The following is a 72,089-nucleotide window of genomic DNA, read 5'->3' as shown; positions in this document are numbered from 1 at the left end:
TTATCTATACCATTTCATTACACTGAAGCAGAAACCATGGCAGTCATAGCTAGTTAAGCTTGCAACTTGTTTCTTAACTAAAAAAAAAATCAGGCTTGATGTACAATTCCTAGCACCAAACATTGTACACAATGAATTGTCCCTTGCTTGAACAATCCATGTAACAATGAGGCACCTAATATATATATATATATATATATATATATATATATATATATATATATATATATATATATATATATATATATATATATATATACAGTCGGCACCACGGGTATTGGCGCGATGTTTTTTTTTTCATCTGTAGCACTAAAACAAGTGCAATACTAACATGTATGTAGAACCTACCAGCCTCTAATACTTTGTGGGGAGTCCTTTCCTTTTCAGACAGCTCTCAAGGCCTCGAGGAACAGATTCAGCCAGTCTTTGGAGCATTGAGGGTTCTAAGTTGTCCCAAATGTCCTTAATCTCCTTCACAAGCTTTTCCACAGTTGCTGTGTTACGTCCTCGTAGTCTTCGTTTTATTAGTCCCCACACATTTTCAATTGGATTGAAATCTGGACTATTACCAGGCCAATCGTTTATGTAATCCACTCCTACAAATTCAAGCCATTCTTTGATTAGTTTTGCTGTGTGTGCAGGGCACCATCCTGCATGAACACCTCACTCTTACAGGCATCAAAGCAGTCCTCAAGATGGTCACACAACAGTTCCAAATATGATTCCTTGTTCACTGTTGTGTTTTTAGGTAATATAACCAGCTTGCCCACACCATAGTACCCAAATGCACCCCATACCATGACACTATCAGGGTGCTTGACTGTCCCCTGTGTGTACTTGGGATGGTACGGGTCCGCACCCAGACGGAGCCTAACCTTACCTCCTCGGTTCCCAGTAACATTAAATGTAGCCTCATCGGTCCACAAAACCTTCTTCCACTTTTCATTGTCCCAATTTAGATATTTCTTACAAAATTTCACACGATTGTGTTTCTGTTTCTCCATCAGAAGAGGTTTGCGTCGTGGTGCCCGATGCTCATAAGACAAATCGTCCTTGAGGCGGCGTTGTATTGTCCTAACAGACACATCTTGCAGGAGTTTTGGATTTTTTTCTTTCAATTCTTTAGCTGTTATCCTTGGTTTAGCTTCCACCTGTCTTTGGATAACCTTCAGAGTCCTTTTGATGTCTTTTAGCTGGTCCAGTCCTCTTGACTTGGAATGGGGATAATCACCTCCCGCTGTCTTGCATTTCTTTGTCCATCTCTGGACACTGCGCAACGATACTCTGGTCTGGATTGATATATCCTTGTTAGACTTTCCTGTCTTATAAAGTGAGCTTATTGCTGCAATTTTCTCCCTTGTGAGCTCTGGGCCTCATGGCATTATTAAAAAAATCCCACAAAAAACACAGCACGTCAGAGCGGAAAAAAAACAATTGATGCAGTCACGACTAATCACAAAAAGCAACTGAGTTATTCTATAGGCAATTGAGATCTTTATTGTCTGCACGAGGATCTTAAACTCAGCCTACTCTACCATGTGCTTTCGCGCCAATACCAGTGTCGGTTTTCTTAGGTGTAAAATGGGGGTCCTTAATAATTTGTCACGGGTATTGGCGAACATTTTTCGCGCCAATACCCGTGGTGCCGACTGTATATATATATATATATATATATATATATATATATATATATATATATATATATATATATATATATATATATATATATATATATATATATATATATATATATATATATATATATATATATATATATATATATATATATATATATATATATATATATATATATATATATATATATATATATATATATATATATATATATATATATATATATATATATATATATATATATATATATATATATATATATATATATATATATATATATATATATATATATATATATATATATATATATATATATATATATATATATATATATATATATATATATATATATATATATATATATATAAATTGTTCAAAAAAATTTCAAGAAATATGTAGATATCTGAAAATACTTTAAAAAATTTCAAAGTTCACAACTTGTACTTTAAATCTCATACCTGTAAATAGAAAGCTGCATTATAGATTACCTAGAGGTCTTAACACCGAATTCTGAGTGTGCCAAAAGAAATTAGACACCTTGGTTCATTTCATATGAAAGAAGTACATCAAAAAGTCCATCAAGATAAAAATTATCCGGCAAGCTGTCCTGTCCTGTAGAGCCCTACCAAGACCATCTTTTTCAAAAGTCCTTAAAAATAGGAACCAGGGATACAGCTAAAGCATAACACTATCTGAGTTGCCTCCTATCCAATGGTTCAAGAGTAGCATAACTTAGCTCACTGTATCACACAAGTTTTATGCAGTTCAGTATTAGTCCTTCAATTATATACTACTTTCATATGAGAATCACAATAAATTCATCTAATCTTAAAGAATCATTCCACCATTACTAAAAGAATAAAATAGTAATAATACATAAAATAAAAGTAAACTAAAAAAAAATGTGCACATGAAGTCTAAAGTACATAGCACAAAAAATTATAATAAACTCTTTCATTGAGAAACTACTCAAAGCAAAGTTGTCTTTTCTATGAACTATGTAGTAGAAGACAACCAATTAATCATAAATCTGACACTTGAATATACTCTGCTCAACCAAAGGAATGCATCAATTGCAGCCAGAATTGTCTTGGCTCTTATAAGCTACAGTGCATATTACTTTTCTTACAAGTTTCTTGTCCAAACTGGCATTTACATTGCAGAATGCCTTGACAACAATCTAGATTTATAAATCATTAGATATGCTAAAATAACACTGGGTGAGAATAAACATTAAAATTTAGAGATATCCAGCTTGATCAAGCTAGAATATATCCATATGGTCATAATGATACAGGAATGTATGACAAAGTACAAGAAAATAAGAAAAAGCTATTGAATGTATTCATAGGTCAATTTTTACTACTGTATTGAGCACATAGGAGCTCAATTCTTTCTGTAGTGAAGATAATGAGAGATGACAAACTAATGTAAAGGATGAGGTAGTAGACACCTAATGAAATGATAATTTACTCCCAGCTAGGTCTAATAGCACTAGTTCAGGGAATGCTGTAAGCCTTCCATTAAAGCTAGTTGTGATCTCGCTGAAGGTTTCCCTTTGTCTCACAACTCAAGGGAGCAGTCACAGCCTACCCTCTAAAGACAACTCTCTTTCTTCACACAAAACTACATGCACTTGTGCACCCCCACCCCCCCCCCCCACCCCCCCCACACAAACACACCCTTCACTTAAACCTTAAAATTCAAAATGGCAATTCTAAATCTAGCCTTGGAGTCCCCTTCTGGGGAGGGGACCAAAAATAACCCCAGGTCGAACTGCTTTCTTGGTGGCGATCTAAAATGTCTTGCCACCTCCCTCAACTTTTTCTTCATTAACTTCTGCAACATTCGTGGTCTTAGATCTAATTTTCAATCTGTAGAACACCACCTCTCCTCTACTAAACCTCTTCTTTTCCTCACTGAAATACAGCTGTCTGAGGCAACCGACAGTAGTCCCTTTTCTGTTCCCTCCTACTTTCTCTATCCTCATAAGCTAGATGTTGCATCTATGTGCACAACAACCTAACTTGCTCTCATGCCCACACTCTTGAATCTTCCGAATTCTGCACCATTTGGCTTAGACTAAATAGTCATTCTCAAACTAAATTTATCTGTCTGTCTATCTCTCTCTCCTAACTCTCTGACTAGAGTATATTCTTTGACTATTTAACTTCCAAAGTGGAGCACATTCTGTCCCTCTACCCTATCGCAGAGATCTCCATCCTTGGAGATTTCAATGCTCACCACCAGCTTTGGCTTTCCTCTCCCTTAACTGACCATCCTGGTGAACTAGCCTTCAACTTTGCTATCTTCCATGACCTAGAGCAACTGGTGCAACACCCTACTCGTATTCCTGACCGTCTTGGAGATACGCCCAACATTCTTGATCTTTTCCTCACCTCTAATCCTTCTGCTTATGCTGTTACCCTATCTTCTCCGTTGGGCTCCTCCGATCACAATCTCATTTCTGTATCTTGTCCTATTTCTCCAATCCCTCCTCAGGATCCCCAAAGCGGAGGTGCCTCTGGCGTTTTGCCTCTGCCAGTTGGGGGACCTGAGGAGGTATTATGCTGATTTTCCATGGAATGATTACTGCTTCTGTGTCAGAGACCCATCTCTTTGTGCTGAACGCATAACAGAGGTGATAGTGTCTGGCATGGAGGCGTACATTCCTCATTCTTTTTCTCAACCTAAACCTTCTAAACCTTGGTTTAACTCAGTCTGTTCTCGTGCTATACATGATAGAGAGGTTGCCCACAAAAGGTACTTGAGCCTTCCATCTCCTGAATCTCATGCACTTTATATTTCTGCCCAGAATCATGCCAAGTCTGTTCTTCAACTTGCCAAACACTCTTTCATAAATAGAAAATGTCAAAATCTTTCAAACTCAAACTCCCTCGTGACTTCTGGCATCTGGCCAAAACATCTCCAATAACTTTACTTCTTCATCTTTCCTCCTTTATTTCATCCTGATGGCACCACTGCCATCTCTTCTGTCTCTAAAGCTGAACTCTTCTCTCAAACCTTTGCTAACAACTCCACCTTGGATGATTCTGGGCTTGTCCTCCTCTCCTCCTCCCTCTGACTATTTCATGTCTACAATTAAAATTCTTCGTAATGATGTTTTCCATGCCCTTGCTGGCCTAAACCCTCGGAAGGCTTATGGACCTGATGGGGTCCCTCCTATTGTTCTCAAAAACTGTGCTTCTGTGCTTGCACCTTGCCTGGCCAAACTCTTTCAACTATGTCTATCGACTTCTACCTTTCCTTCTTGCTGGAAGTTTGCCTACATTCAGCCTGTTCCTAAAAAGGGTGACCGTTCTAATCCCTCAAACTACCGTCCTATAGCTTTAATCTCTTGCTTGTCTAAAGTTTTTTAATCTATCCTCAATAAGATTCTTAAACATCTGTCACTTCACAATCTTCTATCTGATCGCCAGTATGGCTTCCGTCAAGGTCGCTCTACTGGTGATCTTCTGGCTTTCCTTACTGAGTCTTGGTCATCCTCTTTTAGAGATTTCGGTGAAACTTTTGCTGTCATGTTAGACATATCAAAAGCTTTTGATAGAGTCTGGCACAAAGCTTTGATTTCAAAACTGTCTTCCTACGGTTTCTATCCTTCTCTCTGCAACTTTATCTCAAGTTTCCTTTCCAACCATTCTATTGCAGCCGTGGTAGACGGCCACTGTTCTTCTCTTAAATCTATTAACAGTGGTGTTCCTCAGGGTTCTGTCCTATCACCCACTCTCTTTCTATTATTCATTAATGACCTTAACCAACCTTCTTGCACTATCTGCTCCTACGCTGATACAACCCTATATCTTTCCACGTCCTTTCTTAGACGTCCAGCCCTTCAGGAAGTCAGCAGATCACGCAGAGACGCCACAGAACGCTTGACGTCTGATCTTTCTAAGATTTCTTATTGGGGCAGAAAAAAACTTCGTAGTTTTCAATGCTTCATAAACTCAATTCCTGCATCTATCAACTCGACACAACCTTCCAGACAACTATCCCTCTTCTTCAATGACACTCAACTGTCTCCCTCTTCCACACTGAATATCCTCGGTCTGTCCTTTACTCATAATCTTAACTGGAAACTTCACATCTCATCTCTTGCTAAAACAGCTTCTATGAAGTTAGGCGTTCTGAGGCGTCTCCGCCAGTTTTTCTTGCCCCTCCAACTGCTAACTCTGTACAAGGGCCTTATCCATCCTTGTATGGAGTACTCTTCGCATGTTTGGGGGGCTTCCACTCATACAGCTTTATTAGATAAGGTGGAATCAAAAGCTTTTTGTCTCATCAACTCCCCTCCTCTGACTGACTGTCTTCAACCTCTTTCTCACTGCCAAAATATTGTAGCTCTTTCTATCTTTTATTGCTATATTCATGCTAACTGCTCTGCTGATCTTGCTAACTACATGCCTCTCCTCCTCCTGCAGCCTCGCTGCACAAGGCTTTCTTTTTCCTTTCATCCCTATTTTGTCCAACCCTCTAATACAAAAGTTAACTAAACCAGTACTCTCAATCATTTATACCTTTCACTGGTAAACTCTGGAACTCTCTACCTGCTTTTGTATTTCCATCTTCTTATGACTTAACTTCTTTTAAGAGAAAGGTGTTGAGACATTTGTCCCTTGCTTTTGGATGATTCTTTTGACCTCTTAGGGAACCTGCAGTTTCAATGGGCATTTTTTTCTGACATTTTGTTGCCCTTGGCAGCATTCCCTCTTGCATAGAAGAGAGAGAGAGAGAGAGAGAGAGAGAGAGAGAGAGAGAGAGAGAGAGAGAGAGAGAGAGAGAGAGAAACTAAATTTTATGGCAAGGTAAAAGAGTACCTGAAAACAGCATCACAGAATTTTATCACTTTTCACCAAAGTCACTTCTAAATCAAATCTGTTTAGCCTAAATGAACTGGTCAATCAATCCATCATTCACCCAAACCAATGAACCGCTTCATAGGACAAGTGCAGGTAGTATACAATATTTGGAAGAGGTTATCAAACACCAATCCCTTTAAGTGAACACCCCAAAGCATTAATCATAGTGCAACACCACCACCACCACCACCACCACTACCTGTCTGGGTCACACCAAGAGAGGACCATGAGGAGGGCATAGGAAACTTAAGAAAGGAGGGGTGGGTCACATTAGCCAGTAGGAAAAAGTAATCAAAGACATCCCAGGGCACACCTTATGTATTTCCATAAATTGTGGCAGGCAGAAGAGGAGAGAAAGTTTAAGATCATGTTTATGATCCAAAGACACACCTTGTGTATTTGAGCAAATGTGAAGCAGGCAAATCAGGTGGGAAATTATAACCATGTATTTGCAGGTCCCTGATTCTTAAAGTAATATAAAGTTTTATATAGACATCAAAACTGAGGCCAGAGTATCTGACAACTCACAGACCACTAAAATATTCTAAGCACATTTAAGACCAAGCATCTGCAAGCTCCACTATTCTACAGAAAGCAGGGAGTAATCAGACTTGCTAAATTATACAACTTACCCTCCAGAGAGTTAGGCACACTCACTGTGTGTCTCCGTACTGACCTTTCCCCAGCCAAGTATTCTTGACTAAAGAAAGGCTCGTGTAAACTTCGCTTCCTCATCTTTGTGTAGAACAAAACATTAATTATCAAGTGCTATGAGCTCCATTGTGTCCCAGTGAAAAAAAAGTACACTTTTTTTTTTTTTTCATGGTAAAGACTAGCCGTGAACATATAACATTAGTCCAGCATACAGTAAGCCTTCACTTGTTGCTTTTTATTTTCAATTTGTTTTACTTTTTTTGTTTATCTTAAAGTTTTTTTTAACAAAGATTTTCTCACAACATACATAGACTCACCAAATTGTATCTCAGGATTTTATACAACTGTTGTCTGTCTTTCATACAAGTGTTAATTCATGTTTCACAATTTTGTAAGGTTACCCACAGATAATTAGCTGACTGGAATGTAACAAACATGTTACATTGTTACAATTTTTTTTTTTTTTTTTTCAAGCACTCTCAAGAAGAAATTCTAGGAAGATAGTTTAGGAGGTATGGTAAGATCCAACTCACTCTCTCTCTCTCTCTCTCTCTCTCTCTCTCTCTCTCTCTCTCTCTCTCTCTCTCTCTCTCTCTCCAGATCTCCAGTAATAGAACAAAAACATAATTTGAATATATAAGAGAAAGGATAGAAAGGAGAATGGGAATATAAGAATGTGTTAAGAAAGAATGCAATAAGAATATACCTGGAGGAAGTTCTTGAGTTCTTGGGAACAGAACACACACACACAAAGAGAGAGAGAGAGAGAGAGAGAGAGAGAGAGAGAGAGAGAGAGAGAGAGAGAGAGAGAGAGAGAGAGAGAGAGAGAGAGAGAGAGAGAGAGAGAGAGAGAGAGATTGATTCAGATCTTTGTATCTGTTCTGATCCTTTCTAATGTCTCAGCTGTGTATTGCAAAATCTGTAGAGATTTTCTGTCTTGATCACTTGATTCTTGTTCTCAATCTTAGAATTAATTACCTCTCTAAATCTCTTAAGCAATTTTTTTTTCTTCTACTTGCTCAGATCCTTCCCAATTTACAATTATTGGTCTCCATGATCATGCAGCTTCCTTGAAGACTTAAAAACCTTATACATCATTGGACTCTCTGTCACTATCTAACTACAATTTTCATTATAAGTCTCCCACATCTAATACTTCTCCCTCCTTCACTTATACCAGTCTTATCCTTTCCATTCCTCAACACATTTCTACAATCTAAACACACTTTGTTCTCTTCATCTGCTGCCTAATTTTTTAACATGCCCAGCATGATCTTATTTCTAGTCCTGTCATGTTTTTATATTAGAGATGTATATACGTACCTCATTTTGTTGTTTCCTGCTATACATCTTCACTTATTATAGGTATGAACACCTTATAGCTGTTCACACTTCAACATAATAGTGTATGACTGAGCATCAAGACAAAACAAAGCCACACTTTGATAAGACTTCCTGTGAGCCTCTGTTCCATAAGTTAACACAGGATATCCCCAAATTGTCACCACATGGGCATAATTTCTTTGTAATCTTACCAATTTTCAGAACATAAAATTCCTATAGTATAAGAGGAACTGAACCAATGTTTTTTTTTTCTGTGAATGTTACTTAAGTGAGCAATTTTGCATTTCATCTATTAATTATTCATAGGTGTAAGAATACTTCATAATTATTTTGTTAAAACTTATTTTAAATAAAACCTTCAGACCCAATTTCAAATTCATGAAAATCTGAGAGATAAATATTTTGGATCCATTTTTCAATATCTTTTGTACATATCACAAATTCCAATTCCTTTAAATCAGATTAAGACTCAACAACTATTTTCATAATAGAAATAAGGTTCATCATGATGATGGTAATGTCTGCTTGAGACCGTGAGATGAAAAAAAAATATGTATTTTGTGGACCACTGATGTGATAATAAAGGAAAACTTTTTAACCAACTTCCTTTTTAGGCCAGATAGATTACATTATTAATATTACAGTATCATAAATAAAAAAAAATGTACACAACAATGAAGGCTTACTATTTGGCATCATTAAACTCAAATAATTCAGTTATACATTTTCCTCAAGCAAAAACAACAATGCATCTAGATTTCATTCTCATCACACTCTTAAATTGAAACAGTAAAGATATGGTGAGTCCTAACACTTTTTAAATATTACAGAGATCAGACTGTTCTCACTTTTGGTGCTACATCATAAGCTGGTCAGTTCTTCACAGAATCAGATCATTTCACCCAAAATCTTCCTTTGCTTTGTTTTGGTTTTACTAGCAATACGTAGACAGTCCAAGTATCCCGTAAATCACAAACTTAATATTACATCTCACCTCAATGTTGAATCAGGCACACAAATATTCCAACTCTTAATTCAAGATCTGAACATCAAACTGCATCTCAACAAATAAAACAATTCAGACGATGATACTGAGAAACAAATAAAAGCCTCATGCAATGACATAACATAGCACAATGAACTTGTTAGAGAGCCAGAGTCCTGGACTCCACACCTGTGACGGGGTGCCAGGCGTTGCCACCCATGATGGCACACTGAATTTACTTGATGATGATTGAAAAACGAAAAGCAATTCATATATTATAAGCTTTGAAATAAGATTAGGTAAAATGTAGCTACATAACAGCCTCTGGGTGTTAAAAGCTTTACAAGCATTACCTATACTGATGTTGCAACATGCAAGTTTCTAAATATTTCATTATGCAGTAGTAATGCAGGGTGAAATCTTATCCATCATATATGAATATATTTTGGAGTATATAACTTTCCTTCCTTAAGGACAACTATGAACATATTCAATCATCCTTGAATTTATAAAGCAACAAATTGTTTATATATAGTGACCTCGTAAAGCTTTTTACACTCAATACTGATTTGGATTAGCAATCTGTTAACTAAGGTAATTTAAAAATGTTCTTTTTTAGGACCTACATGTTTATATACACTGGGTATAAAGTACATTCTTAGGTAAATATGCAGTTGAATAATAATGATAAAAGGATTTCATGGAAATTTTATATGTTTGTGCTGAAAATTTTATATACATATATATATATATATATATATATATATATATATATATATATATATATATATATATATATATATATATATATATATATATATATATATATATATATATATATATATATATATATATATATATATATATATATATATATATATATATATATATATATATATATATAACTTTAATTAAATCTGTCGTTTGTGTCAAACATGAATTTAACAAACTGCTGTCATCATTTCAACATCCAATATATATGCACTTCAACATGTCCAGCAACCACAATAATGATGTTCTGAGAATTCTGAGACCATCCTACAACTAACAGACTCAGTCATAACTATTTGTAGTATGCAGTGCATTGAAAGTGAAATTCCAAATGTCTACTTTATTATCAAGTGATTATGCTCAATACTTGAGGCATAAAGTGCATTCATGTAATATGTCTACTTCAGTGCTTCTAATTCATGCAAATGACAAGTATTCTTTCTTTAGAAGTCTATATAGACTGATCTATGCAGGAGCCAGCTCCTAAACATTGTAATTATGCCATTATATCTCCAAACTCCTTAATCTTTAACCAAGTCACATAATAGGAGCAGTCTCTGACTTGGTAGCAAATAAACAAACAATAAAACAAATAGACAGACCCAGGAGGCTTACCTTTATCCCTTAAAAAGGTGGTGGAGGGGATGTGTGCTTGACACTCAATAGTGAGGGTCTTCTCAAAGCAGGTAGCAAACAGGACCCCCAAGCAGGGGCCTCCACTCCACCAGAGAGGAGACTTGCAGAGGTTACACTACACACATGGCCACAAGAGGCTGAGTAATACTCAATAAGACTCCATCCTCTTCACCAAGAATCCACTTTTGTCTTTTATTCGGCGACATATTTAAGGCAGCCTAGTTCTCTGGTAGGAACACAACCTTTGACCTTCCCAACTCGACCCTGTGGGAATAGCATAAGATTCAGGCAACTTCAATTTTTGAGAGCACCTTTAACTTTATTGATTGTTCTTTTGAATTCACAAAATAGAGCATCCAATGAATAACACTTTCTTAATACAGACCAAAATGCATAGTAGCTAACCAAATCCATAATTCCATGACAGGGTAAGTCTTTTCTCTTTCACTGATCTAACAGGATATACAGTAACAGTACACTTTTACTGCTGTGATCCTCCAGTCTACTCACACCATACTTGCCTCTAACATAACTCACTTCTATTATTTTTACTCCTATCCCATTTCTCTATTCACTTAAACATAAGAGTCTAAGATTTGGCTATCATGGGATGTTTTTATTTTCTCGTTTTAATGTTATTATCCTTTGCAACATCAAAATAATTAATTATTCTACTTACTTTCTTCCTTCTCTACAAGATTTTCTCTCTCTCTCTCTCTCTCTCTCTCTCTCTCTCTCTCTCTCTCTCTCTGGTATCCCCCCCTTGGTTTCATAACTACTCTCACAAGAGGGAAGTTTCAAGACATTTATCCTGCATTATTTGACTTCTCTATGTGTAATCTCTTTTGGGAACTGACACTCAAGTGAGCTTATATATATATATATATATATATATATATATATATATATATATATATATATATATATATATATATATATATATATATATACTTTCAAATTTCTGCTGCCCTTGGCCTGTGTTCCTCTACACTATAGTCCGACTCAAATATGAAGGCCGCTGAGGGGGGAGACCTATCGGGGATTCCCCGGCTGCGGGGTCGCCAAACGTCGCAGCCCCAATTATAGGATTAACACTGAAGTGTGGAGAAACGCCCATCTCTCCCGCTCTCTCTCTCTCTCTCTCTCTCTCTCTCTCTCTCTCTCTCTCTCTGGTTTGTTACTACTTCCTCCTGTTTTTTTATTACTATATAGTTCTCTCATGCAAGTGTGTGTGTGTGTGTGTGTGTGTGTGTGTGTGTGTGTGTGTGTGTGTGTGTGTGTGTGTGTGTGTGTGTGTATAATCCTGCTTGCGCGAGTCTTTCAACAGTTTATGTATTGGTTCTCCTGTGACGCGGCATACACACACACACACACACACACACACACACACACACACACACACACACACACACACACACACACACACTCTCTCTCTCTCTCTCTCTCTCTCTCTCTCTCTCTCTCTCTCTAAAATAGACAAGTAGACATGCATCTTTTTTGTTGTTTTATTTTACTCTTTTCCACACCACCCATGAGGTAAGAGTTAAGGTGCGTTTTTTTTTATAGAGGTTTTACCCTGTAGGCATAATCCTTTCTCAGCTATCTAATCAGACAGTTCTTCGTCAGAAGTGTCCTCCACATTGATAATAAAAGAATCTTCTAAGCAGAACTTGTTGAAGCTGTAAATAATTCATTTTTCTCGACTATGAACGTTGCGATGGCGAGTAGCGCGGACGAGATATTCACCTTCCATCCTGAGTGACAGGGAGGGGAAGAGTGACTCAATTTGACCTGGGGATTATCAGCGGTCAGGAAGGTTGACCTCACCCATGTCCAACCTTGAAAAGTAGCAACACTGGAGAGCAGTGGTGCTACATTTTGTGGTATCTATACAAAATCATTGTCTTCATTATACTAAAACAATATTCAAAGCTCTCTATACATCCTTATTAGAAATTTAGAGGAATACACTTTTATGACAGTTCATTAAGATGTAAGTTAATAATAAGATCGAAACATGTGCTACGATGCTTGGCGACGCCGCAGCCAGGAAATCCCCGTTAGATCTCCCCCCTCAGCAGCCTTCATATTTGAGTCGGACTATAGTCACATTGTACTGTTAGAAATGTTTGGTTATGTTCTCCAGAACCATTACAATTGTGCATATTACTAAGAAAATCAAACTATTCACTATGCTCCAATCATGGCTGTATAATCATGAAGAATAAAATGATACCAAATAATATCCCCCCCTATGAAAAGTTAAACTTGTCCTCAATGAATTACCTTCTAGTTACTTTCTTGCTAGGTTTCCAGATTCACTTGAATAGCAACAGTGGGCTTTGATGATGCATTTCTAATTATCATGACATCATAGCACATTAAAATACATGGGATAAATGTACTTCCAGCCACTGTTATCTATTGAAAATATGGAAGAAGCAAGCAAATAGATGCAAAGTTGGACATATCAACAGATATATATATATATATATATATATATATATATATATATATATATATATATATATATATATATATATATATATATATATATATATATATATATATATATATATATATATATATATATATATATATATATATATATATATATATATATATATATATATATATATATATATATATATATTATATATTTTCTTTCTTTTTTTTTTTTTTTTGACGACAGAAAGAATACTACAAGAGAGAGACTGATGAAAGGAGGCTACTAAGGACCAAGCAGCCTGCTGAGCTGCAGTTTAACTGACAGGGTCAATCAATACATGCATGAATCTGCAAACTCTTTTTTAAAAATTAGGATGATGACTTTTATTGCAGTTTCAGACTTCATAGGACACTCAGTTACAAATTATTCAAGATTCCTATCTGTCCTGGGTTGGTGATGCCAGTTGCCCTGTCTGCCCCTCAATAGACTGACCTTAGAAATTCAGTGAACTGAAGTGAGCATGTAGGCCATAACTTGGGGAACGTGGGAACCTTTGTCTAATCAGTATAAATAAAGATTAAACGCTAATTAAAATACCATTACAGGCAGTTTGGAATAGCTCACACCTAAGCATTGCTGGGACGTCTCTGGCCGTGAAGGATCTCCTCCTGCTTAACCAAACACTGAACAACTCAAAGAAATACACTCCGAGACTTATTTCCTTGTTCATGTGTCTTGAATATAGCAGTGGGTTCTGCACTGGCCAAAAGGAAAACAAACACCTTCCAGGACGAGATACACTGTAAACACTATAAGCGACAAGATGAAATGAGAGCTGTTACTCAAACAAAACACTGTCGTATTTGGGGATCGAGACTCAATAAAATTACTCTTAACTTATGCTGTGGGTAATGATAATAGCATTCCAGTTTATTTATGAAAGCTAGTCATCTCCATCTTGCCCGATAATCTTTAAAAGTTTAAATGGACGAGGCGCAATCGACAAACCCAGTCTTGGGGTTATCAACGGCATGTTGAAAACAAAACCAAGGATGCTTCAACCTCTTGGCTTAAAAGCTGAGCGTAAAGGAGACGAGTTTCAATCAGTCGCGGGTGCTACTTTAGCGTGAGGTCTACCTCACTATAGCGAGAGATCTACCTCCCGTTAGTACAATATAGCGTGAGGTCTACCGCTGCATTATCCCTCCCTCATGGATATCACACATTTCCATACATTTGTTTTAGCGATAAATACTTAATTTGTACACATCTTAGGAATGACTTAAATAGATAAAGAAGAAAGGTAAAAAATAAACATGTTATCATATATTTCCATACATTTATTCTAGAGATGCACACTTCATAGATCTTCTAAGAATGACACAAATAGATCATTGGAATTTTTATCATCACCTTCCAGCAAAAAATTATCAAGATGAGACTGGAACAGCTGACGACCAACACCTCGCATTCTCTTCAGAATCAACGTTTTAGGCTTTTATCGTCCAACCACGATCGCTCAATTGCCTGTATGTGTGCTCCTGTCACTGGATCCACAAAATAATGGTGGTGGTTCACTGTAAAATGCTGGTATCCCATGGCACTTAAGTTGTTATAAGCAGGCCACTCATCTGAATGAATCACCCATTATGCACACTCCCTTTCAATAATAGGGATTAGAGTGTTGCGGTCACGTCGTTCCACCCAAAAGTACCGACAGTCTGAGTCTTCTTTAAGACCATAAACCCAATGCCCATCAATTCTACGCCCATGGTTCTGTTGTTTTCTTGTTCTGCGTCATTTTCCTCGGAGAGAGGAGCGTTGTCTCCATTCAGCATCCTTCCTCGGTTGTACTTTCGTCGACCAGCAATGCTTGCCTCATCAATTTGGATGGGGTTATCTGTTGTTCCTACCATCTTTCCTCGTCGTTGGTGAGAAACTATGGCTGTACACAACTCTCGGCACATGTTGAACCAGTCAGTTACAGTACTGGTAGATTTTCCTGTGAGAGTCGTTACTGTGGACATTGGTATATCTAATACAAAGAGAAATATTAATTCTAATATTTCACACAGTCTCAGGTTGCAGTGCAATTTGTTGTTCATATCCGTATAATGGAAAAATTAATTTCCTGTACGAACAGGACAGTGACAGTGACTTGACACCCCTTTAGAGGGCAACGTAACACAGGCTTGAATTCTCCTCCTCTGATACGCTTTCTTTTTTCCTGCATAACAGAACCACATTTATGGCATGGATCTGCTTCTTGAACTATATCCAAGAGATTGCGCTCCCTTAAAAAGGTGAGTGCTACTTGTTTTGTCTGAATGACTCTTCTATAAAACTCCTTCTGCAACATTTTGAAGTACCCTCAATCGATGTTAACTATTTTAGACCGAGGAGGAATCTGATTTAGGAGCTCCATTTGCTTCCTTTTATATGGGTAGGTTACGTGAACAGATCACATGTTGACCACATTATGGCGGTAGACCTCACGCTAAAGTAGCGTCCCGGAGCGGGTCACGTGGTAGACCTCAGGCTGCACCTGGGTAGGCCACATATGGCGGTAGACCTCATGCTAAAGTAGCACCCAGTCGCGAGGCTAATGTGTTCTTCGATGATCAGAGAGTAGAGGCAGACGTACGAATTTAATTAGTAAAAAATAATGCGTTCCTTGTTTGAATCAAGCGAGTTTGTGATTTAAGGCCTGAGGAAAAATGCGTTCCTTTATCAATGCCCACAGCCAAATAACGAATCACGAGTATAGAGGATATATATATATATATATATATATATATATATATATATATATATATATATATATATATATATATATATATATATATACAAAAAGCAATGTTGTATAATTTTAAGAGATGTTTGACAAGGTATGGATAAATGGTCTCAAATACAAATTACAACAGATACAACTTCCTAGAATAATAGCAAAACTACTGTGTAGCTTCCTCAACAATAGATCAGCCTCTATTTCACTAAATAGCTTCGAAGGCCAAAGCTTTCAACTCCACAGTGGAAGCAGCCTATCACCCACATTTAAACAAACACACGAAGAGAAATATCCATATACAAAAACAACAGAAGAACTGCAATCATTATCTAACCTGGATCCTCTAAACATCACAATCCATAAAAGAGGAAACACCATTAAACAAAAAATTGAGAACATCCTTAAGGATACAACATACATTACAGCAATAGATGGTTACGAAGCATGAAACTGAACACAATTGGTTCAGGAAACCTATAAGGTATCTTAACAAAATTAACCCACCCCCCTTTTTCACAAAATAGCACACTTACCAGGAATACCTACCTTGGAGACATATGACATAAAAAACATACATCACACCAACCCCACACGATCTGGAATATAATAATATAACAACTAACAAACAAGGCACATGGATGGTTTGCTCTCTCCTTTGCTCTGCACCCTGAGTTGCTGGGGAGGAAGTGTGGCCTTCTAACGGTCGTGTAGAGCATGGTGGCTCCCGTTACCACTTCCCCTCCCCGGCAAGGGGTTGTGTACACCGGCGCTGTCTGCAGACAACTGGCAGCGGAGAGAGGTTGAGAGGAAACAGTACATCCATCCGTAGTTCCATAACAGACCCACCATTTAATTTAACTTTGTATTCCAAATAAAATCACATAGCTACACAAACAAAAAACACAAGACACTAAGACAGTTTTCATGCGCCCTCTGTTCTGCGCCCTGAGTTGCTGGGGAGGATGTGTGGATTCTCTAACGGTCATGTAGAGCATGGTGGCTCCAGTTACCACTTCCTCTCCCAGACAAGGGGTGGTGGACACCGGCACTGTCTGCAGACAACCGGCAGCGGAGAGAGGCAAAGCAGGAAACATATATATATATATATATATATATATATATATATATATATATATATATATATATATATATATATATATATATATAAAACTCTTATCAATTTGATAAAGAGCCTAGATATAAGGTAAAGCAAATACAACTTTGCCAGAAACGAGCCGCAAGAGAGAGAGAAAAAAAGAAGAAGAATTAGCAAGACGGTTTGCCCGTCACCTTTACACTCCCACTTTATTTCCTTTCTCACTATTGCCCTCAACACTTCCCTTCCCACCAACTTTAACTCTTCACTAGTTTCACCCATCTTTTCTATCTCCCCCTCAACTTAACTCAAGTGGTGTCAGTTGTTTGCTCAGTCAGTCCCGCCAGCTAGCAGTCTCGCCTCGCTCTCTTCCCCTCTGGGCCTGTTACTTGCTGCTGGCTGGTCCCCACTCTCGGCGTCTACCCAGCTCTCCTGTACCTGCGTAAGGATGGTCTGGTCCTCCGGTGATCCTGTGCCTGCCAGCTTGAGGAAGTAGTAGTTGCAGATATCTTGCCCTGCTGTCCCGCCCTGCTCTCCGGTCTCGTAGCTTGCATTCGCCCTGTGTAATACCTTGGAGTTCCTGCTGTATTGTGTTACTTTCTAAGTAAACGTAAGAAGCTGTACTAAGTGCCAGTCCTGCCTGTCTGAGTGAGTGCCTGTTTATGAGTTGTGTGCCTCGCATTCCTTGCTAACCACGGATCCTCGTCAACTTATCCCTGTGTCGCCCACGTCCTGAGTGCTGTCCTGGTCGTCGCTGAGAGTAAGTGGTTTACTGTTGCGGCGTTGGAGGCTGAAGTAAGGACCTTGGGTGTCCTGCCTTGCCTAGTGGTTGCGGTGTGGGTGGCCCTGTTGTGCGGTGTGTCACCGTGTGTGGACACCGTTTCGTAACAAGTGGTTGTGCTGTGTGGGCTGCGGTTCGTAACAGTACTATATCGTCACGTTAACGTACGACTTGTCTTCCGACATCTTACGACAGACCAAAAACCGTTAAAATGACGTCATTGCTGCCGGGGACAGCCCACCTACGACCGTCGGGGACTTCCTAATAAAAAAAAAAAAAAAGCTGTAGTGTGACCCCAGCATAATATAACTTGTATTCCACAACACGTACACTACCAAAATCAATAATTGGACGAATATGAGCGAAAAAAATATTTGAGCAATAAAGGCTGGAGATATGCCTACATAAATTTCCCCTAAAAACAGTTTTGGCAACACTAATTTTGCTTTATGCTGGGGTGACATTGCAGCTTTTCTTTCTCACTCCGACGCCCCCGACGGTCTTACAGGCCATTTTTCTGCGATTGCATTCAACTGGGAACATTTCAGCGCAAGAAGGATACGCAAAGCGAAAGACGTACGGCATCGGCCCGGATCCTAAACACACGATGACGTATATGCCTCAGACGATGACAAACGTCATCGTACGACACCTACACCGATGACGTACGACGTACCAAAGAAAATAGGATCACAACCACAATTTTCAAATTTTCTTGATTTGCGACAAAATATGCTACTGCTGGGGGTCACACTACAGCTTTTTTTTTACTACGGTGTCCCCGACGGTCGTAGGAGGGCTGTCGCCGGTAGCAATGACGTCATTTTAACGGTTTTTGGCCTGTCGTAAGATGTCATAAGTAAAAGTCATACATTAACGTGACGATATTGTACGATGTCGTAAGATGTCCTTGTTGTCACACGACATCGTAGAAGCATTACGACAATCGAGTGCTGCATTCGACTGTCGGGAACAGTCACGACAAGCAAAGTCATTTCATCGGGTGTACGATGACCGATGATGACATACGATAACATTATAGAGAGGTATATGATGTCGTACGTGCTTCTATAACGACATCGAACGAGTCAAAAATAGTTAGAATACTGAGTTATGACTGGTCTTTGAACGCACATTTGGCAGTAACGCATGAAAACATTGTCACTAGAATCGTCGCGACCAGTGTGACCGCTAATGCATTGTCGCCAGCTTAAAAAAAAAAAAAAAAAATTACGTGCTCTCACGATGATTTACCCACCAAAGACGATGGGACAGAGGAAGGGCATGTGTGGGTATGATGTCCTATCGTCGTCGCAAGATCTCTTTGGGACATCCCTGCAAGTCCATTGGACGTAAGTCCAATGGACCAACGTTGCTGCTAGTGCTGGTGCTGCTGCTACTGCTGCTCCTCCAGTTGCTCCTGCTGGCTTTCTTGTGTGCATAGGGTATACGTCTACCTTTGTTGGGGTCTGAAGGTGGATGTTCACTCCTGGTGTCGGAACAGGTTCCTACCAATCTTTAATGCTCACCCTGCTGTGGATCGAAGTTATGCAACCCTTAATAAGACAGTAGACTCTAAGTAAAGGATCGAGTGAAGCAAGAGTGATGCGTATTCCTCGATGAGAGACGACATGTAGACTAGTAGAAGACAGCATGTTTAAATCATAAAGTAAAGAAGGATGCACAGAGAATTGGTTGCAAGTGTTAAGAGTCAAAGATGATGCGTCCCTTGATTGATAGGCGCCTGTCGATATCCTGTGTGCATGCCTGCGTTTACTGATAGATGCCCGTATTCTCAAACACTGCTGTGCTTCACCTCCACAGTGAGGCTAACCTATTTCAAAAGGCTTGATTTAAGTTGACACGAGTTTTATTAGGATTTTTTTTTTTTTTTTTTTTTTTTTGGTTCTAGAGGCAGAGTAACAAGATATCTACATTATTAACTGGAGAAACACTCTTGAAGACCCCTCTAATGATATCTGGCCCTTGAAAATAGTCGTGGTGAGAGAGTGAAGCGTTTCTGTTTTCGGGCCAATATCCTATATAGGTGTGTGCCCGCGTCAACTGATGATAGGTGCCCATCAGTATCCCCTGTGCCAGCGTTTACTGATAGGCGCCGCCAACATCCTATTTGTGTGCCCGCATTGACTGATGATAAATGCCAGTCAATATCCCCTGTGTTCGCGTTGACTGATAGGCGCCCGGCCGTCATTATGCCCTGTGTATGCTATGAGTGACAGGCGCCCGCCAATATCCTGGCTGTGTCTGCTATATGACTAACAGGAGCCCCTCAATACACCAACTGTTGCCTCTTAATTATTACCCGCTGGTCTCTTACCAAGTAGTCTTACTGACCCCCCAACTTGGGTAATCCGGGAAAAAAAGCCATGCACTCTGCCTGCCTGACAGGCACGCCTGTCAATATCCTGTATGTCCGCGAATTGACTGAGTTACAGGCGCCCGTTAATATTCTGCAATGGTCAGTATATCCCTTTATATTTACACACACACACAAAGAAAAAAAAATCTTACTGCAGAGCAGTAGTGTGTATCCTTGGCAATGATAACCCACGTCATATAGCCTACACCCATTCAGCTTAATATGTCGTGCAATATGTTAGAAGTTTGGCGAAGCAATACATTGTAATGAGTTATAATCCAAGCATATGGTAGAAAATCAATGTGTAGCAGCCCTCCCACTCTACCTATATTCACACAGCTCACATAATATATTATCCCTCTCTTGATTCTTATCAAAATCAGCCATATTATAACATACACAAAATACTTTCCACCCATTAAATTATCTCTGCAAAGAATATCATATTGTTCCTCCTCAAATAGTCCGAGACTCGATCAAGTTACATAATATCCTTTCAATATATATATATATTTTTTTTATTCCTCAGTGACCCATACATATCTTTTTATCTCAGCAGTGAGTCACTCACGAAAACTTACTCGACGTCTGTCTTGATTATCTTGTCATATCAGCTTATTTTACAAAATTTCTTTATCAAGTTGTTCATTTCTTGAAGCGCGATATTTCATTGCAGTCTTGCAGCCTCTGGCAAGTTGGCAACATATTACGTCACACCAAAGGATTGGAGGTGTAAAATAAACCGGGGTCTAATCTATCTGTGTTTCCCTTGTCTTAAGCTGTGGGAGATGGTAAGGTTACATTATTACATGGGGAATGTGACTTGTTTTGAAGACGTCACGTAAGCCTTCGCCTCCCAAACACTCCCCGGTGCTGGCAGCCCCAGACCCATGCCTAGTGCAGCAACAGCAGTGATGGCAGCCCTCCGAGCAGCATCCAACAGGGCTTCTCGCCTCGCCCATGCCCTCAGTGGGCGTCTGCATCAACAACAGGCGGGGCTCGCTACTTCTTCAGTCATGGTAAGTGCTGACTTGTACAAAGTAATGCATACAGGCAAGTGACAATAGGCAGGGAGAGAAGAGGAGGACTGGGATTCTGCAGGGCCGGTCATCCGCAGTTCCCTCTGTGACCTACCCTGCCACTGTTGCTAGGTGTCTCAGTCACTTATTTATGCATATGTTTGAGCTGTAGTAGCCAGCGGCAATGAACAACCTTGCCTGGGACTGCTTCATCCATGAGACTTCACCAACTGTCCCTGGCCCCATCCATACCTGCCTCACCTGCTGGACTTGCCATTCACCGTCACCACTCTGATTAAATTGTAACCAAACAGATTCAACATTCTAACACCAAACTGGAAGATGCAGCGTATGTGGCAAGATCCGAATACTTGAATCAATCTAGGCCTTGGTACTCAGTAGTCCAACGATTGCTTAATGACCTGTTTCGAGTTTGATAGTATTCTTTTCTGGCGGGCTCCCCGACCTAACCACTAATAACCTGAGTGGGGGAGGAAGCCACACTGCTCATGTGGCATCCACAGAAAAATAGATAAATATGAAATAGTAATATAGATCATTTAAAGCAATCTTTTGAGTAGGCAAGCAAATGTCTAATTATGTCATCTTCCATTTGAATATCACAACTTTGCAGTTTTCTAATTAGTTTTATTTTATTGGTATACACTTAATACATGTGAATAACATATTAGTCTTAGTGGTAACTCTTACCAATAGCACCTCCTAAGTATTTTTAAATACCCCCTTCCCCCCTCAACAAGCTTGGGGGTACATGGGGAATTGGGAATATGGGATGGGTGGGGAACAAATTTAGCAAAATTTGGTCCAAAAAAAGTCTACAGACCCTCTTAGCCTGAATTAGCTCAGGGGGCTGCTTCCCCCAGACACCCCCCTTGGGTCTTTACCTAACCTAAACATCTAGCAGGGGGCTGTACCCTCCCAGACCTTCTATAATAGCACGGGGGCTGTGCTTCCCCACACCCCCCTCCTGGACTAAGCAAACTCGGGAGCAGCTGTGCCCTCCTAGATCCCTCCAAGGACCCCCAACATCACATTGTACTACGTCACAGTGGTTGCATGCTCACCAACACCTGAACACATGCATAACTCTCCTTGCTTGTGAGCAGGGCGACAAGCTTCATCATTGTGGACTTTGTGTTTTGGGAGGCACTTACCAAACTTTGAGAGTCTGTGTAGGACACACCAAGGCTGCCGGCCAAATAAAACCACAAAAAACATATTAGGCATAAACTACTTCATCACTAAATGTCAGTAATTTACTGCTTTGTTAGGAGGTGCTATTGGTAAGATTATCTGTCTTAGCATTTCCACATACATATTATTGTGATATTTCTGAAGAAATGTGCATTGGGAGCAAAACCTACAGTTGAACTTCATTTTGTGCCTTTTACTACATATCCAGTAAATCTGTTGGTAGATACATATTAGCACATGTATAATATTCAGTGTTTGTTTTTATGTGTAAATGCTTGTTAGTGGTGAGATACTTAATGCATGTTACTGAAGGCAATGTATGACACTACAATATTTATAAACTCCATGTTCAGGTGCATACATATATTGATTTACAGATATATAGCATTGCCAGTTTGCTTTATTCCTAAACCACCATGGAACCACAAGGATTGAAAAGATTATGTGGTTTAAGATGTATGGTTGAACTTATTACCTTATATGTTAAATTAGTGCAAGGCAGAGATATGTTAGAGGATACTTTGACTATGAGAACACCAGTGACCTCCATCTCTGTCAGTATTGCAGACATTTGTTCAGCTCATGGGTGAATATTGATGTCTTATGCTTTCCTTTTCTCCCATCAGAAAACCAAAGTAGGGAAAACTAAATTCAACAAGGTAAGGGACTCCTCTCAAGGTCAGCTTTGCTTATAGTTTGAACAAAATCTCTACTTGCAAGAGTCTCAATGCACGGATAGGTCAAGCAGCTACATGTGCACAGACCATCACACTCATGCTCATATGTATTTTGTCATTAGCTACTTATCTTTATCCTGATTGAGTACCTGTTTGGAATAGTGGATATTAATGTAGTGAAATGCACCAACCTATGAGTATGTTGGTTAGAACCAGTAATAACTTTGTTTGGATTTTTATTTCTCTATACTTGGCTGTCACACTCAGTGCTTTGAAATTTTTGTCATCTTTGATATGTATACACTCAACATTAGTCTCCAACAAGACTACACACTATCTAAATGTACAGCATGTTCTTATATGTTGTGTATATTTTAACTTTCTTCTCAGAACTCTCAACAGGTATAACCACACCAGTAGTGTCTCTACTAAGCATTCTAAAATTCTCCTTATTTTAGGAGTCTTTTCTCACACATATGGCTTCTGTCCCATTTATAGATTTTTTGCAGATGTCCAGTCTCTGCTAGAGTGCTGTGTGTGTGTTTCAGTACTTCTACTCCACAATTAAATCCTTAATCTCTACTAGACTTTATAGATTATCATATGTACATGTACATAATTATTTTCATTGCTCTGACCATCGATAACTGTTGTTCACACCCCCAAACTCTTTTCAAATCAAATCAGTCCCTTTCGCTGCCTAGGTCTTGTGTTGTTGACTTTTCTCAATACCCTATCTTGATTTACATATGTCAGTGCTGACAATACATTCTTGTGTTGTCTTGTAATATCTTTTTCATTTCACTGTTTTGTTACTTATTTCATAATTTTTTTTGTAATTATCTTCTTTGTAAAGTGCTCCTCTGTGCCTTTCCTTTGCTTCCATGTTTGTACAACCAGTTTTTCATGTTTATCTTTCTGTCTTATATTTGAGACTATGATAACTAATGACAATTCCTTCTTGGCTTTTGCATACACTTAAAATTGTCTCTTATTGTCACACAGCCAGTCTGTTGTTTGTACTGATTACATAATCATCTTTGATTTTGTTGTTTGTGAGGGAATGTATATATAATGAGAGGTGAAAGATTGCACTTGTAAATTTCAAAATCAAACCAGTATAAAAGTGCATCCCGAAAACAATTTATTGAAGCACAGTGTGGTGTATAAAGATGTTTAACTCTCAATGGCATGATTTAATCTACGCTGGTAATTTGCCCCACTAAGATCCTTCGAGACCTGTTAAGGGAATAATCAGGTCTGCATTTGCTCCTGTGCATACACTCCCTTGCACTGTGCAGCTCCCTCATTATCCTGTCCCTTCTTTTTCAAAAGTATTTCAGCATTTTTTCCTCACATTTTATGGTAGGTCCTCCTCTTGCATCATACACTTTGATTGCTTTTGCCCATCCTTCTTTTTTACAACACAAGCAGGTTTTAAATTTTACAAGCAAGTAGAATGTATGTTATTTATTTTATCTTTTGTTCCTTATGACACCTGGATGAGATTTCAAGAGATGTTCAAGATCAATAAGTGTTTCTTTAATAAAGATCAGTTTGATGCTAATTTAGCAAGGTAAGTTTAAGTGTAAGAGGTAGACAGTACTATATAAGTTATATCCTTAGTCTCATAAAGGACTCAGAGAAAAAGTTGAATGCTACATAGACCATCACCCAGAGATTCCTTGAGTGGGTCATTATTAGTATGAGCCTTCTCTAGTTTCTTCAAAGTGAATAATGCATGCATATTATTAACCATTTCCATGCCTCACCTTCACTCTCGCACTACCAGGCTGCTCAGGAGGGTGTTCGCAAGGAGTATGACACCTTTGGAGAGCTGGAGGTTCCCAACAGCAAGTACTATGGTGCCCAAACTGTTCGCTCTGTAATGAACTTCCCCATCGGAGGAGAAAATGAACGCATGCCGGTGAGGTGTGTGCGTGTGTATGTGTGAATGTGCTTGTATGTGAGAGTGTGTCAGTATATTTATCCAGCTTTATTAGTGTAGTTCTAGTACCTGAGCTACGCTTATATTATTTCCTTGAAATTATGTACACTTGTCATCTCTACCATTTCTCCAAGTCTATTCCAGGTATTAGTATTTCTGTGTGAAGCTTTTTTGTCATTCATATATCTCCTTTCTTCAACTTTTCTTTTCTTTTTTAACCCTCCTGGACTAGCTCTGACAATTCAGCAAAAATTGGTTACTTTCTGTCACCAATTTCTCAATTTTAGCTTGACCAATAAATAGAAAATTAAATAGCATCACACTTATCAATTCTATCGTCAATCTCCTTATCAATTCCCCTCTAGTCTCCTGCAAACCTGAACTTTCAGGGTGAAGTGAAGTAACTTTCAGCATTTCTTCAGCCTATGTTTGGATGGCTGTGTGCTTTTCAGTGATACACAAGACTCCTTTATCTGGTTCACTCACCAGTTTCTCTCAGTCACTCACTCACATTAATGCTTAAATCTATAATTTTTGTAGATACACTAAAGGAAATAGTATAGCTGTCTGTTGCATAATAATACATAAGAAAAAATTTTCAATTGTCACCTTTAGGAGGATGTACGTGAGCAAAACACTGTCTACTACAATTAGTATTATATTTTCTTTGGTAAAACTATTTGAGAGACTTGAGAGAATAGCTTTAAACTCTACCAATAGTATTTTAAGGCAGTTTTTAAGCATATTTGCCCTTATGTGAAGTGGAAGTTACATGTTGCTTATTCTCATCCGAGGAATCAGGAAGATAAATTATTTTTACTCCCCATTGTCATTAGTATGGTTCACAGGACATTGAGGCTCGGAGAGAAACATCATTGTGAGGGGAGGATATTCATAGTCCCCCCAAAAAGCACTGCAATTTAACATTAAGCCCACAAACGGCACATCAATTATAGACACCACTCACCCTTTAGGGGTTAAAATATCCACTCTGCAATAATTGTGAGAGAGAGAAAGAGAGAGAGAGTAGTGTGTATCATTAGGGAAACCTGCAATTTGATATACAGACAAAAATAAAGAAAAATTATGTTGGTTTACCAAAACATGCTCTTTCTGCAGTTACCTGTGATCAAGGCTTTTGGTGTCCTGAAGAAGGCAGCGGCACAAGTCAACAAGGAGTTTGGCCTTGATCCTAAGGTTTCTGATGCCATCTCTAAAGCAGCAGATGAAGTTATTAGTGGCAAGCTGTATGATGAGCACTTCCCTTTGGTCATCTGGCAGACGGTAGGCATGTCATATATTCAGTATTATCTACTAAGTAGATGCCACAATGTTCCTGACTCTGCTCTGTTAAATCACTTATCACCTGGAAATTATGTAGTCTTTTATGTATATTTTCCAGTGTACAACACATCTAAAAAGCTATTAGTGGATTTCAGGTATTTATTTATATATTTATTCATTTATTGTATATTTTTAATGTCGGTCTTAGCTAGTGTACTCTTAATTAAAGTCTCAAGCAAACATATGCTGGAACTCAGCAGATTGTGAGTGCTTATCTTCTGTTTTTCATGCAGGGCTCAGGCACACAGTCCAACATGAACACCAATGAGGTCATTGCTAACCGTGCTATAGAAATGATGGGAGGACAGCTTGGCTCCAAGACACCTGTCCACCCCAACGACCATGTTAACAAGAGCCAGGTAATTTCAGCACCCATTCTTAAATTTATCATTGAAAAAGATAATGTTGTATAAGTTCAACATTTTCCTTATCCAAAATTTGCTACTTACAGAGCTCCAATGACACTTACCCGACAGCCATGCACATTGCCACTGCTGTAGAGATTCACAATACTCTTCTGCCTGGCCTGATAGCTCTTCATAAGGCTCTGGATGACAAATCCAAGGAGTTTGCAGACATTGTCAAGATTGGTCGAACCCACACTCAGGTAGTGAAAATTCTTTAATATTTCTAGAGAAATATTCAATAAGTATTAGTCTTGTGATGGTTTGATATTGGTTGTTACATGTGTCAGTTATGCAAGTGTTTTGTAGTTGCAGCAGTAGTAGTAATAGCAGCAATAGCAACAGTAATGATAGTAGTAGTGTTAGGTGTAATGACAGTACTAGTGATGGTTGTCCAACAGTGAATTATATACTTGAAGCTCAGTATTATATATTAAAAATATGTTCAATTACATATTAAAAATGAATTAACAGTTTCAGTATATGCATTTAAATAAGCAGATCATAAAGTTTACTGACCTGTACTGATGCTTTCATCAGAGACTGTAAGAATGAGTGAATTTGAAGCAAATTTTCTATCACTATATTCATTTTTTTCTTGTGTGAATGGTAACAGAAGAATGATGAGTGAAGGTTGTAATCTTTGAGATGATATCCTCCAGTCACCCCTGATTTTAAAAGACCATCAGTAGATTAGTGTTGAAACAAAGCATTAGATAGAATATTATACTAGATACAGAATACCAATGGAAAGTATGCCTGTATTTTTACTAAGTAGATGGCCAAGGTCTGTATTATTTCAAGGACAATGTATAATTGGTATCAGAGATAATAGAAATTTGTAATACTGTGATCTTGGTTTCTGAATTGCACAGGATGCCACTCCCCTCACTCTAGGCCAAGAGTTTGGAGGATATGCCCAGCAGATTGCATTTGGCATTGAGCGGGTAAAGGCCACTCTGCCCCGTCTGTACATGCTTGCTGCAGGTGGCACAGCTGTGGGCACTGGACTCAACACCAGAATTGGTTTTGCTGAGAAAGTGGCTGCCAAGGTATTTTGATGATACTAGTGAAATATGCAAATTTTTTTTTTTTTTTATGTGTTTACAGTTTCTCTCTCTCTCTCTCTCTCTCTCTCTCTCTCTCTCTCTCTCTCTCTCTCTCTCTCTCTCTCTCTCTCTAAGTCTCTGCATCTTAGTAATGTAATATTTCTCTTTGTTAAAGTTTTACTACCTATCATGCAGGTGTCAGAGCTGACTGGACTGCCATTTGTCACTGCACCCAATAAGTTTGAGGCACTGGCAGCCCATGATGCCATGGTTGAGGTGTCTGGAGCCCTCAATGTACTTGCTTGCTCCATCATGAAGATTGCCAACGATATCAGGTTTTTGGCCTCAGGTCCCCGCTGTGGTCTTGGGGAACTGTCACTGCCAGAGAATGAGCCAGGATCCTCCATCATGCCAGGTTAGAAGATGCACATTTGGATCACTCTTTTGCTTATGAAGTACATTAATGTGATGAATTGCTGTTTATATTATATCTTTTGATATTTTTCTTTTGCTTTCAGTTGTGATCAAAATGTCAGGAATTGTGTGTGATTACTTGAGAAGAAAAGCTATGCTCAATCATATGTGGCAAATTGATCATAAGGTAAAATGGAAAGTGAGAGGTTCTTGTCTTCACAGGGAAGGTGAATCCCACACAGTGTGAGGCCATCACTATGGTTGCTGCTCAGGTGATGGGAAACCACGTGGCTGTCACAGTGGGTGGCTCCAATGGTCACTTTGAATTGAATGTCTTCAAACCAATGATGGTGGCCAATGTGCTGAGGTACCATTTATTGCTTACCTTCCCTTAGTTTGTTAGAATATTTTGTTGTAGTTGAATCATGTACATTCTCAGCAGTCTCTATATGCTCTAAAATTCATAAAGTTTAAATATTAATTAATGAGCTGTGTCTCTGTTCAGACACAGCAGCAGCAGCCCTTCAATGTTTGTTGCTTTAGAGTCAGTGATGAAATCTGCAGGATTTATGGATAGGATAAGAATGACTTTTGGATTGAATAATTGTAATCCTAGCATTAAACTTTTGATACATACACAGCTGAGTATGTGTTTGTGCTTAAATTCCCTTGGCTGTCAGTATCACAGCTATGAAGCAGTTTGGGTGTATAAAAGCTATGTTACGTAATTTTTTTATGTAACATAGTTAATAGCCTTTAATATTTGTGATGCAATTCCAGGTCCATCCGACTTTTAGGAGACAGTTGCCATGCCTTTGTGGACAATTGTGTCACTGGCATTGAGGCCAATAGGGAAAGGATTGACAAACTTCTCCATGAAAGCCTGATGCTTGTCACAGCTCTCAACCCCCACATTGGATATGATAAGGTAAAGAAATATAATTATCCTTTTGCACTCTAGACTTACAAACTCTCTACCCATTCAGTAGCAGACGCAACTCCCAAACATAATAGTGAAATAATGCTTCTTAGTCCAAATAGTTTAATTATAGAATTGCTCTTTGTAGATGAATACCCAAAATAATTCATCCATATTGTAATATTCCAATTTTGAATGCATGTAATTCACTGTTTGATCTGCTGCAGTCTCTGACAAGACAGCCAGACGTTACCCTACGGAACGAGCTCAGAGCTCATTATTTCCAATCTTAGGATAGGCCTGAGACCAGGCACACACCACACACCGGGACAACAAGGTCACAACTCCTCGATTTACATCCCGTACCTACTCACTGCTAGGTGAACAGGGGCTACACGTGAAAGGAGACACACCCAAATATCTCCACCCGGCTGGGGAATCAAACCCCAGTCCTCTGGCTTGTGAAGCCAACGCTCTAACCACTGAACTACCGGGCCGTGTGTGTGTGTGTGTGTGTGTGTGTGTATTTACGTATTTACCTATTTGTATTTACCTATTTGTGTATTACAGGGCCCGAGCTAAGCTCTCTGTGTCCTGTCTCCTTGTCCATTCCTGTCATATCTCTCTTTCATCTGATTGACACACACCGTGTCAACGACATCACTGCTCAGTTTATTCCACTTATCAATGCTACGATGCGGGAAACTGTATTTTCTCACGTCATTTAGACAGATGTCCTTTGTTAGCTTTTTCCCATGTCCTCAGAGATGATTACTTGTGGTCACCTTTATCAACTCTCTATCCAGTATGTCAATCTTGTTCACCAATTTATACATAGTTATCATGTGTCCTCTTGTTCTTCTCTCTTCTAATGTGGTCAGCCCCAGCTTCCTCAGTCTTTCCTCATAGTCTAACTCCCTGAGTCCTGGTACCATCCTTGTTGCCAGCCTCTGTACCCTTTCTACCTTCTTCACATTTTTCTTCATATGCAGTGACCAGACACATGCTGCATATTCTAACTGGGGTCTTATTAAGGTACATAATATCTTCTTCATCATTCCTTCATCTAGGTAGTGGAATGCAAGGCCAATATTTTGAAGCATGTTGTATGTTTTCCAAAAAATCTTGTTAATGTGTTTCTCCGGTGACAAAGTGTTTTGCACGGTTACTCCTAAGTCTTTCTCCTCATTGGTCTCTTTAATTTTCTCATCACCCAGCCTGTAATCCCTGTTTGGTCTGTATCTACTTCTTCCCATTTTCATAACATGGGTCTTGTCTATATTAAATTCCATCTGCCACTCTTTACTCCACTCATATATTTTATCAAGATCTTCCTGTAACTTGTTACAATCTTCCACATTCTTTACTCTCCTCATAATTTTAGTATCGTCCGCAAACATGTTCATGTAACTGTCAATTCCTACTGGCATATCATTAACATAAATCAAAAACATGATGGGACCCAGCACTGACCCTTGTGGAACTCCACTGGTTACCTTCTTCCACTCGGACTTCCTTCCTCTCACCACTGTTCTCATTTCTCTTCCCATTAAGTAATTTTCCATCCATTTTGCTAGTTTATCATTTACTCCTCCAATCATCTTTAGTTTCCACATCAGTCTATTGTGTGGTACTTTATCAAAGGCCTTTCTCAAGTCCAGGTAGATAGCATCCACCCATCCCTCTCTATGTTGTAGTATGTCAGTCACTCTTGAATAAAAACATAATAAATTGGATACACACGATCTTCCTTTTCTGAAACCAAACTGCCTTTCACTCAGAATGTTTTCACTTTCTAGATACTCACTCCACTTAGCTTTAATTACTTCTTCACATACCTTGCACAATATACTAGTCAACGATACTGGTCTATAATTTAGCGGTTCCATTCTACTACCATTCTTATATATAGGCACAATGTCAGCTCTTTTCCACTCTTTCGGGACTAATCCTGTTCGTATGGAGGTTTCCACAATATCAAATACGGGGTTCAACAATTGATCCTTACATTCATTTAGCAACCTCCCAGATATGCCATCAGGCCCCATTGATTTATTAATATCCAGATTGCTTATAATTTTCCTTACATCTTCCTTAGTAACCATGATGTCCTGCATTTGCTTTATTTCCGTAGGCCTTCCTCCCATAAAATGCTCCTCCTTTGTAAACACTTTGCAAAAGTTGTCGTTCAAAATTTCAGCTATATCTCCAGCATCTTCATATACTTCTTCCCGTTTTTACCTTTTCTATTGCCTCCCTTTTATTTAGTTTTCCATTTATGAATTTGTAAAACATTTTGGGTCACTATCACAGTTTTCCACCACCCTCTGTTCATATTCCTTCTGTGCTGTTCTCCTTACTTCAACATATCTATTCCTTGCTGTTTTGTAGCCTTCCTTGATAATACATCACTGTTTTTCTTAAGTTTCTTCCATGCCTTTTCTTTGTTCTTTTTTGCTTCTTCACAATTTCTATTAAACCACTGTTTATTATTTAAAGTCCTCTTTCTGTAATATGGCACAAACTTTTTCACAACAGAGTTATACAAATCCATAAATTTATCGTACTTCAATTGCATATCCCTTTCCTGGTATACCACGGACCAGTCAATTTCATTAAAGAACTCCCTTATATGGTTATAATTTGCCCTAGTATAATTTAATTTTTCCTCCCTGCGTTCCACAATCTTATTCGTGCTTAATTCTGTATCCAGCTCAAAGCTTAGGACATCATGATGGCTTTTCCCCAAGGAACTTTCATGTTCAATTTCCTCTTTTAGAGAGATACCCCTGGTAAATACCAAATCCAACCTTGCTGCAACATCTTGTCCCCTGCACCTTGTTGGTGATCTCACCCACTGTGTCATCAAGTTATTTGTTGCTACCTTTAACAATGTGTGTGTGTGTGTGTGTGTGTGTGTGTGTGTGTGTGTGTGTGTGTGTGTGTGTGTGTATTTACCTAGTTGTATATACTAAGTTGTATATTACAGGGTTTGAGTGGGGGCTCATAGTGACCTGTCTCCATATCCACATTTATCCTACTTCTCCCTTAATTTGTGCACACTTTCTGCTGCTGCAATCTCTTCACTCAATCCATTCCAGATGTTCACCGTCCTATGTGGAAAACTGAATTTCTTAATGTTCCTCAGACACTGACTTTTCTTGATCTTGGGATGTTTTCTTCTTCGTCTACCTTCATCTTCCATCAGTGATACCAAGTCTTGTCTATCAATCTTTTACATATGGTTTACTAACTTATACATCGTTATTAGGTCCCCTCTTTCCCGTCTATCTTTCAAAGTTGGTGGTTCCATTTCCTTCAGTCTTCCTTCATAGGGAAGATCCTTTATTTCTGGGACCATCTTTGCAGCAGTCCTTTGGAGACTTCTAATTTTTGATGTCTTTCTGCCTGTTTGGTGACCACACCACTGCTGCATATTCTAGTTTAGGTCTTATCATAGTGGTTATGATCTTTTTTTCATCATACTTTTATCCATGTAATTGAATGCCATCCTGATGTTAGTTAGTGTCTTGTATGTTGAAGCAAATAGTCTTTTTATGTGTCTTTCTGAAGTCAGGGCGTCTTGTGTAATCACTCCCAGGTCTATCTCTTCACTCCTTTTCATTATAATCTCTTTTATTACTTTTATCCATTTCCATTACATGGCATTTCCTGGTATTAAATTCTAATTTCCACTTTTGGCTCCATTCCCTTATCTTGTCAGTATCTTTCTGCAATTCCATACAATCACCAATGTTCTTTATTACTCTCAAAAGTTTTGCATTGTCTACAAACAAATTTATGTAGCTATTCAAACCCTCTTGTATACTTGAAACATAATTGGTGCCAGGACCAAACCTTGTGGTATGCTACTGATAACTGTGCTTTAGCTTGATAAACCCTCTTGTATACTTGAAACATAATTGGTGCCAGGACCAAACCTTGTGGTATGCTACTGGTAACTGTGCTCTAGCTTGATGAGGTGTCCCCTATCATTGTCCTCATTTCCTTATCACTTAAGTAGTCTGTCATCTAATTTAAGATATTTCTCTTTATTCCTCCCATGTGTTCTATTTTCATTAGGAGTCTTTTATGTAGCACTTTGTCAAAAGCCTTCTTAGTATCCAGATACATTGTGTCAACCCATCTATCTCTCCCTTGTACTTTATCTATTTATCTTGTATAAAAGCTTAGTAAATTTGTAATACATGATCTTCCTTTTCTGAATCCAAATTGGAAGTTATTAGTTATTTCATTTCCTTCCAGATATTCTAGCCATTTTCTTTAATAACAGTTCCACAGATCTTTCCCTCAACAGTAGTTAGTGACACTGGTCTATAATTTAGGGGCTCAGTCTTTTTTCTTCCTTTGTATATTAGGACTATATTTGAGGCCCCACCCACAAGAGGGGGATAACCCTCAAAGTTGCCGGTTTTGAGTTACGGGAGGGAACTTGTTGATAAGGTGTGTAGAATTCTTGTGAAAGTGTCGGCATCACAATATTCAACCTTACTGTTGGCAAAATTTAGGCCCAAAGTTGGGGAACTTGGTGAAAAAATTTGGCCAGACTAAGTATCCGAAATCCCTGCAAGAGAGGGACAAGCCTCACGAGTGGATGGATGTGCCGAACCAATCAGCACGGAGGATTTTGCCATGCCCCACAGCCAGCCAATCATGTGCGCCGCTCTTCCGCTCATTGCCTCCTATGCCACCTTCACACAAACAGACCAGCTGATGACATCCTGGACTACTAGCACCAGTGGGAGAACCAAAAGTAAAGTGTCACAGAAATTCCATCACTGTGACCACCAACCTTGTGTGTGGGTGGAGGGATGGAAATAAATCCCCAATCAACCCTCTTTATTCAGTTAGATGGTGATTTATTTGGTTGGTAAATCCACTAAGGGCATTATCTGGAACAAAAAAGAGTTCCTAATGATGAACTTAACTGTCTCAAGCCAGTATAAAGGATGAGAATCCACCATAGAATGCTTACAATCAGAAATACAATAAAAGGAATAATATTTTATTAGGTATTCACGGTAGGGTGGTAAACAAAATGTACTGGGGCATAAAAATTATTATTATGTAATAAAAATCATATAGCGAGAAAAAGCTAGACCAGACCTTTCATTTCATATATAATAGTTATACATTGTGGCCGTTTTCATTACCATGAGAATTGAAAAACTTTGAGCGCGATTTTCTTGAAAGTAGGGTCATGAGGTTTATCCCCCTCTCACAGGTGGGGCCTCATTTGCTCTTTTCCATTCCTTTGGTACCTTCCCTTCCATTAGAGAGTTGTTGATTATATCCCAAATTGCTTCCACCAGTTGTTCTCTACATTCTCTCAGTGTCCATCCTGACACTTCATCTGGCCCCATTGCCTTTCTTACATCCACCTTTTCTAGTAATTCTGCAATTTTCTGTTTTTTTGCACCACAATGTTTCTTAATCCTTCCTGTGTTTCTTGGTTGCTTGCCTTTATGAACTCTCTCCCTCTTCATTGAATAATGATTTAAAACTCTTATTCATAAGTTCATTAATATCTTCCAGTGCTTCATATACAGTGAAGACTCAATACTCGAACGTCTAAATGCTCGAACTTTTCAATACTCAAAACACAAAAATTTGATTTAATACTTGAAAAATACCTAACAGTCGAACGTCCACACCCATGGTTGTAAACAAAGGTTCCTGGCGTCCCCCTTCCCCCTCCACCAGTTGTGACTTGTGCTGCCGCGGTCATCAGAATAACATTCTCCTGCATTCTATCTGTAGTTTTTCATTTATAAACTTACATTAACACCAAAAGCTTATTAGTGGTGAAAATATCTGGTAATCAAATGGCCGCACATTTGGTTGTATACTAAGCTGTATCATCTCCCTTTTCGCAGCCACCAATGTACCATTTTGATGTTGTATTAGTGGTAATACTGGTATTACTGTAATACTGGTATACTGGATGGTGGTGCGCATCACTAATCCTACCGCAAGCTTGAGATAAACAACAATCTTCTGCATTCTGTCGGTAGTTTTTCATTTAGAAACTTAAGATGACACCAGAGAGGCTTAGTAGTGATGAAAATAAGGAATCTTGTGAGAGTGCAAGTGTTAGTGAGCCACAGCACTTCATTAGTGGACTTACAGGAATCACACAGGAGAAAAGTTACATAAGATGTTTTCGTGGATGGTGACTCATCCTCCGGTCATCTCCCTCCTCCTCCCCACCCTTCTCCCTCCTCTTCTAAGTTATCCATCCCTAGCCTTCACTTACGGTATGTACAAAAAAAAAAAAAAATTACTTTTAAATTTTTGTAAACTTGAGGTTTTGATAAGATTGGAACGAATTACCTGATTTATAGGTATCAATAATCAAACTTTTTAATACTCGAACAGCCATTTGGAACGAATTAAGTTCGAGTATTGAGTCTCCACTGTATCTTATTTCACTGAATTAACTTAGTGATGGTTTCTCTTCATCACTTCACTACATCCTTTTCAAAATTTCTCTCCCTCTCCCTTCTTATTCTATTGTATTCGTTTTGTGCCTCTTTATACTGCTCCTTACTTACTTCATTTTGTTGCTTTCTTAATTTTTCCAAGCTGCATCATAACACTTTTTAGCTTTTGCTCATAGAGCATTATACCTCATGTGTTTGTTCTCTTTTACTATGTATTCGGGAACATATCTCTTAACTCCCTCATTATACTTGTTTAGGAATATATCATACTTCTCTTGAATTGTTTTGCCTTGCATAATTTTCTTCCAATCAATACTACCAAAGTAACTTCTTAATACTCCAAAATTTGACTTAACATGATTCCGTTGTTTTTGTTTGTGTTCCTCATTGCATTTCAAAATTTTCTGATTAATTTCTAGGACCACATGATCACTTTTTTCTATTTGGCTATGATATTTGATGCTTGGACAAGGTTCCATTTTTATTGTAAATACCAAATCCAGCATAGATGGTTCTTCTTCCCCTCTTTATCTTGTATAGTCCTTTACCCATTGGTCCAATATGTTTACCATTGCCAGTTGTAACACTTCCTCCCTCCAACATACAGCATGACTGTTTGCATCCATTTCTTCCCAATTTACGTATTTGCAGTTAAGATCCCCCACATGTAGCACTCTTCTGTCCTGGCAATTTACCACTTCCATTTGCATTTCTTTATGTACAGTAAGCCTCCATGTATTAGTCTTTGGTGGCTTATATGTTACTATGATACTTGTTTTTTTCCCTCTCACTGGTCCTAATTGTTATGCTTGAAACCTCTGCCAGTCCATCTCTGTACTGTACCTCCTCCACGTATATATCCTCTTGAATCATTATCACTACTCCTACTTTTCCCCTTCTTTCTCTCCTCCAAACATTATATCCCTGCTCTTTAAAATTCACTTGCATGTTTTCACCTAACTTTGTTTCTGTTATACATACCACATCCAGTCCTATTTCCAATATGTAATCTCTCACTTCCAAGTTTCCTGATTTAAATCCATCTATGTTTGTGTGTGTGTGTGTGTGTGTGTGTGTGTGTGTGTGTATTTACCTAGTTGTAGTTTCACAGGGCCTGAGGTTTATGCTCGTGTGGCCCCGTCTCCATATCTACACTTATCCAATTTTTCTTTAAAACTATGCACACTTGTTGCTGACACCACTTCTTCACTCAAACTGTTCCATGTCTCAACACATCTTTGTGGGAAACTATACTTTTTAGTATCTCTTACACATCTTCCCTTCCTCAGCTTTTTACTATGCAGTCTTGTGCTTTGAGTGTCATATTCTTCTCTCAGGATCAGTTTCTCATTATCCACTTGGTCCATTCCGTTGATCAATTTATAAACTTGTATCAGATCCCTCTCTCCTTCTCTGTTCCAGGTTGGTAGATCCATAGCCTTTAGTCTCTCCTCATATGTCATCCCTTCAAATTCTGGAACCATTCTTGTAGCCATTTTTTGTAGTCTCTAACTTCCATATGTGTTTCTTTTTATGAGGGGTCCACACTACTCCTGCATATTCCAATCTGGGTCTTATTATAGTACTTATCAATTTCTTCATCATTTCTTTGTCCATGTAGTGAAATGCTACTCCAATATTCCTTAGCAAATTATATGTCTCTCTGAAAATTCTATCAATATGGCTTACTGGTTGATTGTTTTCTTCCATCGTCACTCCTAAGTCCTTTTCCTTTATTTTACTTTCTCCAGTTCTACTCCATCTCCCATCTTATAGATTCCTACGGGTCGTCTTTCACTCTTTCCCATTTCCATGACATGGCTTTTGTCCACATTGAATTCCATTTCCCACTTTTTGCTCCATTCCCAGATCTTATTTAGGTCTTCCTGCAATATTTCACAATCCTCTTTTTGCTTTATAACTCTGCACAGTTTCATATCATCCACAAACAGATTTATGTAGCTGTTCACTCCTTCTGTCATGTCATTTATATATATGAGGAAAAGTATTGGTGCTAATACTGACCCCTGCGGCACTCTGCTTTCTACTGCTCTCCACTTGGACTTCATATCTTTAACTACCGTCCTTATTTCTCTCCCCCTCAAATAACTTTCCATCCATCTCAATGTGCTTCCTTTTAAGTCACCCTTCTCCTCTAACTTCCACAGTAATCTTGCATGTGGCACTTTGTCAAATGCCTTTTTTTAAATCCAAATAAATACAGTCAACCCATCCCTCTCTCTCTTGTACTCTATCAACTATTCTAGAGTAGAAACTCAGTAAATTAGTTACACACGACCGTCTTTTTCTAAAACCAGATTGGCTATTTGATATTAATTTGTTGTCTTCAAGGAACTCAATCCATTGTTTCTTTATTATTCTTTCACACATCTTGCATATTACACTATAGTCCGTTCATCCAAAGAATCCAGGCCGAAAATACTAGTTCGGTTGGCAGCCCTGATCACCCCCGCCGCCACTGAACCTTCCCGACACTTAAATTTTCTTCAAGTACATTTATTTTTCTTCACTTAATTCAATAGATATACAAGTTTGTAGCTTGAAGAAATATAAATGTACTTGAAGAAAATTTAAGTGTCGGGAAGATTTAGTGGCGGCGGGGATGGGCAGGGCTGCCAACCGAACTAGCAGTTTGGGCCTGGAATCTTTGGATGAACGGACTATAGTTAGTGATACTGGTCTGTAATTTAAAGGTTCTTCCTTCCTTCCGCTCTTATATATGGGAACCACCTCAGCTCTTTTCCATTCTACTGGTACTGTTCCATTTTCTATTGAGCATTTTATGATGTTGTATATAGGACTTGCTAGTTCTTCCCTACATTCTTTCAGTATTCTGCCTGAGACTTCATCTGGTCCCATTGTGTGTGTGTGTGTGTGTGTGTGTGTGTGTTTCAGTCCATACTATCCCCTTCCCTGCATTCCAATTTACATTTTTTCCTCAGGCTGCCAAAATTGCTAAGACTGCCCACAAAGAAGGTTCCACCCTGAAAGAAACAGCCCTTAAGCTAGACTACTTGACAGAGGAACAGTTTAACCAGTGGGTGCGGCCAGAAGACATGCTGGGACCCAAGTAAATGCCCTGCTCATCCCTCATCACTTCCATCAACATCATTTTCCAACCTTCTCAGAGGTATGAGACATGTTATTTATTTATTTGTTTTACTCTGGTAAATTCTTACAGAAAATATCTTTTCAGCTATAGTTTCCTCTAAGATAGTCTAACTGAAAATATTGTGTATTTAGCCTTTTGCTTATCATGTTGGTAGCCATAAAGGAAAGAGAAAAGATAAGAAATCTAATATAAAAGAAAAGAATAAGCAATAGATATCATGTGCATTATTTTTTTTGTATCTTCCCCACTTAAATTTCAGGTTATGGTATAGACAATTTTTGTTCTCTTGTAGCAGACACTGTTAACATGCATGCACAGAAAGGAAGTACAAACAGCTGCTCCTTACTGGATTATGACTTCTCCGAGCAAAACAGCCTTGTTATGTATTACAGGGGGAGAGGGGGCTAGTTTTAGTTTCCTGTCTCCAAAATTGTGATATATTACTGTGGTGAAACAGTACAAACAAACAGTGGAAGATGTTACAAGTGTGGATGGCGTGGCTAGCAGCGTAGACAAAAACAATAGCGTGAGGGCCAGAAGTGAGACTAGCAGGATAATTGAGACTCTGCTGGGGCTGAGGCAATTGGAAGAATTTAGTGGTGCAAGGGAGTTCTTGGGCTTTAGAGAGAAAAAGACCAACATGAGAAAAATAATAGCTGTGAAAACAGAAGTTAGGTGCCTAAGGGAAATGCTAGCCAGAATAGTGGAGAAACAGGATCAGCTCTTCAAAGAAAATTGAGGGCTAGTGGAGAAATGTGGTAGATTGGAGGAGGCAATGATGGCAAACAAAGAGAAAAGGAAAACAGTGCCCTTAAGGAAAAGTGCAAGAGTTATGAAGCGGCATTGGAAGGACTAAGAGAACAGATGGTGTTAAGGTGGGGATGTGGGGACTAGAGAAGGAGAAATGAATGAAACTAAATTGGAAGAGTGGAAGAAGGTATGGAAAAAAGAATGTGAAGATGAAAAAGTTAGCTTTGCAAAAGTAATCAAACAACAGATACAAGAGGAAACCAAGGATACAGTTTACAAGTAATTAAAGAAAAGGAAGAGCTAATGAGAGACACGGTGAACAAAAAGAAGTGTATGGTTATATTCGAACTACAAGGGAAGAAAAATCCAGTGAAATTTGTGAGAGAAAAGGAGGAGAAAGAAATGGTTAAAAAATTATTTCAGTGGTTTAGGATGAGGAACAGGGTCTTGAGAAAGAAACTGAAGAAATATGTAAACTTGGAAAATACAGTGAGGGAACTAAAATGCCACTAAAAAGTTAAAATGAGATCTCAAGTAAGAGTTGAAGAAATACTAGTGAGGACTGGGAAACTTGCTGGAAAAACAGAATATAAAAACATTTGGATAGAGAGATATGAACCAGGCAGAAAGGGAAAAGAGAGAGAGAGAACTGAGGAATGAAACTAAAGAAAAAAAGCAAGAGAAAGACAGAGGCAGAGAAGAAGAAATTTTATTGGAGAGTTTTAGACATGAGACTGAGGAAATGGTATGTCTGGTAAGGGGAAGAAATACACTAAGAGTTATGTATACAAATGTTGATGGATTGATTTCGGGAATAGTAAAAATGAGAGATTATATGTTGGAAAAAGACCGGACGTGGTGTGCATAACAAAAACAGAATTAAGTGAAGACATCCTTGTAAATTTAGAGAGCAGGGATATAATGCTTGGAGGAGAGACAGAAGGGGAAAAGTAGGAATGTTGATAATGACTTGAGAGGATATAAACGTGGAGGAAGTACAGTACAGAGATTGACTGGCAGAGGTTTTAAGCATAACAATTAGGACCAGTGAGAAGGAAAAAAGGAGTATCCTAGTAACATATGTACCACCAAAGACTAATATTATGGAAGCTTGATGTACATAAAGAAATGCAAAATGAACTGCTAAATTGCTTGGACAATATGTTAAGCAAGGGCAGAAGAGTGCTACTTGTAGGGGATCTAAACTGCAAACATGTAAATTGGGAAGAAATGGAAGTAAACATTCATGCTGGGACACAAGCAAAAGAGATTAAATCATGCCAAGACAAATTTTGAAGGATTAAGAAATTACTTTGGTAGCATTGATTGAGAGGAAACCATGAGAGGGAAGACAGTCCAAGAGAACTGTGATGTATTCCTAGACAAGTATAATGAGAGATTAAAGAGATATGTTCCTGAATACATAGTAAAAGAGAGCAAACATATGTGGTATAATGCTATATGTGCAAAAGCTAAAATGTGTAAGGATGCAGCTTGGAAAAAAATTAAGGAAGGAGCAAAATTAAGAAAATAGGAAGCAGTATAAAGAGGCACGAAATTAATTCATTAGAAGAAGGAAGGAGGAAAGAAATTTGAATAGGATGTAGTGAAGAGATGTGAAGAGGAAGCCAAGCTTTTTTGTAAATATATAAATGAAAATATGACAAACAGACCATCACTAAGGTAATTAAGAGAAATAGGATATATGAAACAACAGAAGAAATGAGTGAACTTATGATTGAGAGCCTTAAATCAATATTTAATGAAGAGGAATGAAGCGACACAGGAAGGATTAAGAAACGTTGTGGTGCATAAACAGAAAATTAACAAATTACTAGAAAAGATGGATGTAAGAAAGGCAATGGTGCCAGATGGAGTGTTAAGATGGACACTGAGAGAATGTAGAGAATAACTGGTATAACTAATTTGGGATGTAATCAATTGCTCTCTAATAGAAGGGAAGACAGTAAGAGAATGGAAAAGAGCAAATTTAGTCCTGATATACAAAGGAAGAAAAAAGACCGAGTCTCTACATTATAGACTAGTGACACTGACTAGTGTTGTGGGAAAGATCTGTGAAATTGTAATTAAAGAAAAATGGTTGGAATATCTGGAGGAAAACTGAATAATAAATAATTCCCAGTTTGGTTCTAGAAAAGGAAGATCATGCATAATAAATTTAATAAGCTCTAATACAAGAGTAATAAATGAAGTACTACAAGGGAGAGCTGAATGGGTTGACAGAGTGTATCTAGACATTAAAAATGCTTTCGATAGAGTACCACACAAAAGACTGCTATGAAGATAGAACACATTGGGGAATACAGGAAAATATCTTAAGCTGGATGATGGACTACTTATCTGATAGGAAAATGAGGACAATGATAAGAGATACCCCATTAAGTTGGAGAATAGTTACAATTGGCATACCACATGGTTCAGTGTTGGCACCAATTATGTTTCAAGTACAGTGGAGACTCAATACTTGAACTTTTCAATATTCGAACGCAAAAGTTCGATTTAATACTCGAAAAAATATCTTACAGTCGAACATCCACACCCGTGGTTGTAAACAAAGACTCCCTGGCATCCCCTCTCCCCCTCCACCAGTTGTGACTTGTGATGCCATGGTCTATCTGTAGTTTTTCATTTATAAACTTACATTAATACCAAAGGCTTATTAGTTGTGAAAATATCTGGTAATCAAATGGCTGTACATTTGGTCGTATACAAAGCTCTGTCATCTCCCTTCTCGCAGTCGCCACTGTACCGTTTGGATGCCATGTTTATGGTAATACCGGTATTACTGCAATACCGGTATACTGGATGGTGGTGCGCATCACTATAGCCCTTCTACGCTATGGAGTCACTTTGGGTGTGGACGCTGTGGTAAATCCTTGGCTCGCCACTATGCCAAATCAGCCCCAGTACATATTACTGCGTGTCATTCGTCACCTATTTACTAATTATTCTTATGTTTTATTTCCCATTAAATACTTTTTTAGATTCAATAAGGGTTTGTAGTGTTATGAATGCACTGTAGTATTGTAATATAGATAATAACAATTAGTATACATACATAAATAGTACGACACATGGCAACGCTATTTTGCGGGGTTGTCAGGTAGGTCTGGGAAGGCAGGCAGGTCAGGGGTCGGGGATTAAGGTGGATCAGGGTCATTCATTCATCACCTGGCCACCCACCCAGCAAGATGGAAGGAAGCGTCACGAATCGTGGTGGACCAATACACAGCCGAGAGAAAGAACTTGTATACAACGTATATAACTACTTAGAAGAAAAGAAGAAGATAGAGAGAGAGAGAGAGAGAGAGAGGTGGGTGGTGGGGTGGTGTAGGCTTAAAAGGGTCAGGCTATCTTATCCTTTTTAATTGCCCTAGTACTGGGTGAGATTTGGCAACGCTGTAGCTGGGAAGTCCCCTTTTTGCGGCCCCACCCAAAGTGACTCCATAGCGTGGTTTGAGTATAGTCCTACCGTAGTCTAGAGATAAACAACAATATTCTGCGTTCTGTCGGTAGTTTTCCATTTACAAACTTACAGTGGCACCAAAGAGGTTTAGCAGTGATGAAAATAAGGAATCTGGTGAGAGTGCAAGTGTTAGTGAGCCACAGCACTCCATTAGTGGATTCACAGGAATCACACATGAGAAAAGTTACACAGGACGTTTTCATGGATGGTGACTCATCCTCTGATGACCTCCCTCTTCCTCCTTCCTACTCTTCTCCCCTCCTCTTTTAAGTTATCCATCACCAGCCTTCATTTACAGTATGTATAAAACAAAATTGAAAGAAAAAAAAAAACATTGAAATTTTTATAAACTTGGTTTTACTAAGATTGGAACGAATTATCTGATTTATAGGTATCAATAGTCAAATTTTTTAGTACTCAAACAGCCATTTGGAATTAATTAAGTTCGAGTATTGAGTCTCCACTGTATATATTAACGATATACATGAGGGTTTAAGTAGGTATATAATTTTATTTGTAGACAATGCAAAACTTTTGAGAGTACTAAGGAACATTGAGAACTGAATGAAATGCAGAAAGATATTGGCAAGATCTGGGAATAGAGCCAAAGTAGAAACTAGAATTTAATACCAAGAAGTGCCATGTAATGGAAAAGGGTAAAAGTAATAGAAGACCTATGTTGGAGTACAAAATGGAAGAAGAGATTATAATGAAAAGGAGTGAAGAGAAAGACCTGGGAGTGATAATACAAGACACCCTGACTCCAGAAAGATACATTAATGTGTTATTTGCTTCAACATACAAGACACTAACATATATCAGGGTGGCATTCATTTACATGGATATAAGTATGATGAAAAAGATCATAACCACTATAATATATAATAAGGCCTAGATTAGAATGTGCAGCAGTGGTGTGGTCACCATACAAGCAGAGGACATCAGGAAACTAGAAAGAATCCAAAGGACTGCTACAAAGATGATGCCAGAAATAAAGGATCTTCCCTATAAAGAAAGATGGAAGGAAATGGAACTTACAACTTTGAAGGATAGATGGAAAAGAGGGGATCTAATAACGATGTATATGTTAGTAAACCATATGGAGAAGATAGATAGACAAGACCTTGTATCATTGACAGAGAATGGAGATAGATGAACAAGAGGACACTCCAAGATCATTAAAAGTCAGTACTCAAGGAACATTAAAAAGTTTAGTTTTCTACACAGGATGGTGTACATCTGGAACAGCTTGAGTGAAAAGATTGTAGCAGCGGAAAGTGTGAAACGTTGGATAAAAAGTAGGTATGGAGACAGATCACTATAAGCCCTGCTCGAACCCTGTAATATACAACTGTGTAAACACACACACACACACACACACACACACACACACATTCATTCATTCATTCATCTTTCCCTAATCTAAACAATGGTCTCTAATTCCTTTCAGACTGGATCATCATGATTGTAAGAACATAAGGAAGTAAGGGAAGCTGCAAGAAGCTGTCAAGCTTTAACTTGGCCATCCCTGCAGGAAACATCATTATATATATAAATACCTATCTGCTCTGAACAACAAGACTGCTTAGCAGGTACTAGTCTCAACTCAAATACTACAGAATCTTATGTCAGCACCATGGTATTTATCTAGCTGGTATATTTTCAGAGCACAAACAAGAATGCAACTGAAATGTATAATTTTGTAACCATGGAATTTTCAAGGTTTGTAAATAAGAGTAAAGAATAAAGGTTTCCTATGAATCAGTCTCTTAGTGGTTGGATAGAGGAAATAGCTAGATGTTTATTTTATTTATTTATAAAATGAAGGAGAACATGGAATTCCTGATTTGTATTATAGAAGTAATCCAGGGAAAGTTACAAATGCCCTTTTTTTAGGTACTTATTTAATAAGAGATGATGTGTGTATGTGTGACATGATATTATATGTACAATAACGGAGGGAGTTGGGGGATCATGTCAGCCTCCCCCTAATCATAAGGTACACTTAGTATATGCAGGTCAGCTGGTAGGTACAGTACATGTATGGTAAGATTGGGGTAAATGAAACAGGTATTTACGTACTAGTTATATTTACCTATAGCTGTATATTGCAGGGTTCAGCGGAGCTCATAGTGACCCGTCTCCATATCTACATTTATCTTACTTAGGGTGTAACAAACAACATGCATAGTGTCTGCCCTATTAATAATGAAAAAGTTTCCGTTAAAATTAAAGGAAGAAAATGAGGCCCTATGTCGGTAGAGCATTGTTGGTGTCACGAGGGATAACGATACCAGACAATATTTATTATTTTTTTTTTCTGACTTTTTTTTTCACTAATAATACAGTGTTTTGTGATTACCAAAACATGCTGATTCTAGTGGTGTTATTCTTAATAGTAAAAACAATGTATCTACCATGATGTAGGAGGAAAACAATAACCAACCAGACACTTCCTCTGCCACTATGAATGTATCAATATTTTTTACATGTCGAGGGCAAAACGAACGGGTGTACTGAACTGTTCGGAGTACTCTCGATTTCTTGTGCGCAGTCTATTTTTGTGACATGTTTTAGCTATACGTACTGAAGAATGAAACTGTTTTACAGTTTAGAATTGATGGAAGAAGTTTATTACACTTAATAAATGGTATAAGTAGTATATATATACATAGGCAAGAGGTGAAGAATATATTACTAGTGCCTTCGGCTGGTCCTTGTAGCACCCTCATGCCTTCTTGTAATTACCCCCTATATGGGGTGATCTGAACAACTGGTACCTTCTAGAAGAAGAAGAAGAAAATAAAAACTAATTATAGTGGACCTTACCTCTCATAAATTGTTACAAAATATCACCAAGATAGGGCTGTACCAAGGAGGTTGTATTGATGAAGACGCCGTGCGCGTATCCCGCTGTACTAAAAAAAAGTGAAGCCATGCAGTGGGCGGATTAAAGGATTAAATCCTCAAATTAAGACATCACAAGGGAGCCCCCCCTCCAATGAAGTAATTTGTCCTGCTGCTAGGCAACAAAGTTTCCTAGATTCTTCATGTAAACCTGTTATTAACGGTGTTAGTCCGAAATAAGACACAATATTGAAAAATATAGTAAGAGGTTTCTGGGAGAAATTACGGCAAAAAGATTACTTTTCTCGTTTAATGCATGATAAGTAACAAATAGTGGAGTAAAATTTCAGTGACTGATGCTTTTCCAACGCACAGTGACACAAACTCACACATCATCCTAAATAAAAGCTAGAGAGAGAGAGAGAAAAAAAAAAAATATATATATATATATATATATATATATATATATTAATTAATGTGTGTGTGTGTGTGTGTGAGAGAGAGAGAGAGAGAGAGAATTTTGACGTAATAAGTAATTGCTTTATCAAGAAAAATCAACCTTCAGGCCAAGTTTCACCTGATATGCAGTTTACTTATTCTTCATTCAAATGCACATGTATATGTACATGTCTACATCTATACATGCACATGTATATTCACATGTGTACATGATCTTGTTAAGTTATACGTTTGCCTCATGAAAGAGCTTCCCACCTCTCACCCAAGTCCACCAAAGCTGGAAAACAATGTATTATCTCTTATGTGTATGATTCACCGTCCAAATCTTCGTGGCACAGTATGTCACGACTATTGCGAGTCTATCACGGTCACATATATGGCAGGCAGCCTCGAAAGATGGACATAAGATGGAAAATAAGGAACGTAACTCGGACGTCCTCATGTATTTTCAATGGGCGGTCGGCAATATTTTGGGTGTAATGGGGGTAGGGGCAGCAGTGGACCAATAGCGCGCTGCATGGCTTCTCTTTTGTGACATCACGCTGCCAATTTATAATCCAACCTTCTTGGGCTGTACCTATAGTTTGTTGTACTACCACAATTTTTCATATTAGTTGTTTTAAAGGCGGGCTCACAAATGTCAATATGCGACTGAAATTGCAAGTCGCTAGAAGTATCGACAGAGCCCTTCAAGTCGGAACACATTAACACAGCGGCTGGGAAGTATCGGCTGGTTAGCGGGAAAGGATATAAACAAACATGTAGCTACCCAACAAAATGTCTTCCCCCGGTGATTAACAAATTAAATCAACACAAGTATTCCATCCTCACCTCCAACAACACCTAGCACAGGGGGAAACAGTTCTTGGCGACTGGCAGCTTTATCCATTGTACAATAACGAGACAAAAAGATAAAAAAAAAGTTATTGTACCATGGCTTTATCATTGAACGTGTATTTGCGTTTTTTTTTTTTTTTTTTTTTTTTTTTTTTTTTTGCTTTAGAATTAATTTTTTGGGTCCCAGATGTGCTCTAGATTTTTCCCTAGCTAACTCGGACTCCAACACATCTCTACATCGACACCGTCTTTTTAAACCTCTCGCAGTGACATCTCAACCAGTGTTGCCAACCCCTACAGACTACTTCGCCCTACACAGACACTGAAATTGCCCTACATTTTCCTTCATTGCCCTACGATTCAGGATGAATCATGAAAATATCTCGATATTAGTTGGTAGTTTTTTTTTATTTATATACTGCTATATAGCAACAACAAAAATAATATGTTTTCTCTTGTTTAGTGCAGGAATAGACCTACATCTTATCTTTCTTGAAAAAAAATTGAATATATAATATAGATAGACTGGTGAAGCATAATGAACCCTAAATGAAATGTAGGCCTAATAAAAATATATAATTGAACATAGTACAATGATAAGTTAAAAATGGGCTAGCTTATAATTCTTACCTGTAGCCATACATCTCTAAACTTTTGCTTCCTGGGAGTCTCCTTTTCTTGTTTATCTAGCTCCCCGCGGTACTGTCTTTTCTTTTTGGGCGTAGAAGGGGAATCAGCCATACTATCACTATGTTTTCCTGTTAACACAGTCCTAAATAAAGGGCTACACATGCATAATGCCGTTAATACAGTCCAGTTCCAAAGAAGACGGCAGCATGCTCACATGTACACAGTAGACCTGTCCTGCTCCTGTTTATCAAGGGATATATTCGTCGTCTCAGACTCGTCTGGCTTGTGATTGGCTCTCTCCTTTAAACGGGCCAATCACAAGGGGCTGTCAGATTTATGAGAAGCATTTTATGTTATGACTTGTGACTTATTATTTATTGTTGAAGAAGTTTTTTTGTTACATAGTAGAGGGTAATAGAATTTTTTAAAAATTAGTACCTTTTTTTTAGCATATTTCCTTTCCGTTTACATAATTAATCTTTTGATGCAAAATAATTATCACTCATACCAAGAAATCGTAATTGCCCTACGTTTTGCTCAAATTTTGTAAAATTGCCCTACCGCCCTACAGACCAGGATATGAGGCTAAATTGCCCTACGCGTAGGGCAATTGCCCTACGGTTGGCAACACTGATCTCAACGTAAACAAAACTTGCGAATCGACTGAACAAGACTAACATATGTCAGTCAGTCTTTTTTTTCCCTAAAACTTTTTTTTCTGTGATTATTTCTTTTACTAATAGTACGGTACACCCCCACTTCACCCTTTGTGGCACAACAGTATTCAGTCAAATAGGTATCTGTACAGGTATAGTTACGGCCGGAGAGTAGTAATAATATACTCACGCAGACACATACAAATGAATCAAACGAAAACACACGCTGCATCACCATAAAGGAGGAAAATTTGGGTATTATATATCAGGGTTTAATGTAGCCAGCAGAGATAAGCTGCTGCTGTCGAAAGGTCCGATGAGACGAAACTTATCAATGACTCAGTGCAAAGACAATCCCATATATAGTGATAAACATAATATAGGGATGCAGTGTGTGTCCTTTGAGAGAGAGAGAGAGAGAGAGAGAGAGAGAGAGAGAGAGAGAGAGAGAGGAGAATCATTTGTTTTCTAGCCAGTTTTGATAAACATAATATCCGCATATGAAAAATGTAAGTGATTATGTATATAAACAGATAAAATAAACAATATACAACAGGAAGCTAAGATACCGTTCACCCAAGTAAAAAAATTAATAGATAGATTATTGCATAAATGAATAAGCGAATAAGTGAATGGATAGGTAAAATATATAGATAAATAAACACATCAGTAGAAGAGTTGGCAACGTTCCATTCATACTTAGGAGCACTCGGCAACGCCGCTCCTTCTTCCTTCTCCATGTGTTAACTGTGTTGGTTGAACGCTGACGATCGTGAGTACTAAGTTATCTGCTTGTATCTTTTACATCACCCACAATTCAGTCCATTTATGAGTGTGGGAAGATAGAATAACTTCCTATGGAGCGATTGCTGTACAGGGATGTGGTGCGTTAACTGTAGTCAAGGTAAATGAAAGGAAAAGATAGATCGGCGGATTGCGAGTGTTGAGCCTGAGGGAAATCTGTGTTTGTTTGCTATAGGTTAATAAGTTCCCAGAGGTGAACAGTCTCTCCGCGAAAGGCTTGTGTATAGAGAAACATGCTATGTGTAAAAAATTGTACGGGATAAGAGCAGAAATAATTAAATGTGGACTTCATGTAAGTCATTACTAACTTGCTCATTTGTCTGCCGGATTATATAGATTTCTTGGTGGTTCTTAGATTTTTCCCTATATTGTAGTAAGCTTCACTTCAACGCATATTTTCGCTAACATGAGTTACAGTACGTAACTCCGCAATAATGTTAAAGTCCTGCCTAGTGAAACCCGCAGGCACTACCATTATATAGACATCCCGGTCACTTACCTCAGAATGGGGTGTGGGGAATGCCAGCAGTCCCTCGATCTTAGCCAGATATACGTTTGTCAATCTAGTGAAAACTCTACCCCTCTCTCTCTCTCTCTCTCTCTCTCTCTCTCTCTCTCTCTCTCTCTCTCTATATATATATATATATATATATATATATATATATATATATATTTCCAGCATCGTGATCATATTCTGTAGCTTGGCAAGGGAGGAGAGCAAAAACTATGTTACACTTTGGACGAGAGAGAGAGAGAAAAAAATCATACACACATACAGACACGTCCAAATAGTGTTAAAGATATCGCTTTTTCTCTTCGCTTTTGCCGGGCAACAGAATATAATCACGATACTATAAATATCAAGAGGGAGAGAGAGGTTGGGGAGAGCTTTTGCTAGATTGGCAAAAGTGTATTTCTGGTTAGGGTCTGGTGACTGGTGGTATCCCCAAACTACACCAACTGAGATATGTAACGGGATGTCTATACTAGGGTAGTGTCAACCTGCCTACATTATTTGTTTATTTATTTATTTGATTATATTCTGTTCCATACATTCATTCATTCATTTTTTTATTCTTTATTTACTTATTTATTTTTTTATTTTTATTATTTTTTTATTTTTATTATTATTTTATTTTTATTATTATTTTATTTTATTTTATTTTTTTATTTTTTTTATTTATTTATTTATTTTTTTAGCAATTTCAGCCAATATGCACACAGACCTTGAGTAGCAAAACCCAGACCATGAACCTGAGTGAAGGGAGGCAGTTTAGGGTGAGCTGGGGGGACCTCGGTGCAAGAACAGTGTGTTGCTTCTTGCACAACTGAGCCTTACCAAAGGGAGGCAACAGCTGCTACTGGCTGCTGCTTCCCAGGGATGGTGTAGGCAGTGCTTATAGAAGTAGAGCAATGATCGTCCCAAAATTGCTCCCACAGGACCTCTTTCCTAATGTCCAGTTGTGGTTGAGCTAAAAGGGATGACACAACCACACAGGCTTTGTTATATATATGTATTTTGTGGAGATATTTGGGTGTGTCTCCTTTCACGTGTAGCCCCTGTTCACCTAGCAGTGAGTAGGTACAGGATGTAAATCGAGGACACTTTGTTGTCCCGGTGTGCAGTGTGCCTGGTCTCAGGCCTATCCGAAGATCGGAAATAATGAGCTCTGAGCTCGTTCCGTAGGGTAACGTCTGGCTGTCTTGTCAGAGACTGCAGCAGATCAAACAGTGAAACACACACACACACACACACACACACACACACACACACACACACACACACACACACACACACACACACACACACACACACACACACACACACACACACACACACACACACACTCACTCACTCACTCACACACACACACACACACACACTACTGTGTTTGTATTTGAACTTGGAAAAGAATGTATAGTACCACATTATTATTTTATTTTAGGCTTGAGAATTAATTTACCATTCAAGTATATACAATAGATAAATGTTTTCCTGTTATAATAGAACTTTCTTTTGCAGGAGGACGTCCTAATAGTTCAGCATGTCTGATGTGGAAGGGTGAGTTTGTTTACAGTGATTTTTCATGATAAAGATTTATTCAAGGTGCTCAAATACAGTGTGGATAGTTAGTCAACTTATTCTCCTAAATTTTTCTTTTCAATACCTTACATAACAGTTTGTCACATACTGACACTTTCTGCATTCTGCTGACAGAGACGTTAGCGTTCCGGTGGCTGGTGGCCCCATGGACCTGAACACCGCGGTCCAGGAGGTGCTCAAGCAGGCCCTCATGGCGGGAGGCTTGGCTCGTGGACTTCATGAAGCTGTGAAGGCTTTGGACAAGTGAGTGATGTACTGCAGAGATAGAATTACTAAGGCAAGCACTGAAAGTGTTGATATTTAACTAACATTTTAGGAGGCATAAATCAGAAGGAAACAAAGTATTTTTAAGAATAGTATTAAGAAGTAGAGAAGCTTCATCTCGAAAAAAAAAAAAATAAAATAAACCTAATCAATAGTAGTATTTGATTTAAGGCAGTGGCATAGTGGATAAGGTGGTGAGCATGGGATCGGGCAGACGTCCATGCGTAGGTTCGAATCCCACCACATACAGCCTTAAAACACTTTGCCATTTGTCGAGTGGTTTAAAGTTACCTACATGTCACCATGATACCCAGGTTCTAGGTGGTTACACTCAAGATGAGCTTAGGCGGTGATATGGGCCCTAATATTGGTACCACTATAAATAAAATTGTTGTGCCACTAATGGGCGGAAGCTGAACAGCACTTCCCATACACTCTTCAAGTGTGCCTACAGGCGCTATAGGCCTTACCGTAAGGAAGAAAAAAATTGTATAACACCAATGGTATGTGAAGATTTTCCAGGTGGTATGTGAGCACTTTGGGATCACATACAGTATTTGATAAAAATATTTAATTTCTGAAAAATTATTATTGTCTATACAAGATGATCTTGCTTTGATCAGCTGGTGGAGAAGAAACGGATGCATCCCTCACATTAAACCGAGCTATGTTCCTTGCTAGTCCATACATGTGTACTACTTGTGAATTAATTGATATTTGCTAGAATTGAGTTTTCTGGAACCAAATACTAAGGATTGTACGGGATCTCCAAGTGGTACTTACTTAGGAAAAGGTTGGGAACCACTGATTTAGAGGAGTTTTGCATTGTCAAATGATTGTGCTGGGAGTGGAAATTAGTAGTCAAGAAAAAAGGTTAATGTTTAAAGTATTGGTCCTTGTCAGTAGCACATGATATGACTGCATGTTGCAGTAGTATACTCAGTTCTTCACATTTATGAAATCTTTTTTGTGCGCTTGACTATTAATGACTCATTGGTGCTTAGGTTTGAGTTAGGTTTGCTTAAATTCAGTTAGTTTTTATTTAGATATTGGTGATTTTTTTTTTTTTTTTTTTTTTCTTGAGACAAACTACCATATTTAGCAAAGGAAGGATCTGTTGTAGATATTTACCTAGGAAAATTATAACTTCGTAAAATACACACATATCTAATATTAAGCAAGGTGATGTTAGTAAATAAGTATACTTAACTCAGTGTCAGCCATGTGGAATACCGTTTTGTGAAGAATTTTAGTGGTTTATAGTTGTGAATGTAGCAGAGAACCTTTGTTGCTTCCTGCACAACTGAGCCTTACCAAAGGGAGGCAACAGCCACTACTGGCTGCTGCTTCCCAGGGATGGTGTAGGCAGTGCTTATGGAAGTAGAGCAATGATCGTCCCAAAACTGCTCCCACAGGACCTCTTTCCTAATGTCCAGTTGTGGTTGAGCTAAAAGGGATGATACAAAGCATGGTCTTGACAGAAAGATAAATTATGTACATGATTTTAAATCTAATCTTGTGTAACCTTGCTATTTGACAGGCGCCAAGCATTTTTGTGTATCCTGGCTAACAATTGTGATGAGCCTGGGTACTCCAAGCTGGTGGAAGCTCTCTGCCAAGAGCACCAGATCAAGCTTCTCAAGGTTGACTCCAACAAGAAGCTTGGTGAATGGGCCGGCCTTTGCAAGATTGACCGTGAGGGAAAGGCTCGCAAGGTTGTGGGCTGCTCCTGTGTAGTCGTCACTGTAAGTGTTATTTTTTTATTTTATTTTATTTATTTATTTATTTATTTTTTTTTTTTTTTTGTCAAACAAATGTGTATGTAGACAGACATTAAATAATAGTCTGTTATTCATATATTCATTCACATTATTTGATTAACTTTTCAGGATTATGGCAAGGAGACCCAGGCACATGATGTTGTGAATGACTACTTCAAGAGCAAGGGGCAATGAAGAAATACTTCGGTTGTTTCAGGTTTGTGCATAAGATTTATTTTGGTTTAATGATAAAACGCCAATTATTTTGATGAGCTTCTTATATTCCAGAATTCCTGTGTTGGAATAAATACGCTGATTTAATGAGTCTGATAAAACTTTTTTTTTTTTTTTATCGTCTGGTTTGTGCCTCTGCCTAAGGGAAGACAATTGTCTTTTTAAGCAGGTGTTCATCTCATCACCAGCTACCAAAACCTGCCGTGAGGACCTGCTGCACCTGAGGAGGGCTCCATGCCTCATTAAAAGAAAAAAATACAAAAAAAAGTGTAAAAACTTGTTTTATTGACAAATTTACAAATAAGAATAGTCAGGTTTTTGTTAGCATATAAACATTGGATTATTTGTTATAAGTCACTCAAGATTCAATCATGCCCACTAATCTGTTTTTGTGCCACTAATATGTGTATTAAATTAGTAGTGACGGGTAGTGCAATGATAAAAAAAAAATGGTTTGATTTAAATCTGGAAACTATGAGACTGCTTCAGGTAAAATATACAGCTTTTTGTAAAGTTCCTTGGTGCAATAACCTAAGCTCATTTGGTGCAGTAGTATGCCATTTTCCCTGGGCTGTTGAGAGGCGCCGAACGGCTGGTTACATGATACCCGATGGGTACAGTGCCGCCAGCTTCCTTCTCTTCATAGTCTTTTTGGAGGGCATGCAAGTTTGCAGCGCGCCTTGCTCCTGTCTTCACTTGCCGCAAGTTGAGAGGGGATTCACCAGGGGACCCATCGGAGTGCTGGTGGCATTGTTTCCCGCTACTCTCACATGAATGGCTATGCAGTTGACCTAGCACCCATGTGCGGTAAGACTGGAGGTGACGAGGCCAACATTGTTACTGGCAGGACCCTGGTTATTAGAATGCAGCAGATGCTGGTGAACAAGCAGCCCAGTATTATAGTCACAGTGTACAGCACCACGATGACCTAGCGGTGGGAGGCGTGCTCCAGGGCCAACCGGATGGCCGCCAGCTCGGTCTGCAGGGTGGAGCAGTAGTTGGGAGTCGCGGCCAATTCAATCCTTGGTGATGGCTTTAACGCCTGTTCTGTTTGTCTGGATCGATCGAACCGTCTGTGGAATAAACGCACTTATAGACCATTATCGTGCTCGGCGACCTGCCTGCCATAGCCATCCGAGCGTGCTACCGCAGCTCCACGGTGGTGCAGTGTGCCAAGATCAAGAGAATATTTTCTATTTGTGACAGACATCGTGCCTTCCTGGCAGGCAGCTACGTGGCAAAGAAAACTGCTATGATGAGTTCTCACTGGGGCGGAGATGTGGGCAGGGAGGTCCGCCCATGGCCAGGGGCCGGTTGCTTGTGTGAGTGAGTGCAAATGGCTATAATTATATACAAGATGATTTGTGAAAAAGTGAGGACGTCAGTGTTCTGGATCAGCGCCAGCTGCATTCTCCTTTGTATTGCGTCCTTCACGTCAGCATCACGCTAGGTGGTGATCTGCTCTAATCTTAGTAATCTGGGGCACCAGGTTGGCTTCGCTCTGCATGATCCATGCGATGGTCCTCATGGCGGTATTTTGTAACACCGAGTCACCCCTTCTGGTAGGGGAAGAACACTATGTAGAAAGTGGTACCGTAGTCCAACAGCGAGCGTACACCCTGCATGTTAAGTCGAGTGTATAATTAATTTGCACTAACGTTTTCTCCACGCCTGCTATAAAATTTTAACTGCACCAATCCTACCTCTATCCATCTCTCCTTGGTATAGGCCCAGCACAGTGAGGACTCCACCTCTAGCCTTCTGACCCATTCCTATTCTATCACTGCCTTTACTGAACCTAGCCTATCAATCAGTCTCCTCTTCATACCTGACACATTCAACCAGAAAATGTTCTATAGTTTCCCTCACCCCTCTACAACTATTACAGTTTTGATCTTACCATTACATTAGGCGGTTGCCTAGGGCCCCGAGTTTCTGGGGGGCTCATGAACTCCTCACACACTTAGGTTAATAGAGGTTTTATTATTTGCACACATTATTATTTTATTTTTTTATTATTATTAAAATCCATTTGCCAAAATGCCAGCAGAATGATTATCCTATTAAGTGTGTCTCGGGGCCCCCTATGGATGTATAAAGAAAACGGGGTCACCCTCTAAACATCTGTGGCACAGAATTTCACAATCTGTGCATCTCTAGAATAAAAAGTGCGAGGGTGCCCTCATGCCTACCTTTGCTAGGGCCCCCAAATTCTTAAATCCGCCCTGCCTTCACCTCTAGTGTACCTGTACTTGGCCTTTGCTAACAACCTACTACCCCAATCTCCAACGTGCCACTTGAGTGCCTCGGGTCTCTCCTTGTACCTATACCATTTCAGAGTTGATTTTTATTTCCATCCCTGCTCGCCATTTAGCTAGCCATTATCCTCTATCCTTTTCTTTACTTCTCTAGGTCCTATCCCATCCCAGTCCTCAAGATTTTTCCTTTTTTTCCATTTATCAGTTTCTTTCTTCCATGATGTCATAACCCTGTTATCCTATAGCACCATGCTTTACCCATCTATCCTCATCTAATCCTTCCAACTTCTTTAAGACGTTCATTGTAACCACTGACCACTCTATCCTTAAAGGTGCTCCAGCCATCTCTCCTCTAATGGAGGAATCCCAAGACCCCATCTCACTACTATTTTTGAGTATTTTTCTAGTTTACCTAGATCTCCCTCCCGATAATAGGTAATTTCAAACTCATATAACCTATTGCCATTCCTTTCTACAAGCTTCTGGCTACTTCATTTGTTTACTGACCTTCCTGCTTCCTGCATTGACTATTATCCGTCATTTTCCTAGCCTTCCCTTCATTTATTCTCATCTGCTTTTATTCTCCTATTCCTTCTTTACTTACATCCAATCCTAGGTAAGTCCACCTATCTACCACCTCTATATAAGATATCGTTCCCTTGTACCCACTGTCCCTCCGCCTGGCTATTGAACGCCATCATCTTGCATTTCCTAGCATTAATTATACTTGACGCGTTCAATTACCTTCCACAAGCTATATGTAATGAATAACTCCTTCATCTCCTCCTTATTCTCTGCCATCGAATATGTCGTCAGCATAGGCAAGGCAACCTATAGTCTCCTGTCTCCGACTTTGACTCCCCTCCCTGATATTGTAATCCTTGCCATCAACTCCTCTCTTGTAGATATAGATAGGGTGGGAGAGATCACACATCCCTGACGTACTATAATAGCATCGTCAATGGAGGAAGACATCTTAGCGGGTAGCTGTTTGTTTACACTCACGTCTCGGCAAGGCGCTAACTAGTCGATACTTTCCAGTCGCTATGTGTGAAGGGCTCAGCCGATACTTCTAGCGACTTGCGATTTCAGTCCCAAATTGGCGCAAGTGATCCCGCCTTAAGCAACGTCCCCTAGCCCTCAAACGTTGGTGGTGGTAACTTGAACCCTTTATTCCATTAACCCTTTCAGTACCATGACACGTTTTCATATTCCTTCTGTTTACTGTTTGGTGATTTTAAACTGCTTCAGAAATTTATGTTGGTGATTAAAACAGTAAAGATTCAAGCCATTAATCTTCTCACCTCCATAGACCCTTCCTAATGTATGAATCGTCAAATCATACGCAAAATTCATGGTAGAAATGCGTCCCAGTACTGAAGGGGTTAATCTTTCTGGTCCACTTTTTTATTTTATTTTTTTATTACCGATTCTAGCTGTATAAATTCACTGATGTATTCAAATTTCAAAGTGACGTTGCATGTTCAAGGAGAGGACGAATATGCGCAACAAAAGTGGAAGCATATTCAATGTTGATCTAGCTAAAGGTGGGTTAATGTGTGTCAATTTGCAACTGAAATTATAAGCCGGTGAATATCGGTGTCTAGCGACTGGGAAAACCACTCGCAAATAAAGAGCAATATGTTGCATGGTTTTGTTCAGTAGATTTGTGACTTTATTTAACGTTGTGACGTCACGGAGAAAGGTTTGAAGAATGTGGTGTCGATGTAGAGAAGATTTTGGTGTTGGTGAGGGAAAGAGCACATCTGTGACCCCTGGTCACGCGAGCGTGTTTTTCCCACAACTTTACGCCAGCAACTACCTAAGTGACTGAAAGTTGCGCACTCTCCGATGACTGCTTCCCTCTAATCAGAGTGTTATTGGAAGTGAGGATTGATTACTTGTGATGATTCAGTTTGATCGCAATCGTCACCGTCACCCGATCTTGTTGGGTAGCTGTTTGACTATACTCACTTCCCGCCAGCCAACTGATACTTCCCAGTCGCTATGTGTGAACGTGTTCCGACTAAAAGGGCTTAGTCGATACTTCTAGCGACTTGCACTTTCAGTCGTATATTGACACGTGTGAACCCGCCCGATATTGTGTGCTATCCCACCTGCTTTAATTGTGGGTCACATTAGATATATGTTGAAGGAATTTGAGTTTGATATCAACAGTTAAACCAAGACCAACTGCTGAAACCTGAAATGGAAGGGGTTCGTTATTAAAACAATATAATGCATCTGCCGGGGCACCATGGGGAGTACCTCTCACAAAACTTATAGAGCCGTACTGTGCCCACACTTTTTTTTTTTTTTATTGAATAAGAACTAAATTAACCCCAAGAAGCTGAAGTTTAAAAAAGAATGTTTATATCATTCTGACACAACTCTGTCATACGAAATATGTTTTTGGAAGAATCAGCTGCAGCCTCACAAGAAACGTACAATTTGAGGTCATCAGCGAAGATCTTAATGGTAGATCTGATGTTGCCATTGATAAAAATTTGTATATATTAGAAAAAAGCATAGGTAGAGTTTTGCTTGTGTCGATGTGAATGCTGCACCTAAAGTATGTTAATAGTATCAGAATATTTCCATATGATGATAATAACAAGTAAGCTCGTGGGGCCTGCGTTTGGTGCGGTGCCAGGCCAGCTGATTCTTGATGCACTCTGCATCGACGCCCAGTGGCTGGTGAGCGGTGAGGAGTGAGTGGATCCCGCACTGGAAGATTACTTGACGCGCGGGATATAAGCTCGCACTCCTGAGAAATTGAAACCTTATATAAACATGCCAGTTATGTTGTCATTTTCGCGTGGAGTGTTGAAGTGTTGCAATGGAATATCAAAGTTTACGTCCAGATTGGAGCCTTGTGTTACTAAACTCGGCATGATGGGGCTTACATCACCACATAGACACTATGTGACGTCCCTGAATCGTGAGTATTGGTATGGATTTTCAACTGAAGTACTTACAGGAGACATAGGAGAGAGAAAGAAATCATTATACGAATGCACATGAATTATATATAATTAATTACCAAGTAATACCGTTTGCGCTATCCAGATAATGTTTACCTTAGGTAGTTTAGACTTGGTCATTAGGCCGTGACCCTTTCAGGTACTACATTCACTAGGCTGCGATCATGTTAAACCAGAAGTTTTTAGGCCGATATTTATCAGGACGCACATTCATTAGGCTGAGGGTTATAGAGTTGTAATTCCTTAATGGGGAGAATGGTAAGGTTGTTTGGGTTATGCTCTTCAGCACTGCAGAATGAGTGGAATGCAGGCTTATTCGGACCGTGGCTGATTCGGACCATGGCTAATTCGGACCGGATTCGGACCTAAGTCTTGGCTGATTCGGACCATGTATTAGGCTGATTCGGATCATGTTTTGAATTATCCGAACACTTACAAACAGTAATGTGTGGACAGTAGAGAACTGGTCAGTTTTTGGGCGCAGCATAAGGACAAACAATGACGTGGAAGGATGGCATCACAAATTAAACAGAAGTGCTAAAAAAGGTAACCTTCCCTTCTATTTATTGATAAGTTTGCTATACTCGGAGGCGAAGGAAATACCTAATCACATAAAACTCGTAAAAGAAGGAAAATTAAAAAGGTATCAGAGAAATTGGGTGAAGGAGATACAAGGTCGTATAATACAAATATGGAAGGAATATAATGATAAGAATATAACAACTGGCCAGTTACTCAAGAAGTGTGCATATATCTATGTGTAAGTGAAATTGTAGGCCTAGACTAAGACTTAGAGTATTCCTAATAAATGCATTAAATGTAATTTTTCAATAAAATGTAATTTTACCTTTTCTTATTCAATTAATATCCTCTCGGTAACAAGTGTTGGAATTATGCAAAGTCCCCCCTGGAAAAGGTCCGAATCAGCCAGGACAATAAGGTCGAGGTCCGAATCAGCCAGGACATCGAGGTCCGAAAGAGCCAGAAAAAGGGCCGAATCAGCTTGGTCCGAATCAGCCACGGTCCGAATAAGCCTGTTTCCGAATGAGTGCTATGGTCTATAATAGTAGACAGAGGAATGATTCAGCTCTTGGGATGCACAGCACAACACAATATATATATATATATATATATATATATATATATATATATATATATATATATATATATATATATATATATATATATATATAATTATTTGAGGATTCTGCCTGTCTTCTCTCACTTTGCCTGGGAATCAAACATGGGAGCTGTTATGTATAAGCTGAACATACTAATCATTATACAATGGTATATTTATAACCAAAGTCTGATTTGTTAATGGCAGGTTGTTTTACCTTTTTATGTTAGAGGGAAGACCAGTCAAGGGCAACAAAAACCGTGTTAGAAAGTAAGGGTCACTGAGGTGTTGGTTCCCAAACAAGTTGAATAAAAGAATCGTTAGATGGGGACTCTGGATGTCATAGGAGATGGTATAGGAATTTTTTTTTTTTTATCAAATTTTGCTCGAATGTACGTGTAGCTAGATGTATGTAGTTTTGTGTGAAGGAAGAGAGTTCTTTGTCACTTCGTTGTGTTATCCATTACACCAAATACATTTATTTGTAATTTCAGCATCTCATGGCCTCACAGAGGAGCAGGTGGCTATATACCAACTGGCTACTGACTTTGCTGTCAAAGAGATGCTGCCGAACATGGCTATCTGGGATGAAAAGGTAAGATTTTTTTTTTTCTTTTACATTATCCAGAATCAGCTTAGTATATTTTGTAAATAGAGCTTTCTACCCATGATTACAAATATAGGTCTTTGTGAATAGATGGTATGCTAGTGCTTGTGTAGTTGTTTAACCCACTGCAGGGAGATGGTAGCTTGCATAAGTGGTTGCAAGGCAGTCAGAGGCTCAGCGTGGGTGTAAACTGATGACTTAGCACAATCCCAAGACCAGGAGTGTTAACATAAACACTTGCTGATGTTTTATATTTATTTGCTTAACCCTGTAATGATTTAACACAACTTGGGTAAATGCCCAATACACCATGGCACCCCCATTCACTACTCACACACCACACAAAGAAAAACTACCTGACTTATCTGTTCACATATTAAGAATTGCCAAATGGTTTTTGGATAATGACCAATGACTATAACAGAAAAAAACAACCAGATAAGCAAATCAGGAGTTTCACTGTTAAGATAGGTAATGAGAAAGTAAGGCACTTAATCCCATGCCCACTAGTGGACTGGATATTTGACATACAAGTGGTAGTGAATAATAGATAAATTATTGACTCTCCAGAAACTGTAAATCCCAAGTCAAGGAGGAATGACCCTACCTAACTATAACCCCTGCTCTGGATTGTGTGCAACAAAAGGGAAATAATGTCTGTTCTAATCCTAATGGGAGGCAAGGGAATCCAGTAGTGCTTTGCTGTGGATTGGCTAATGATGGTGGGTTGGGGAAAGCACTTGGATGCCTCGATGCTGGTTCTGGTGTCCTTCAAGGATGAGATGGCAGGGGCCATCCTATAGTCCTGCTCGTCTAAAAATGTGGATTGGGTGTGGCCCCCATGGAAAATAGCGGGAGTACAGCGTTGCCATACCTTTAATACCTAATTGGCTACCCCCCTCTCCCTCTTCCTCCCTCTCTCTTCCTCCCCCTCTCTTTCTTCCTGGTCAAGGACACCAGCTGACCTCCCATCACCTGTATGGATGGCGGGCGTGATTGGTGTTGCTGCCGTGAGGATTTGAATGTAGTTTTTTTTCTTACTTATGTCAGCTTATTTTAAAGTACTTTCCTTCACAATATAATCTAATTATAACTATGGAACTATTTACCCATCCCAAACAGCAAGAAAACCTCTTTATAAGTATATTATTTTTTTTTAGCAACACTGTAAAATATGTATGCCACGTTTCTTGCCAGGCTTATGAATATATTATCAATAATAAGTTTACTGTTCTCTCATATGTTGTAATACTAAGGTTAAATGTGTATGTATATTTGCTGACCATATTTCCTAAGGTTTTACTAATATTAGAATTCTGCTGCATCACTCGCTATGAGACATGCGGCACCACTGTACAGCAGGAATTCCCCAACACAGCCACACCCAATCCACATTGTTGGAGGAGCAGGACTATAGTAGTAGTAGTCAGGTGACCTCTTGATGCAGCAAGCTATGTTTGAGGAAGAATTTGCTGAGTGCTGTAGATGTGGCTGCGACTGTCACCACATCAAAGCCAACATAGTTGCTATGAGATGTGTCTGGGGAGGAGAAAGCTTATCATTCCTCATGTCCAAGACTGACTGACTGACAAGACTTGTTTACTTCTATGCCCATTCATCATGTCTGCCAGTGGGTTGGGAGCACTGGGTAGACTACATGGATTACCAAAGGAGATAGGAGCAGGGAGGTATTCCTAGTGTGTAAGCTGGACCAAGGAAGGAAGGCTGTAGCTGGTAGGAGGTTGGACATAACGTGTCTCCCTTATCCTTCACTGGAGATAATCTATCTAATGTGATACTTTCTTCATTGGTTGTCCTTCCACTCAGACTTTTTTAGATCATTGGATTTTTTTTCCTTCTTTCACTATCATAGCTATCCTAAATCCTCCTCAACCTTTCTTATGGGAAATTATCACAGATAATCCTCTTGTATAGGTATTATGGGCATGATTTGAATAGAAGAAAGTGGATGGGAGTTAAGAAAGTTATTGAGGATTGCTTTCCAAAATATCAAGCCAAATATTACAATACAACTGCATAAATGTGTTGATACTAGAATGTTAGATTTTTAAAAAAACTAAATAAAGGAAACCACTAGTGATATATAGTACAAATAGTTACTAATATTGATGTTCTTGTGATATGCACTATGTGGGTGAAAGGAATGCAGATGTAACTTGTTAATAACTTTCAGGAATTGTTCCCGGTAGATACAATGCGAGCAGCAGCAGCTCTGGGATTTGGTGCCATATATGCCAGTGAAGAATATGGGGGGACAGGACTGAGCCGTCTTGATGCCTCCATTATATTTGAAGCTCTATCTAAAGGCTGCACCTCCACCACTGCTTACATTAGCATTCACAAGTAAGAGTTTGAGAGCACTGGTGTTAGGAATGTACTTTCTTCTTCCCTTACATTTGACAGAATCATCGTAAAATATGTTCTTTAATTAACTCTAAAAGTGATGAAATCTGGAAATCTAAAATACAATTCAATGGTGTAGCAATTCTTTCAAGATTGCTATGTGAAGAAATTGGTAGGAGAGAGGAAAGTGCTCAACACTGCCATAGTTTTTAGAAATACCAAAGGAGTATCAAATTCTAGAATAAGTATATATAAGTAGTAAATAATGAAGTAGAGTATGGGAATAAGAAGTTGTCCTTTGGTAATTTTTTGCAAACCAGGAATGATTTGATTTAATTGTAATTTAAGTTATTTATGGGAGCTTTGGTATGTCTGACAGAGAGAAAGGAATAGGAAATGCTAGAAAATGCTAGAGAGTTTAAGTAGGTGAATCAAAGCACTCTAGGTATGTTACATATATGGAAAAAAAGATAAGAATGCTTACACACAAGAAAAAAAGGAAAAAGAGGAATACACGAAGAAAGTGATGAGAAGAAAAAAATAGTATGTGAGAGAGAGTTCTGAATTGTGAGACAAGAATGAAAATAGTAAGGCTACCATTTTATTAACAACTGAAAAAGATGATGTTTTTATTGTTTTATTTCTCTAGTTGTGAATTTATATACATATTCATGCCATACATTCATTTTATTTTCTTAACAAATTTCAGCATGTGTGCATGGATGATTGACCATTTTGGAAATTCCTCACAAAAAGAACAGTGGATCCCTCAGCTTGCTGCAATGGAAAAGTTTGCTTCCTACTGCTTGACAGAACCGGGGTCAGGCTCAGACGCGGCCTCTCTCTCCACAACAGCAAAGAGGGATGGATCTGATTTAATTCTGAATGGATCAAAGGTAACATTTGGATAGGTATTGAAAGTGTTTGTTACTTTCTCACAATTTAACAGTTTTAAGATAAAGAATATGCTAATGAACCTTCTTTTGGGTATGCTGAAAAAAGATAAAAGGGAACTATGCCAGCCAAGGATATGGCAGTGAGGATAAACTTGTATTTTTCAACAGGCCTTTATTAGTGGTGGAGGTGACACAGATGTTTATCTTGTTATGTGCCGGACAGGAGGCCAGGGACCAAAGGGCATATCATGTGTTCTTGTTGAAAAAGGAACTCCAGGTTTGTTTCATTCCCTTATGCTTGTAATTGGAGATGTTTTCTTTGTCTTATTGAAATATGAGTCTTTTATGTATAAGATAGAAGAAAAATTGGGCATGACAAAATTGTGTTTTTTCAGGTCTGAGTTTTGGCAAAAAAGAAAAGAAAGTTGGTTGGAACTCGCAACCAACTCGAATGGTGATCTTTGAAGACTGTCGAGTTCCTGCTTCAAATATCATAGGAAGTGAAGGCCAGGGATTTAATATTGCAATGAAGGGACTCAATGGGGGTCGTATTAATATTGGTAAGTCCTGATTCTGTAGTGTAGACTAATTGTAAACTGTTCATTCAGAGCTTGTAATTAAAGCTCTAGCAGTTTTTGAAATGTTACAGCTTGATGACTTTCATATAAAAAGAAAAAAAATGTATTGAATTGTAGTTTTATTTAATTTATTAAATGGTCATAGTTAAATATGATAGTAAATGTTTGCAAAATATTTCTCATTATCTTTCTTTATATATTTCAGCTTCCTGCTCACTAGGGGCAGCCCAGGCCAGCATAGAGGCAGCTGTTGATTATGTGAAAGTTCGAAAGCAATTCTCAAAGCCACTATCAAGTTTTCAGGTAATGTATAGTGATAAATTTTCTGTTGATTTGTAGTGATGCTGGGTTGTGTAAAATGATGAAGGAAGAATGTACCAAATAATGAAATTCTCTAAATGTCCTGGACTGCAGAACACCCAATTTCGACTTGCTGAGATGGGCACAGAAGTGGTGGCCTCCCGACTGCTGGTGCGCAATGCTGCCCAGGCACTGCAAGACGACCACCCGGACACAGTGGCCTTGTGCTCCATGGCAAAATACTTTGTCACTGAAAGGTGTTTTCAGGTAGGGTGAAATTTCAGATTTGCCACAGAAAATTTTATATCAAGCATTAATTTCTACGTAAAGTTTTCATTATTTTTTGTGTGGTTATATGTAGAGTGATTTTGTTGTAAGATTTCATGGTAATGTTATCATCACAGGATAGTTAGATTTCCATGATTAATATCTTGGTATACTGGTACTTGAAAACAGTCTCAAACTATTAATAGATTTATGTCCTTGTATATGAAGATGAAAACAGATTTGTGGCATTAACATTGTGTCAATGGAGAGAGAGAGAGAGAGAGAGAGAGAGAGAGAGAGAGAGAGAGAGAGAGAGAGAGAGAGAGAGAGAGAGAAATACTTGATTTCACTAATCTTATATAATGCCAGACAATTATAATCTCTGTACAATAGAATTTTATTGTTATTCTTGACATATTTCAGCAAACTAGGAACCTATGAATCAGTTTTTATGATACCAACTATGTATGAGTAGCATCTCTTGTGAGTGGATCATGGTTTGTACTGATACATACTCGTATTTACTTGATGAATCCAAAAAGAAGATACAGAACAGCTAGACTTAGTGGATACATGTATGTTTTAAACTCTTCCTGCAGGTGATCAATGAGGCCCTTCAGCTGCATGGTGGCTATGGGTACCTGAAGGACTACCCAGTGCAGCAGTACCTGAGGGACTCTCGGGTCCACATGATCCTTGAGGGAACCAATGAAGTCATGCGGTTGCTTATTGCTCGCCACATTCTCTCTGAATGGAAGTGAGCCTCCCTTATTATAGTCCTGACATAGTTGTGATGTAGATGTAAAGAGTGGTGAGGCTTGATTTAAGGCTTGTAAATTTTCTGTGTCTATATGTGTGAGAGAGAGAGAGAGAGAGAGAGAGAGAGAGAGAGAGAGATTTGTATATAATTAAGAGGTTGAATGTTTGTCAGAATATTGTATATAGTATTCCCAATGAACACAGCTCTTGCTTGGGTGAATCTCTGAGAGGAAATCACTGGGTGTTCCAATATGATGATAATAATAGGTGTGCAGGGCAGTCTGAAGAGAATAGTTGTTTATTTTGCATTGAGGAGAAAGTACAATATAGTGTTAGAAATGCAGTTCTTGAGCATATTTTGCTGAGCTGATGAGAGCAAGGTTATGATCAACATTGCAAAATTTTGTATAGATTTCAGTATTATAGATCTAACTAGATTATTTTACATACACATGTTAAAATTTTTATTTTAAAAGTGGTTTTAGAGAATAGCAGATGTATTTTTCTTTTTAATTGGCAGTTTCAGTTTGTCTTATCTGTTTATACTTTGACTTTTTTCTTGCATTTATATTGAAATGCAAAATGTCATGTACCTATCTCCCATAATAAAATTTAGCCATTATAGGAGGACAGGAAAAGAACACAATATCAATATTGTATTAAAGTAATGGATATGTTTATTATTCATCTATTTCTTTGGGGGGAAGGAGTCACTGAAGTTTTGAAATCATATTACTACTTACATACCAGGTTGTGATCTCCTGAAGGGGGATGAGCTGCTGACACATGGAGCAGTATTCGTTATCTCATTGCACTTCCCTTGCTTTCCTTCTGTTAGTCACCTTTTCTGATGTGCTGGGAATACAGTAATCCACTCGTCATGAATTCAGTGCATACTGGCTGGGATATAATATATAAATCATGAAATAACTTATCTTCATGAATACAAATAACATTAATGTACCAGAAAATGTGTGTGAATTCATCAATAACTTATCCAATACATGTTAAAGTATATTTTTGTAGGAGCTTATTTTGTTCTTAGTTTAGAAATTACTATGTTGATGGCATGCCAGTATTTCCTAATAAAGTAGTTATGATTGCATATGTGAAGGTAGAAAAAGGGTAAGTAAGAATTTATAATAATAATTTAAATTAATAATGGAGTATTGAAGTTTGCTATTGCAACTGGATTGTTCCTCATTGATATTTACATTGTCATCTATTACCACCATATTGGAAACCACAAAAAGCCTAACAGCTAGTAAAAGAAGAAAGAAAGAAAGGAAAAAATTAAATTGAACCAGTTTCAATCAATCAATCATGGTGGGCATATGCCAGGGGGCGTGTTGCCTCGCCTACCCTATGGCGCTACTTCAGATGGTCGTGCCTTATGAGTCTCCATGCAGGCTCCCTACCCATGCCCATTGCCTGTGCCACTAATGGGCGGAAGCTGAACAATGCTTTCTACACACTCTTCAAGTGAGTTTACAGGTGCTACAGGCCTCAATGTAGAAAAAAAAAAAAAATAAAATAAAAAGTAACTCCCAGCAGGAGGCATCGACTTGCTGCAGCCATGAGTTCTGTGGACGTCCCCTTGGCCTCCTCCATGCTGGGTTATCCCTTTTGGAGACAACCCAATATGCAGGATCAGCTACCAGGTAACGTGCCACATGCCCATATAGTTGCAGTTGGCATTGATGGACTATGCTGGTAATCGGCCTTGAATCAGTCTCACGGACCAATCACTGATTTGACACAAAGTCATACCAGTGGTAGCCCAAGATCCTGCGAAGGCATCTAGTACCAAAGACATCAGTTTGCCTCTTCAGATCAGTGTTCAGTGTCCATGTTTCACAACTGTAGAGTAAGACAGGGATCACCAGCGACTTAAAGATCCAAATCTTTGTCCATCTGCACAGGTACCGACAACTCCAAATAGTACTTGTGTTGAGCGAGTCCATAACGCCAGTTTACACAATACTAAATACCTGTATTTTTTTTTATTTGTTGAAAAAAAGAAAAAGATACAATATTCAGACAAATTTAATTGCCCTACATTTATGATTGCAAAATAGAAGTAAAATTATTACAACACCAAGGAAATTGGTTTACTGGTAGCCCTCATGATATACATACTGAACTGCATCACTTAATTTTGACAGTACATCATAATTAAATGGAATAGAAAAAAATCTCTTGTAATTTAGATTTTATACTAACAAGTACTTGTAAATGTACAGTCTTTGCAAGAGATATTAAGTACTTAATGTAATTCTTGTAGATAGAATGTATGGCAGCATTGTGATAGGTTGTGGTTTACAAAATAAACCGGCCAATTGTGAAAATTTTTCCAAGATGTTCTACCATAACTGATGGATCCTTCCTGCTCAATTGTGCCATTGCTCAAAACTTCAAAAGATTACCCAGGTTTCCCTCATACACTTTTCATACATTGGAGCCTGTTTCTATATCTCTCCAAAGTACTCTCTTATTCCATCTTATTCTTCTATTCACTTGGTCCCACACATTTCACTACTCTATCTTACTCTTCCACATTCTTACATCCCATTCTAAATCCTCTTAGTTTCTAATAATCATACTCCAGTCACTCAACATACCTCCCCTTACCATACATAATACTCAGAACAGCCATGCTCTTCCAAACTTGTAGCACGTTGTACTACCTCTCGCTCATCCTCAATCCATTTCTTAGTCAACCCACCCACTGATTCACCATAATTGTCTTTTTCATTCTTTGCCTTAACATGGCCATTTGGATTCATCCCCATCTTGAGTAGTACTTGTATTCATCAGTTTGTTGTTTGTCTCCACATTGAATTTCTCTCATCCTCTGATCTATTCACAATCATTGGTTTCTCATTACCTTGCTTAACTTTGGGAAATCCCACTCTAAAATCTCTTCTATATACACAAGCATCCAACAAATTTTGAAGCTAATCTGCCAAGTCACTCATAGCTAAAAACTTAAATTGCATTAAAGAGCACACATAGCTTATCATTTCCTGCATTTATTTCTGCATTCATTCTTCTCATTCTGGCAGCCAATTTCTCTATAAGTCAAAAAGGGTTGATGACAGTACATAACTTTGCCTAACTTCTCCATTCTTCACCCAGTCTGCTTCTACATCTCCTTGTCTGTGTGTAGCGCTTGTATCCACATACATACTTTGCACTCTGCTAATTATCTTTGCACTCAACCCAATCTTTTCTAAGACTATCTAGCATTTCTCTATGCACTCAATCATATGCTTTCTCATCTAGAAAATCTAAGTATAATTTATTACTATCCTCCTTTCTGTTAATTATTTCTTCACCGCAAATATGTTATCTTCTCTTCTGTTCACACGGACACCATTCTGTTCTTCACCAAATACTCCAGCTCTCTCAATCCATTTACACAATCTCTTATTCAAGACAGCACTAAAATCTTTGCCCACTGCATTCGCTAATGCAATCCACCTCCATTTTTGTAAAACTTTTATGGTATCTCATCCAGATCTGTTACCTTCCCATTTTTATGCCTTTTCACATATTTCCTCACCTCCCTGCTGATTCTCTCATTCAACTCAGCCGTATCCATCTTCTCCAATGTCACACCATTCTCTCAAGTCAAATACCTTGCCAACACCATCAATTTCTTCACAAAACTCTTTTATCACTCTTTTCCTTTCTTCCTTATCTATTCCCAATGCCCCATTCACCTTCAGGCTCTTCACATGTGTGTGTGTTTTTACCTTGTTGCCTAGGTGTATTGTACAGGGTTCGAGTGGGGCACATAGTGTCCCGTCACCATGTCTCCATTTATCCAATTTTTCCTTAAAATTATGCACATTGTGTGCTGTAATAACTTGATTATTCAATGCATTCCACTTCTCCATGATTCTATGTGAAAAACTGTATTTTCCAATATCCTTCACACACTGCCTCATCCTGATCTTCTTTACATGTCCTCTGCCTTTTCTATCTTCTGTCACCAGCACCATGTCTTCCTTGTCTATCTTTTCAATGCCATTGACTATCTTGTACATTGTCATTAGGTCTTCTCGTTCTCTTCTATCTTGTAAGGTTGGCAGTCACATTTCCTTCAACCTTACTTCATATGTTAGGTCCATTAGTTCCAGCACCATCTTTGTAGCAATTTTCTGTATCCGTTCTAATTATCTTGTATCTTTTTTAGAGCTCGGAGACTACATTACAGCTGCTTATTCCAGCTCTGGACGTATCATGCTTGTGATAATTGTTTTTTCATTATATCTTTGTCCATGAATTGAAATGCCACTCTTATATTAGTCAACATTTTATATGATAATCCAAATATCTTGCTTATATGTTTTTCGGGGTTCAGATTTTCTAGTATAATCACTCCCAGATCTTTGTCCTCTTTAGGCCTTGTTCACACCGGGCGGTTTGCATCGCGCGGTGGAAAACGCGCGGTAGCATTTTCAATGATTGCGTAAGGAATCGTTCACACAGCTGTTTGGAAACGAGGCGGTTTCCAAACCGCCGCGGTTGCAAGATTTTCCTCGCCACCGCGCGGTTTGCCAGCATGTTGCGATACTCACAAACATATTACGATGACGCAGGGCGGTGCACCATGCGGTTTGAGGGAACTGAGTGACATTATTGGCTGTACGCCAGCCAATGAGAGAACAAGATGTGCGTTACTATGACAATCTTGGGGTCTGCCCGTGATGAGTCACGTAATGCCATTCAATGACTGCAGTACCGCTGTCTGCTGAGGAATGGAGAGGGATCAGTTTGACACTTGTTTATTAATTAGTGAAATTTAAAAACGCCCATTGACATGTTTGACACTGACTGAAATCCTACATACGTATGTGTGCTACGGAAAGAGCATACTAGTACATAATTATATAAAGTGAGTGACCTTTTATTTATTTTTTTTTCTTGCTCTGTATTTTACTTTCAAGAAATGAGTATTTTATTTGTATCCAATTTACTGGTAACTGGAACTTTAGATAGCACTTTTTTCTTTTTGGTTTTATATATGAATATATATATATATATATATATATATATATATATATATATATATATATATATATATATTTTTTTTTTTTTTTTTATTTTTTTTTTATTAATTAATTTATTTATTTATGTATTTTTTTTTTACTTATAGTAAAGGACTCATCTTAATGTTATGACAAGTTTGTGTTGTGGCCAGATGGAATCCCTCATCCTAGTGTTGCTTGAAGATACGTCCTCTTGATTAGTTCCAACAAGTCGTCAAATGATTTCACATATATATATTATATATATAGTTTCTGTGAAGACGGTGAAGTGTATAGCGGACACATTTTAATAGCTAATGGGTGTTCATGATCTCAGATATTTCATCAGGTACAGATTTTTTTTTCTTTGCAACTTGGGTAAATAAGGCGAGAGAAACTTTTGATTGCTGGTTTAGAAATGGTACGAATAGTGTCCCCGTTTTAGTTTTTCCAGTGCAAAAACACTACATGTTTTTACCTCCCTGAACTGAAAATGTCCCCGAATTTGTCTCAGAAATTTGGTCACCCTAGTGTGGAGTGTTCTTAGAGCTGGAACAGAATGCCGGTTTATACATGTAGCTGACTGCAATTCTATATCAAAAAAGAAAAACCAAGGCGTGAAAGGATGGACTGTGTTTCCCAGGAAGAAAGACGCGGCTCGAAGATTATGGGAGACACGATGTAAACGAGGCCCGACGTGGAGAGCTACCAAGGACCATGCTATCTGCTCAAAGCACTTCATAGATTGGTGCAAAGGACCGTCAGCATCGCATCCAGACCCTGAACTGTTTGCCTATAACCGGTGGGGAGCAGGTAGAAACCTGCTTGATGTTGTTTACATACGGAACGGACAATCTTTCACTGAAGTCATACAAGGATTTTGCATCAAAACATCGTGTTTATTTGATATTCGTCACATTTTCTGGATTTGATTGCTAATTATTTAACTTGAACCAATGAAATGTGGTTGCTTACTGAAAATAATGTAATTCACTCAAGGTGATGAAGTGTCCCAAAACTGAGACCACGAACCAAGCATTTTTGGCTCGTTTTGCCATATTACGTTCTCTGTGCTTGGTGAAGCTGATTAGAGATGTTCCTAATAA

At 38.6% G+C, this 72,089-nt stretch overlaps 4 protein-coding genes across 5 annotated transcripts in view; 3 read left to right on the top strand and 1 right to left on the bottom strand.

The window, feature by feature from the left end:
- LOC123504857 (phosphatidylinositol 4,5-bisphosphate 3-kinase catalytic subunit delta isoform-like) overlaps positions 1 to 8,760 on the bottom strand; it is a 39,661-nt gene extending 30,901 nt beyond the window's left edge. Inside the window, 2 exon segments of the mRNA XM_045255757.1 lie at positions 7,145 to 7,247; positions 8,490 to 8,760. Coding sequence (XP_045111692.1) covers positions 7,145 to 7,247; positions 8,490 to 8,516 — 130 coding nt within the window. The 5' untranslated portion in view covers positions 8,517 to 8,760.
- Positions 8,761 to 21,162: 12,402 nt separating this feature from the next.
- Positions 21,163 to 44,980, top strand: LOC123505249 (fumarate hydratase, mitochondrial-like). Of its 2 annotated transcripts, XM_045256468.1 has the most exons (12): positions 21,163 to 21,415; positions 23,257 to 23,289; positions 25,100 to 25,234; positions 26,375 to 26,539; positions 26,833 to 26,958; positions 27,051 to 27,206; positions 27,879 to 28,055; positions 28,248 to 28,467; positions 28,689 to 28,833; positions 29,247 to 29,394; positions 38,813 to 39,000; positions 44,670 to 44,980. In XM_045256468.1, exons 1-11 carry the CDS (start codon positions 21,287 to 21,289, stop codon positions 38,942 to 38,944), a joined length of 1,566 nt encoding a protein of 521 aa, XP_045112403.1. In that variant the 5' UTR covers positions 21,163 to 21,286; the 3' UTR covers positions 38,945 to 39,000; positions 44,670 to 44,980. The 2 variants fall into 2 exon arrangements, with proteins under 2 accessions (XP_045112403.1, XP_045112404.1); XM_045256469.1 differs by lacking the exon at positions 23,257 to 23,289.
- A 4,319-nt stretch (positions 44,981 to 49,299) lies between these two features.
- LOC123505251 (40S ribosomal protein S12-like) lies at positions 49,300 to 54,090 on the top strand. The gene is made up of 6 exons (XM_045256471.1): positions 49,300 to 49,420; positions 51,476 to 51,514; positions 51,671 to 51,799; positions 53,361 to 53,565; positions 53,710 to 53,797; positions 53,984 to 54,090. Exons 2-5 carry the CDS (start codon positions 51,498 to 51,500, stop codon positions 53,773 to 53,775), a joined length of 417 nt encoding a protein of 138 aa, XP_045112406.1. The 5' UTR covers positions 49,300 to 49,420; positions 51,476 to 51,497; the 3' UTR covers positions 53,776 to 53,797; positions 53,984 to 54,090.
- Positions 54,091 to 58,703: 4,613 nt separating this feature from the next.
- LOC123505250 (isobutyryl-CoA dehydrogenase, mitochondrial-like) lies at positions 58,704 to 68,295 on the top strand. Its single transcript, XM_045256470.1, has 9 exons — positions 58,704 to 59,013; positions 60,671 to 60,771; positions 62,978 to 63,147; positions 63,857 to 64,043; positions 64,212 to 64,320; positions 64,439 to 64,603; positions 64,827 to 64,924; positions 65,036 to 65,188; positions 65,788 to 68,295. The coding sequence occupies exons 1-9, from the start codon at positions 58,866 to 58,868 to the stop codon at positions 65,947 to 65,949; spliced, it is 1,293 nt and encodes a 430-aa protein (XP_045112405.1). The 5' UTR covers positions 58,704 to 58,865; the 3' UTR covers positions 65,950 to 68,295.
- The last annotated feature ends 3,794 nt before the right edge of the window (positions 68,296 to 72,089 follow it).

The sequence above is a fragment of the Portunus trituberculatus genome, chromosome 17 (genome assembly GCF_017591435.1).
Source record: "Portunus trituberculatus isolate SZX2019 chromosome 17, ASM1759143v1, whole genome shotgun sequence".
Taxonomy (NCBI): Eukaryota; Metazoa; Arthropoda; class Malacostraca; order Decapoda; family Portunidae; genus Portunus; species Portunus trituberculatus.
Note: the sequence above shows the minus strand (reverse complement) of the source record. Positions and strands in the feature narration are given on the sequence as shown.

Excerpts from the sequence above, each read along its gene's own strand:
- LOC123505249 (XM_045256468.1), top strand. The coding sequence starts at position 21,287 with ATGCCTAGTGCAGCAACAGCAGTGATGGCAGCCCTCCGAGCAGCATCC. Across the intron at positions 27,207-27,878 it reads TTGGTCGAACCCACACTCAG|GATGCCACTCCCCTCACTCT; the intron begins GTAGTGAAAATT and ends TGAATTGCACAG. Across the intron at positions 29,395-38,812 it reads CCCACATTGGATATGATAAG|GCTGCCAAAATTGCTAAGAC; the intron begins GTAAAGAAATAT and ends TTTTTTCCTCAG.
- LOC123505251 (XM_045256471.1), top strand. Across the intron at positions 51,800-53,360 it reads GCTGTGAAGGCTTTGGACAA|GCGCCAAGCATTTTTGTGTA; the intron begins GTGAGTGATGTA and ends GCTATTTGACAG. Across the intron at positions 53,566-53,709 it reads GCTCCTGTGTAGTCGTCACT|GATTATGGCAAGGAGACCCA; the intron begins GTAAGTGTTATT and ends TTAACTTTTCAG.
- LOC123505250 (XM_045256470.1), top strand. The coding sequence starts at position 58,866 with ATGCCAGTTATGTTGTCATTTTCGCGTGGAGTGTTGAAGTGTTGCAAT. Across the intron at positions 64,044-64,211 it reads TAATTCTGAATGGATCAAAG|GCCTTTATTAGTGGTGGAGG; the intron begins GTAACATTTGGA and ends ATTTTTCAACAG. Across the intron at positions 64,925-65,035 it reads AGCCACTATCAAGTTTTCAG|AACACCCAATTTCGACTTGC; the intron begins GTAATGTATAGT and ends CCTGGACTGCAG.